This window comes from Arachis stenosperma, chromosome 6 (assembly GCF_014773155.1).
Source record: "Arachis stenosperma cultivar V10309 chromosome 6, arast.V10309.gnm1.PFL2, whole genome shotgun sequence".
In the NCBI taxonomy this organism is placed as follows: Eukaryota; Viridiplantae; Streptophyta; class Magnoliopsida; order Fabales; family Fabaceae; genus Arachis; species Arachis stenosperma.
The window spans coordinates 132,490,801-132,562,889 of record NC_080382.1 but is presented as its reverse complement, the minus strand read 5'-3'; the positions used below and the strand labels follow the sequence as shown (position 1 = coordinate 132,562,889).

Below are 72,089 nucleotides of genomic sequence, written 5' to 3'. Positions count from 1 at the left end.
GAGTCGATTCTAATCTAACTTCATCAATTTCGCTCTAATTTTTCTTGTGTTGGTGAGTCTTTTACTCTTTAAAAACTTGATGTTTTCTGTAAATAATTTTAAAATTTTTTAACTTGTTAAACTGCTTTAGATGACACAGACAAAATCCATCCTTAGTGACTTAAAGAAGTTGCTTTATAAATATTCTAGTAAATAAAATTAATAGAATATACTTTACTGTAAATATTAAAGTTGAATTTTTTGTAAATATGTTGAGTATATATTAAATATAATGTCTAAGCATAAGTTGTCTTCTAGTGTTATTGAGAATTCTATTTGTTTGTTTGCTATAAAATCGAATTCTTAGATTTGTTGAAAATTTTTTCTTAAGCACCAGTCATAACTAAATTAAATCATGACAAGGAACTACTATAATACTCAAAACTTTCAAAGACTATTATAATACAATTGAGATATAAAAGATCAAACTAGTAAAAGTCGTAATTTAAGAAACCATCGTGCACTTGTGACACTTAATAATAGACAAGGTCTTTTATTTTTTCTTAATAATACTCTTGTATAATATTCTTCGAAATATTTGTCCTTAGAATATATTTCTTAACTTTGAAAGAAACAGCCAAAGAATATATACAAAAAAATTTATAACATTGGTTTTTTTCACGGATCTAATTCTAGATTGAATAATCATTAAATGTTTTTTTTTATTTCAATATATATTTCTATGGTTGATTTTTTCAGCATGATTGTTTAGAAAAATTGTTATAATGGTTGAGGTGAGGAAATATGATCGGATATAGTCAACATTATAGCATTATGGTAAAATAGGTCGAATTCGTCGGACCGATCCACCAAATTCACTAAAAAAGATGGATCGGATTAATTAGGATTTAGAACGACCCGTCAAATAAAAAAAATTCATCAAACCCGCACCATTAAATTTGTTGGTTTTAGTGGGCGGGTCGGCCTGTCGGACTAAAGACTTTTATTTTTTTTATTAAATAAAAAAGTTATTACTGCTATAAAATTAATAATTATATAATTTTTAAATATTTTTTTATTTTTTGTTTTTATTCTTCTTTTAGTTATTAATTTTATTTATTTTATCTTATAATTTTGTATATATACTCAAATTATATAACTTATTTTTTAAAATAAAAATTATTCTATTAACAAATATTATTTTAAAAAATTTTATTGAAATTAAAAATTAAAAAAATATAATATAAACTTTTATTATTTTTTATTTATATTTAATTTTTAATTATTATTTTTTTATTAATTTTAATAAATTTTATTTTAAAAAATCAAATAAACTAGCCTACGAGAACATCAATCCATCATAAAATAAAACGGACTAATATTTTAAGTTCATTTTAATTCGCAGAGCGGGCCAGCTTTCCCATTTGTGGCACGAGCCTAAGCGAGACGGGCGGATAGGGACGAACCGGCCCACTTTGCCATCTATAAAAAATTGTTAATCGTACGAACATCCATATCTATAACAGAAAAATCAAGATGAAAAACTAGAAAATTGGATATTCATTAAAACAAGGAGAAGTGAACGTGAATAGAATGAAAAGAGAATCATCACCAGCATTTGCAAATTCAAAATCAGCGTTCTATCGTTCTGGTTCCTCCTTGTCATCGTCATGGATGCATGGCCAACAAGTTTCTGCCATTAATAACAACAACAATCCTTATTATTCTTTCATCGCTATGTGGAATCCATTGCGAATATGATAGGTCCCTCAAGGGTGACATCATACATCGCTTATGCAGCTACACCAACATGACAGACCAATATTTATTTTTGAAATATCAAGAGAATTACTGGAATATGGTGAATGAGATGAAAAATGAGATGCGTCGATCCAAGTTTTCGGTTAGGGAAGTTGGTGACCCACCATATCGCATATACGTGTTCTCACAATGTAGGTTTGATCTTTCTGCTTCTGAATGCGTGTACTGCTTCAAATCCCTTCAAAGCGTTTTTTCCAGTTGCATGCCTGCCAAGGGTGCCCGAACCTATTCAAGTGATGGGTGTTTTATGCGCTATGATAATTATAGTTTTTTTCAAGAGAGCGTTACCCCTTACTATTTGAGGGTACTTTCTTCCTCTTTCTTTACTTGCTTATCCTTTTTAATTAATTGTGTTTTTTTCTTGCTAATGATGATTATTTTCTCTAGCAATATGAAGATTTAGAAATATAAATACTCTTGAAATTTTAAGGGAGTTGTGATTTGACATTAAATTCAGGCTTAATGATGGGTTTGTTTAAGTAACAATGCATATGATGTTATAGTCATGTTAGGTGTATACTAAAAATTATTTTACCCGTATAAATACATATATTCATACATAAAAATTATTGTTTTTACACTAAAATTAGTCCTCGTATATTTGTGTATTAATATATGTGCAGTTTAACTTATTTATAATGTATTTTGTATTTCAATATGTATTCTACACTCGTGGTTTATGCTGGTATACACCTACCATAATTAATTCATACACAAATACACGTTGACTGATTTGGTAGTTGATTTTTGGTATACACCCAGCATTATTTGGATCCTAAGCTCATAAGAATTGCACCCAAAATGTTACTTGTGTTTATAAATTGTTTCGTATGACAAATAATGTTTTGTTTTTCGACTTTTGTTCTTTCATTGGATCCATGATAAACCTATTTAATTGATATAGATATTAATGTAAACTTTTGTTATTTGAAGTTTTTAACATCAATTGCATGAAACAATTTGTAGATTTGGTCTCTGATCCCTCAACTGAACATTGTCATAACTAGGTGATTATATAAGTAAGGACTATTGCAATGCTCAATTTCACCATAACATTGTCTAAATTTGTGATGAGTTCTGACTGGCTACTCTGATGTGCAATAACTTTTAGCTTGAAGTAATGTTGAAATGATTTTTCTTTCATTTAGAACACATTTAATTTGTCTTGGGGAATGAACGGAAACAGGGATGTAGTGATGCGAAAGCAAAAGATGAAAAAGGATTTGTTGGTTTGGCAGTAAATGTAATAAATAAAATGTCATTCGAGGCACCCAAAAAGGGAGGCTACACAGCTATAGAAGGACGACGTCATGGTTCCAATCTCGTCATCTATGGTGCGGCTACTTGTTGGAAAACATTGAGCCAGGATATGTGTTCTGCTTGCCTCTCAAATGCTGCTAGCACCGCCATATCATGTTTGCCATCAACGCAGGTCCATGCTATCAATACTGGATGCATTTTGCGTTATGCTGATTATGACTTCATTATTATTGACTTGAAAAACAAAGAAAGCGGTTAGTTACAAATATCTTTCAGTTGATGTTGTTCTCCTTATGATATGCATAATAATTTAGTTGCTTATTCACCTCCCTGCAGATATTTTGATGAAATGCACAGCAATTATTCTTGCTGCAATTGCTGTTTGTTCAGTGCTTATTATAGTTGCACACTATGGGACTAAAAATGTTGACAAACTGTGGGGTATTCCAATTTTACGAACAGGTAATCCTCAATAGTAAGAATAATTTTCCTTCATTTACCGGGCAAATTACACCAACCTCCTTGGTAATTTAGTTGAAGATTATTATTTTCTTATAACAACTCCCCCTCAATAAGTTGTTTTTTCTTTCTAACAGTTAATAATATGCTTCTAATAAAGCTTTTCCTGTGATTTCAATGTCACTTTAAGGACTAGAGATGACCCCAGGTAGAGTAAAATTAAGCTCATGGTTCATGCAGTTCGAGTACTCGACATTAGAGAGAGCAACCAATGTTTTCAATGAATTCCATAAACTTGGTGAAGGGGGATATGGTGAAGTTTACAAGGTGTGTGTGTGTATATATATTCCTCTACTTTTTCTACATGATGATTTGCGATGCGTTTTGATAGGGAACCTTACAAGACGGAAGAGAAATAGCGATAAAGCGTTTCTTTTTGAGTGGAAAGCATGGAAAACAAGAAGTTTACAATGAAATTGATGTATATGGCAAAGCTCAACACAAGAATCTAGTTCGTTTCCTTGGCTGCTGCTTCACCTCCACAGAAAGCTATCTGGTTTTTGAATTCCTTGCAAACAAAAGCCTTAACTGCATCTTGTTTGGTAAGTTAGCTATATATAGATTCCAAATATTGTAAGGTCAATTTGACCATCAAATGGATTTTTTTTACCTATATTCAATTTTGTCTTTTCTAAAGTTCTCCTCTTTACAAATTTAATTGTTCACAATTATAACAAATTGTGTCTTCAATATAACAATCATACTTATAGATAATGTCATCCTTTATTGTGTGACTGTTAACTAACTTTTTATTTTGTGTGTTCTATATGGTTATTAATTTCTTTATTACTCGTGGAAGGAAGACCCGGAGAAGAAGAAGCAGTTGGATTGGCCAAAGAGGCATGGTATAATCCTTGGCGTAGCTGATGGATTGGAACATCTGCATAACAATTCTGAAGGGCCAATAATTCATAGAGACATCAAAGCCGGAAATATTTTATTAGACTTGAAATATAGACCAAAGATCTCTGATTTTGGCTTAGCAAAGTTGAAGTCCTATGACTCTACATCTATTGTAGGCACATTGTGAGTACATCATGTCTTGCTACCTTTTCTTTTTTGGTTGCCCGTCCGGTATCCAGAGCTTCGCCCCGACTAATCCGGACCCGACTCGAGCCACACACTTGGCTGTGGTAGGTGAGTCTCCCAGCAGGTATAGCTGCATACACTAGGCCTTGAACTCGAGATCTGCTTAAGCGAATCCAAGCCGCTTACCATTGGGACCAACCTCGGTTGGTCATATCTTGCTACCTTTATTTTCTATTTTGAAGAATCGTTTTTATTTATTTATTTATTTTGCTTGATTGATCCCTTTTAAAAGGTATATATGATATAATTTTTATGTTTTAACTATATCTTTCGCCTGTCATAATAGGGGGTATATGGCACCAGAATACCTTGCTGGTTGTTCCATAACAGAAAAAGTAGACGTTTACAGCTTTGGAATATTAGTGCTTGAAATTATCAGTGGAGTGGAGAATGCAAAATTTGAGTCTACTGAAGAAACATTTGAAACTCTTGTTTCTCATGTAAATATTCTTACCAATTTTTATCAGAAATCATGGTGGTGCTTAGATGACAGGAAAATTTGGTCTCATTCTAACAAAACTTCTAATTACCTCATACTTAAGTTCCATTTCTTTTGTTTTTCCCCTAATATTTGTAGGCATGGAAGCATTTCAAATCAAACACCACGTCAAAAATTATTGATGAAAGCATGGAAAATCAAGACCTTGAAGAAATTGCTAGAGTTATCCATGTGGGACTTTTGTGCACACAAGAGTTGCCGTACCTGCGTCCCAGCATGACAGAGGTGGTAGCAATGCTTAGACAGAAGGATGTTGTAATGCCATTACCTTCCAAACCTCCATTCACTGTTGATTCTTTCGAATTTCCACAAGAAATAGAATCTAGTTGGGAATCAAAAGGTTTAGATAATTCAGAATTGACAGTGCCTTTAAATTTTGGAGAAAGAAGTGTGTAATAATTCTCAATTTTTAATTATCTTAGGCTTTCTCTATTTTGTTTGATTATTCTAACTCTAATACATATATAGTTGGACAGGAAGCTTTTATTTATTATTTTTTTTCTTTATAAGTTGAGGTTAAAGAATTGAACGAGCACATGACCAAATGACATTGAGCAAACATATAAGTGATACTGCTTAAAAATACCAACTAAAATATGAATTGATTATTAGTTTCAAATTCTTCTATATATGTTATGTCAATATACATTTTTGTATCCCTGAATAATTTTAGTGTAGTATTAACTCTATTACTCAAATCCTTATAACTTGGTATTTAGATTGGATTGGATTAATAGCTGCTACTATTTTGGTGCATAAATATCTTAGCTCTATCTAAATCTCAGGTTGATGAACTTCAGAAGAGCTTCACACCTCATAAGTCTTTACCTCAAACACATGCAAAGAGAATCACTTTAAGAAAGTTGTCCCTATAAAAAATTGAAAGTTGATAGTTTATAGTCATTAAATAATTTAATAAATTTAATTAAATTATTATTTTACGATTTTTAATTATATAAAGACAACTGTATTTAAACTTTTACCTAAAAAATTAATGAAAATTATAGTTGTCAATGAATGAAAAAATTTAAACAATTCAACTGTCCAAGTGGGAAATGGCTACGTCCCGGTTGTCAATGACTGCGGTGCACACATGACACATGGTTGGTTGTTTATCTAACTATCTTTTAAGGTCCCATCCAAAGTCCAGACAGTCGTACACGCGGAGTAAGCTTGGATATATATCATTGTCAACTTTGTCAAATTCAATTCGGTCCCACTTAGTTACATGGCGTGTTTCTCAAAACTTCTACCGGAACTACCAACAACTACAAGTTCTTATTTAGTTTAATTGAGAAGTGTTATTTGTTCAAGCAAATAATTTGTCTGGGGTTTGTTTTGGTAGAAAATGGAAATAATAATAAATTAATAATTACAAATGGTGTTCAATAGAGTATTTTAATTTTGATATGGAAGTAGGGATCGTGTATAACAGGTTTATGGGAATTCTGGACATCGAACTGTGGTGGTTGGTGAACTGAAATCGGACGAATCGAATTGTGGCACAGAAATTGGACGGTCCGATTTTAGTAATCGGACGGTAGAGTAATCAGTGGGTCTGATTTGCGCCTTGCTTCCACGTGGCAAGCATGCACCGTAGTCCCGCGTTGGCTCCGTTCTAAGAAAGCGAGTGTATTTTCCAGCTACTTTCCCTTTCACTTTCACTCTCATCTCTCTCTCTTTTTGTTCCCCAATCTCATCATCTCTTTCCCTCTCTATTCTCCAACCCCACTACCATTTTTAGACCACCGAAAACATAAAAAAATGGAAACAATGTCAAAACGAAAAAAGATCAAAGTTATAAATCAATTAGAGTTTCATATTGTTAATTATTTTGGGCATCCTAATTATGTAAGTTTATATTTTTTAATATTTTGATTTAGTAAATAAATAATAGCAGTGATAAAATTTTATTGTTTTTAATATCAATATATATTATTATAGCACTAAGTAGAGATTAATCATATATATATATATATATGATATGGTTACTGTTAGGTGTTAGACATAAAGATTGAAGTAGAGTTAATAAGTTAGTGTTTATCCTTTTAAAGCCTGTACGAATAGTTAATAATATATATATAATACTACACATTTAAGTCTTTTTATAAACTAAGTATAAGCAAGTTAAACAATAAGATTAGAATAATGCTAGTCATAATTGATTTTTGTTATCTTAGATTAATTTGGTTGGACTTATTTAACAAAAAAAATACTTGAATGTGTAGTATTATTTTATATAAAAAGAAAGATATTTCGATTGTATTGTTAAGAAAAAGATTATTCAATTTTTTAAAAATATAAAACCTAAATAATGAAATTCTAAATTATGTGTTATTATTTAAATTATTATTTTAATATTTTAATTTATAAATTAAATATTTTAAAGACTAATCATATTATATGTACATAGAAAATAACCACCTATATATATTAAAATAAAAAATACACATTAAAAATAAATTAAATAATATATATATTTATATACATATATAATAATTAATGAATATTTTGATAGTTAATTTTTATGTATATATAATATTTTTATTATAAAAATTATTATTATATTATATATATTTTGCTCCATTATCAAAATTTTCTGCAACCGTCTATTATTATTATTATTATTATTATTATTATTATTATTATTATTATTATCTGTGGAGAATTGTAATTAATTATTATTATTAATATTATTATTATTAATATTACTATTATTATTATCATTGTCGGTAGATAATGTTAATTATTATTATTATTATTATTATTATTATTATTATTATTATTATTATTATTATTTATAGTTATTAATAATTGAGTTTAACATGATTTGGTATAATTCAGACAAATAATTAGGCACATTTACATGTTTACAATGTATGTATGTTTGATAGGCAACTGTATGGAGCTAGTTAGTTATAATAATGGTCATGCAAGAAAAATTATATTATTGTTAAGATAGTTATGTTACACTAGTAGTTATAAAGGAAACGTGATTTTGTAGGGTTTATAGATGTTAATATGTGATCATTTGAAGTCGTCTAATCCGTACAATCAAATTGTTGAGGGTCACTTACGGAAGACGGATTTTTATTATGTTTTTTAAATTGGGGTCATCCAGTGTCAGTCAGTAATGATTAATGCTCTGATTAAGAGATGGCGGCCTGAGATTCACACATTTCACTTTCCGTTTGGTGAGTGTGCGGTGACGTTGGAGGATGTGACAAGGATTCTCGGTCTGCCGACAAATGATCTTCCGGTTAAAGGACCAACCATGAGTTGTTTTGAGGCGATGGAGGCCGAGTGCTTGCACCAGTTTGGAGTTACACCGAGGAAGGCAGACTGTAGAGGAAGCTTTATAAAGTTTATGTGGTTTAGGGGTTTGAAAGATTGCATAGTGTTGACTGATGATATTCATATTCAAATGTATGTAAAGTGTCACATAATGTTGTTGTTTGGGGCTATTTTGTTTGGAGATAAGTCGGGTGCAGCGGTGCACTGAAAATTTCTGTCTTTTCTCCGTAACTTCGCGGGGATCATACAGTTTAGTTGGGGTTCGGCATGCCTCGCACACCTGTATAGATCATTGTGTAAGGCAACTCGTGTCGACTGCAAGGAGATGGACGATCCTTTGACACTTTTGCTTACTTGGGCTAGGATCCGGCTACTATTTCTTGCGCCGATTCTCGGCAACCCCTGATTGTTTCCGATTGCAAACAGGTAAAATGAAAAGATGTATGAATTGACAGAAGCACTAGAAATTGCATTTTATTTTTGACAAAAATAAGTTAATTAAGAGATTGTCTTACGGCAGGTGGCGTAACTGGGATCGTGAAAACTATGCTTACTGGTATCATTCCCTTTCCCACTATAGGAGGTTGTTAGATGATATGCAAGAAAGACATGTATGTCATTAAAAATTAGTACATGCATTTGTTTTGTCAATGAATTTATAGTTGTGTAATCATCTGATAGTTTCGGTGTGTCCAGTTTGTTTTGCACGCTTATGGCATTGGACACATTGATCCAGACCTGATTTCCTTAGACATCCGTCATAATTCTGTTATTTGGAGTGCCACGGTGCCGCTTATATCGTTCGAATGCGTCGAGTGGCATGCAACCAATAGAATCAGGAGGCAATTTGGCTTGAGCCAGGGTGTCCCTAATCAGGAGCGGGATCTAGGTGCATCACACGGTGAAGTACTAACTAGGCCTAAGAATCAAGATTGGGCCGTTACGCACTCTTTGTGGGTGATGCAGTGGACCAATCGGTATAGTCACGTTCTAGTTGATGAAATGGGTCCTTCACATTATTCGTTGGACATTTACATACATTGGTATCGAGGAGCATTCGGTGCCCACTTACAATTGTCGGACCTTGTAGTATAGGAGGATCCAGAAGGTCCTCCAGTTCATAATCAAGAGAATCAACAGCAACAACCAGCGGCACCGGTACCGCCACATCCACCTTCACCTCCCCCGCCACCTCCACCGCCACTGCCACAATAGGATCTTGAGTATTTTGTACCATATGTTCCTCACACGCATCTCTCTGATTATTTGTCACCATCAGTTCCGGTACAGCAACAGTATTGGGGTGGTATGGTCACAAATGACATACCTGCATTCATATATTGCGAAAATTTCGGTGCATTCATCGCTTCCAAGTCCAACGACTGCATCAAAGAAGGCTCCTGAAACGGCACCAAGTTTGCTAGTGCATTAGCTACCTCCGCCACATCTACGTTCATGGTGCCATCAGCTCCATCTTCGTCTTCACTTAGACCAATGATCTCATAGTTACTTTCAAAATCCTCCTCACTGTCACTATCATAATCTTCCAATTCAATATTTCGGTCCGCTTGAGATTGCTCGAACTCAATATACAACTCGATGCACGATCTTCTGTGGCGATTCTCAATATATATTGAAAATATTTCCTGCATACTCGCTTCATCTGTCACGTATTTGGTCTGAAAATGAACGAACCTACCAAACACAGGTAAATGATACCTGTACAAAATATACGATATTCTTCTAGATCTTTCTGAATGTATCTTCTCACAAATCACACCTTTCAATTCATCCAATGACAACGTGAATAGAATAACAACATCTAATAGATTTTCACATACAAATTAAACTCCCTCATATGTTTGTAATAAAATCTGTCCATAACAATAAATTTTTAATACAACTCTATCATCCATACTATACTACTTTAAACACTCTCAGTCTCAATAAAATCTAATCTACAAAAATAAAGAAGGATGTGAGAAGAGAAAGAACATCACCTAAATGCAGAGACTCACGGACTGTAGAAGAAGAAATGGGGGTTCTGGGTACAATCTTGGTTTATGTACGCATGATTCACTAAATCGGACGGTCCGATCGGGTGCTCAACATTCACAATTTTCCACGACGCAGAAATCGCTGCCTCCGATTACATTGCATTCGATTTTATCCAGCAACAAATTGGTGGGTCTGATTAAGGTGCCACCGGATTAAAAAGTGTTTTTCAGCCACAAATCCCTGGGACCAATTTGTGTTCCATTGGATTCAAATAAATTCAGCCAGCAACAAATCGGTCCATCCGATTACATGCAATTCACACCCACCCACACACAAATCGGTGTCTCTTTCCCCAGCAATAAATCGGACGGTCCAATTTCATCCCCCACCAAACTCCAATGTTATGCCGTCACAGCCGTGTAAATCACCCAGAATCTCCATAACGCAGCGTTACTCACACTCAAAAATCATATCGAAAAAAAGAGCCGTGTTCAATAATGTGAATTTTTTTATTTAAATTAAATAAATATAAAATTACAGAAATACATAAAATAAACATATTTTGAATAGTAGTCAGATATCATTCTGTGACATCATAATAGCTAACATATTTTAAATGTACCCATGATACATGTTACGAGAAAAAATAGGTACTAAATACCTGAAATGCATTCAAACTTCAAACACTAATTAGAATCTCATTATTCGAGATATGCTCAAAAATATAAAATAGTTCACCGTAGTTAAAATATGGTCAGAGACATATAAGAAGTCACAGTAATTGAAATATGTATATTATAGTGTAGGTGTCTTTGCATCTTAGATTTTTAAAAAAATTTATAATTATACTCTCACAATTCACAATTCATTCATTTCTTTCTTCTCTTTTTATTTATCCTTCAATTTTATTCTCATGGAGAATAATCAATTTTTTATTGTAATTTATCCCAATAAAATAGTAAAAAACAATAATAAAAGAATAACTTTTTAGTCTAATTCAACTGTGAATCTGTGATATTGCACACTAATTGTGTTGGTACCCTACATGCACTAAAGAAGGTCATACTGAATAACATAGGGAATAGGTAGCAAGTAAGTTGGGCGGGTTGCATATAAGTTTTTGTACGCGCTTCTAAACAGTGAATTTTTCAACAAGTTATTCTGGATCATAGTTATCAGAACCAAACCGGTAATTGACCCGGTCATACGACGGGATCACTGGGTCACTGGTTCAACCGGTGAATCACTGATTTACCCAGTTGACCCAGTCATAATTAAATAAAAATATAAAATTATAAAAATAAAATTAAAATTAAAAGTTAAATGCATATTTTCAAAAATATATTAATAATAATTAAATATCAATTCTTAGATATAATTTATACTACAAAAAAATAATAAATTAGTCATTAATATAAAATATTTTTTAATTTAAATGAACAAAAAAAAAATAAAAGATAACACAATTAATACCAATATATCAATATATTTATATACTATGTGTTGTTATTTGTTTGGTATTCATGTGAATTCATACTTAAAATTATAAAAAAAATCATTCATGTTTTGTTATATATATATTGTTATATATTTTGCAAAGAAACACGTTTGGCATAGCTGAAGGAAAAGGGAATGCACTCACGTAGTTTTGTGTTCGAACTCCACATTAAACATTTTTGGGGCTAGCGGAGGGAGATCCTACGATGGTTCAGCGGCCTGCGGGTGCACCGTGGACCCGTAGCGAGTCTAGTGTGAACTGGCCGATTTTTAACGGGTTTGACCACCGTTGACCAGTTCGAATGCATGTCCGATCTAATTTATTAACTGAACCGGCCAGACTATCAGTTTATCGATTTTTTATCGAATCAATTGGTTCGGTCCGGTTCTGATAACTATGTTTAGGATTGAAGAGGATCAGCATGTGAGAGTAATGTTTGACATACATGCAAGGCTAATGCCACAACTTGTAATGGAGTGGTATGATGTGGTTTATAACGTAGTTGTTGGTGGTGGACCTGTGATGTGGTTCGTAATGATCCACTTCGCCCAGCCTCTTGATAGTGTCGAAAAAGACAACAGCGAAGACGATTCAGATTATGTTGCTGAGTCCAGGTCGTCGAACGAGACTTCTTCCTCTGATGAGTATGTGTTGGAGATTTTCATCGGTGGTGGTGTTCTATTTCTCCTGCTTCCCCCTTTATCCATTCCTCAATTGTCAGAAGTTTCAAGTTATTATCACACTTTGAAAATAAAATATTATATTTCATACAACATTAATATTCATTGCTAGTATTCACAATATTAAATAAAAAAACATGAAACATGATCTAAAAAATAAATCATTCATGTTACATTATTCTAATCTAACTAGTAATATTTTAGATAGCTTCAATCCAACGATAAATTTTAACAAAAAATTCTTATCTAACAAATATTTTATTTGAATAATATATTTATTTAATTTAACTAATATATTAATTTACGTTTAGCTATTATATTTATTGATAAACTTCAATTTTGTGGTTTATCTTGTGTTAAATTTAATAGATTTTATCAACTTTTTCTACATTTATTCAATGAAATAGTATGGTTTTATGAATCTCTCCTAATTTGTGCTTAAGAGTAAAAACATGCTTTTTAGGTCTTAAAATTGCTAAATTTATTTCACTTTAAGAGCGAAGTACCAACCCGTCTCCTGTCCGTTTCCAAGAATGACAACACGACCCCTCAAAATAAAATCGATCCACTTCGGTCCCTGTTCCCTGATTCGTCACACAATGCGGTCCTTGTGGGTATTTTTCCGTCAACTCTGAAAGGAAAATGCTGACGTGTCAGGTTCAGAAATGGACAGGGGTCTAATTGTCTCTAAATTTAAATTGGTTAGGGGTTTATTTGTTTTTATAATTTTTAAACAATATTTTTTTAGATTATTTTTTTATTTATTATATTAATATTCTTTTTTCAATAAATTATCAAATATATGGTATAATAAGTACAAACTAATTAATAAATTATTTAAATTTAAAAATATCATTTATTATGAAACTAAATAAATAATTCTCAAATATAATTTTTAAATACATAAATAATAAACATTAAAATTCAGTTAATACATTAATAATAATAACCCTATGATATACTATTAGTATTATGATCTAGATAATTTTTCACAATAAAGTGAAAACTAATGAACACATTACTTGATATATAGTAAATTTTTTTTTGAATAATAACAAATTTAATTTTTTATCTCTTTAAACTAAATTAATAATTCTATTTGATATCTTTGTACTAAAATACACTATGAGCAAGCTACTAATACTAAATAAAATAATTAAAGGTTGGAATTCCAACTTAATATTTCTGCATGCTTGGAATGGTTGTGTTTTCGGATAAGTCTACCACTTCATTGAACTCGAAGTTTCTGCCTCTGCTTTGCAATTTTCATCGGATTCCAACTTACAGTTGGGGGAAGCCAATCTAGCACACCTATACAGGTCGTTGTGTCATACATCACGAGACATCTGTAAAGAGATGGATGGGTCACTCATACTGCTTTTTGTTTGGGCGTGGGAGCGTATGCCGCTCCTGGCACCTTTTCCCCGCGATTAGCTCGATGATGTTGGTATTCCACTTGTGCGACAGTATTATTTTTTACTGTACTTATTGCTATTTTTATTATTGTTGTTGTTGTTGTTGTGGTTGTTGATGTTGCAATCATTCTATTTTTTTAGGTGGAGTCATTGGCGCCGACATACAAGATATATACGGAGACCTACTGCGCAATTTAGGCGAGGACTCGATGACATGGGAGTTGACGATGTAAGTTTTAACCATTAATGTCCAAAGTTTTTATTCAGAAGAATAATTTTCCTAATCGGCCTCTTGGTAACTAATGTACAATTTATATGGCGGCCGTATATGGGAGTAGGGGTTTCGGATAACCTCGTTGCCCATTTGTTTTTGTGCTCCACAAAGTCACCGCTAGTGTCATTCGAGTGTATAGAATGGCACCCAACAGATCGAGTTAGATGACAGTTCGGGATGCAACAGCTTCCACTAGGCCCTGCATTCGACCTTGGTCGTGATCATTGCAAGCGGTTGACAGGCGCACAGAACCATGACTGGAGAGAGATTTACAGTCAATGGGTTAACATGTGGAGCTCTGACCGCTATAACACATTGCAGTTAGGCGAGGAGATTGTTGACTTTCATCATCTTTCAGTGTACTACGTGTGGTATTGGTGCACGAAATTGTGATCAATACTTTTCTAAACATAAACAATCCCTAGTAATGGCTCCAAAGACTTGGTGCTCAATACCATGGCATAAACACAACTTCGCACAACTAACCAGCAAGTGCACTGGGTCGTCCAAGTAATAAACCTTACGCGAGTAAGGGTCGATCCCACGGAGATTGGTGGCATGAAGCAAGCTATGGTCATCTTGTAAATCTCAGTCAGGCAGACTCAAATGGATATGGTGATGAACGAAAATAACATAAAAGATAAAGATAGAGATACTTATGTATATCATTGGTGTAAGAGCTTCAGACAAGCGTATGAAGATGCCTTCCCTTCCGTCTCTCTGCTTTCCTACTGCCTTCATCCAATCCTTCTTACTCCTTTCCATGGCAAGCTCGTGTAGGGTTTCACTGTTGTCAGCAGCTACCTCCCATCCTCTCAGTGAAAATACGTCCCTGATGCTCTGTCACAGCATAGGCTAATCATCTGTCGGTTCTCGTTCAGGCCGGAATAGAATCCATTGATTCTTTTGCGTCTGTCACTAACGCCCTAGCCTGCTAGGAGTTTGAAGCACGTCACAGTCATTCAATCATTGAATCCTACTCAGAATACCACAGACAAGGTTAGACCTTCCGGATTCTCTTGAATGCCGCCATCAGTTCTTGCCTATACCACGAAGACTCTGATCTCACGGAATGGTTGGCTCGTTTGTCAGGCGAGCACTCGGTTGTCAGGCGATCAACCATGCATCGTGTATCAGTAATCCAAGAGATATTCACTAAGCCTCGCATGCTTGTAGAACAAGAATGGTTGTCAGTCACCTTGTTCATAGGTGAGAATGATGATGAGTGTCACGGATCATCACATTCATCAAGTTGAAGAACAAGTGATATCTTGGACAAAGAACAAGAGGAATTGAATGGAAGAACAATAGTAATTGCATTAATACTCGAGGTACAGCAGAGCTCCACACCTTAATCTATGGTGTGTAGAAACTCCACCGTTGAAAATACATAAGAACAAGGTCTAGGCATGGCCGAATGGCCAGCCTCCCAATGATCTAAGATAGCATAAAACGAAGATAGCTACCAAAGTCTCAGATACAATAGTAAAAGGTCCTACTTATAGATAACTAGTAGCCTAAGGTGTACAAAGATGAGTAAATGACATAAAAATCTACTTCCGGGCCCACTTGGTGTGTGCTTGGGCTGAGCAATGAAGCATTTTCGTGTAGAGACTCTCCTTGGAGTTAAACGCCAGCTTTTATGCCAGTTTGGGCGTTTAACTCCCATTTAGGTGCCAGTTCCGGCGTTTAACGCTGGAATTTCTTGAGGTGACTTTGAACGCCGGTTTGGGCCATCAAATCTTGGGCAAAGTATGGACTATCATATATTGCTGGAAAGCCCAGGATGTCTACTTTCCAACGCCGTTGAGAGCGCGCCAATTGGGCTTCTGTAGCTCCAGAAAATCCACTTCGAGTGCAGGGAGGTCAGAATCCAACAGCATCTGCAGTCCTTTTGAGTCTCTGGATCAGATTTTTGCTCAGATCCCTCAATTTCAGCCAGAAAATATCTGAAATCACAAAAAAACATACAAACTCATAGTAAAGTCCAGAAAAGTGAATTTTAATTAAAAACTAATAAAAATATACTAAAAACTAACTAAAAGATACTAAAAACATACTAAAAACAATGCCAAAAAGCGTACAAATTATCCGCTCATCACAACACCAAACTTAAATTGTTGCTTGTCCCCAAGCAACTGAAAATCAAATAAGATAAAAAGAAGAGAATATGCAATGAACTTCAAAAACATCTATGAAGATCAGTATTAATTAGATGAGCGGGGCTTTTAGCTTTTTGCCTCTGAATAGTTTTGGCATCTCACTCTATCCTTTGAAATTCAGAATGATTGGCTTCTTTAGGAACTTAGAATCCAGATAGTGTTATTGATTCTCCTAGTTAAGTATGATGATTCTTGAACACAGCTACTTTATGAGTCTTGGCCGTGGCCCAAAGCACTCTGTCTTCCAGTATTACCACCGGATACATACATGCCACAGACACATAATTGGGTGAACCTTTTCAGATTGTGACTCAGCTTTGCTAAAGTCCCCAATTAGAGGTGTCCAGGGTTCTTAAGCACACTCTTATTGCCTTGGATCACAACTTTATTCTCTCTCTTTTTTTTTCTATTTTTTTTTCGTTTTTCTCCTTCTCTTTTCCTCTTTTTTTTTTTTTGTATTCACTGCTTTTTCTTGCTTCAAGAATCATTTTTATGATTTTTCAGATCCTCAGTAACATGTCTCCTTTTTCATCATTCTTTCAAGAGCCAACAATTTTAACATTCATGAACCACAAATTCAAAAGACATATGCACTGTTTAAGCATACATTCAGAGAACAGGAGTGTTGCCACCACATCAAAATAATTAAACTATTATAAAATTCAGAATTCATGCAATTCTTTCCTTTTCAATTAAGCATGTTTTTATTCAAGAAAGGTGATGGATTCATAGGACATTCATAACTTTAAGGCATAGACACTAAGACACTAATGATCACAAGACACAAACATGGATAAACATAAGCATAAAATTCGAAAAACAGAAGAATAAAGAACAAGGAAATCAAAGAACGGGTCCACCTTAGTGATGGCGGCTCTTTCTTCCTCTTGAAGATCCTATGGAGTGCTTGAGCTCCTCAATATCTCTTCCTTGTCTTTGTTGCTCCTCCCTCATGATTCTTTGGTCTTCTCTAATTTCATGAAGGAGAATGGAGTGTTCTTGGTGCTCCACCCTTAGTTGTCCCATGTTGGAACTTAGTTCTCCTAGGGAGGTGTTTACTTGCTCCCAATAGTCTTGTGGAGGAAAGTGCATCCCTTGAGGCATCTCAGGGATCTCTTGATGAGAGGGGTCTCTTGTGTACTCCATCCTTGTCTTGGTGATGGGCTTGTCCTCATCAATGGGGGTATCTCCTTCTATGTCAACTCCAACTGAATAACAGAGGTGACAAATGAGATGAGGAAAGGCTAGCCTTGCCAAGGTGGAAGGCTTGTCCGCCACTTTATAGAGTTCTTGGGCTATAACCTCATGAACTTCCACTTCTTCTCCAATCATGATGCTATGAATCATGATGGCTCGGTCTAGAGTAACTTCGGACCGGTTGCTAGTGGGAATGATTGAGCGTTGAATGAACTCTAACCATCCTCTAGCCATGGGCTTGAGGTCATGCCTTCTCAATTGAACCGGCTTGCCTCTTGAATCTCTCTTCCATTGTGCGCCCTCTTCACATATAACTGTGAGGACTTGGTCCAACCTTTGATCAAAGTTGACCCTTCTTGTGTAAGGATGTTCATCTCCTTGCATCATAGGCAAGTTGAACGCCACCCTTACACTTTCCGGACTAAAATCCAAGTATTTCCCCCGAACCATAGTAAGATAATTCTTTGGATCCGGGTTCATACTTTGATCATGGTTCTTTGTGATCCATGCATTGGCATAGAACTCTTGAACCATCAAGATTCCGACTTGTTGAATGGGGTTGGTAAGTACTTCCCAACCTCTTCTTCGGATCTCATGGCGGATCTCTGGATATTCACCCTTTTTGAGTGAAAAGGGGACCTCGGGGATCACCTTCTTTAAGGCCACAACTTCATAGAAGTGGTTTTGATGCACCTTTGAGACGAATCTATCCATCTCCCATGACTTGGAGGTGGAAGCTTTTGCCTTCCCTTCCTCTTTCTAGAGGTTTCTCCGGCCTTGGATGCCATAAGTGGTTATGGAAAACGAAAAAGCAACGCTTTTACCACACCAAACTTAAAAGGTTTGCTCGTCCTCGAGCAAAAGAAGAAAGAAGAGAGTAGAAGAAGAAGAAATGAGGGAGAAGGGAATGGCTTAGTGTATTCGGCCAAAGAGGGGGAGAAGTGGTGTTTAGGTTGTGTGAAAATGAAGGAGTGAAGAAGGGTATTTATAGGAGAGAGGGGAGAGGAGGTTCGGCCATGTATGGGTGGGTTTGGGAGGGAAAGTGGTTTGAATTTGAAGGGTGAGGTTGGTGGGGTTTTATGAAGGATGGATGTGAGTGGTGAAGAGTTTTTGGGGAAGAGGTATTGAGGTGATTGGTGAATGGGGGAAGAAGAGAGAGGGTGGTGGTGGGGTAGGTGGGGGTCCTGTGGGGTCCACAGATCCTGTGGTGTCAAGGAAAAGTCATCCCTGCACCAAAAGTTGCTCAAAATCACGTTTTGAGCTATTTCTGGCGTTAAACGCCGGGCTGATGCCCATTCCTGGCGTTTAACGCCAGGTTCTTGCCCTTTTCTGGCGTTTAACGCCAGTCTGGTGCCCCTTTCTGGCGTTAAACGCCCAGAATGGTGCCAGACTGGGCGTTAAACGCCCAACTGCTAGGCTTACTGGCGTTTGAACGCCAGCAACATCTTCCTCCAGGGTGTGCTGTTTTTCTTCCTGTTTTTCATTCTGTTTTTGCTTTTTCAATTAATTTTGTGACTTCTCATGATCATCAACCTACAAAATAAAAAAAATAACAAAGGAAAATATATAAATTATAATCATTGGGTTGCCTCCCAACAAGCGCTTCTTTAATGTCAGTAGCTTGACAAATGGCTCTCATTGAGCCTTACAAATGATCAGAGCAATGTGGGAACCTCCCAACACCAAACTTAGAGTTTGAATGTGGGGGTTCAACACCAAACTTAGAGTTTGGTTGTGGCCTCCCAACACCAAACTTAGAGTTTGACTTTGGGGGCTCTATTTGTCTCTGATTTGAGGGAAGCTCTTCAAGCTTCATCTCCATGGTAACAGAGGGATATCCTTGAGCCTTAAACACAAAGGATTCTTCATTCACTTGAATGATTAGTTCACCTCTATCAACATCAATCACAGCCTTTGCTGTGGCTAGGAAGGGTCTGCCAAGGATGATGGATTCATCCATACACTTCCCAGTCTCTAGGACTATGAAATCAGTAGGGATGTAATGGTCTTCAACTTTTACCAAAACATTCTCTACAAGTCCATGAGCTTGTTTTCTTGAGTTGTCTGCCATCTCCAATGAGATTCTTGCAGCTTGTACCTCAAAGATCCCTAGCTTCTCCATTACAGAGAGAGGCATGAGGTTCACACTTGACCCTAAGTCACACAAGGCCTTCTTGAAGTTCATGGTGCCTATGGTACAAGGTATTGAAAACTTCCCAGGATCTTGTCTCTTTTGAGGTAATTTCTGCCTAGACAAGTCATCCAGTTCTTTGGTGAGCAAAGGAGGTTCATCTTCCCAAGTCTCATTTCCAAATAACTTGTCATTTAGCTTCATGATTGCTCCAAGGTATTTAGCAACTTGCTCTTCAGTGACATACTCATCCTCTTCAGAGGAAGAATACTCATCAGAGCTCATGAAAGGCAGAAGTAAGTCTAATGGAATCTCTATGGTCTCATTTTGAGCCTCAGATTCCCATGGTTCCTCATTGGGGAACTCAGTGGAGGTTAGTGTACGCCCATTGAGGTCTTCCTCAGTGGCGTCCACCTCCTCTCTTTCCTCTCCAAATTCGGCCATGTTTATGGCTTTGCACTCTCCTTTTGGATTTTCTTCTGTATTACTTGGGAGAGTGCTAGGAGGGAGTTCAGTAACTTTCTTGCTCAGCTGACCCACTTGTCCTTCCAAATTTCTGATGGAGGACCTTGTCTCATTCATGAAACTTTGAGTGGTTTTGATTAGATCAGAGACCATTGTTGCTAAGTCAGAGGTATTCTGCTTAGAACTCTCTGTCTGTTGCTGAGAAGATGATGGAAAAGGCTTGTTATTGCTAAACCTGTTTCTTCCACCATTATTATTATTGAAACCTTGTTGAGGTCTCTCTTGATTCTTCCATGAGAAATTTGGGTGATTTCTCCATGAAGAATTGTAGGTGTTTCCATAGGGTTCTCCTAGGTAATTCACCTCTTCCATTGAAGGGTTCTCAGGATCATAAGCTTCTTCCTCAAATGAAGCTTCCTTAGTACTGCCAGGTGCATTTTGCATTCCAGACAGACTCTGAGAAATCAAATTGACTTGTTGAGTCAATATCTTGTTCTGAGCTAGTATGGCATTCAGAGTGTCAATCTCAAGAACTCCTTTCTTCTGACTAGTCCCATTGTTCACAGGATTTCTTTCAGAAGTGTACATGAATTGGTTATTTGCAACCATTTCAATTAGCTCTTGAGCTTCTGTAGGCGTCTTCTTCAGATGAAGAGATCCTCCAGCAGAGCTATCCAAGGACATCTTGGATAGTTCAGAGAGACCATCATAGAAGATACCTATGATGCTCCATTCAGAAAGCATGTCTGAGGGACATCTTCTGATTAATTGTTTGTATCTTTCCCAAGCTTCATAGAGGGATTCTCCATCCTTCTGTCTGAAGGTTTGGACTTCCACTCTAAGCTTACTCCATTTTTGAGGTGGAAAGAACTTTGCCAAGAAGGCATTGACTAGCTTTTCCCAAGAGTCCAGGCTATCTTTAGGTTGTGAGTCCAACCATATTCTAGCTCTGTCTCTTACAGCAAAAGGGAATAGCATCAGTCTGTAGACCTCAGGGTCAACCCCATTAGTGTTGACTGTGTCACAGATTTGCAAGAACTCAGCTAAAAACTGATGAGGATCTTCCATTGGAAGTCCATGGAACTTGCAATTCTGTTGCATTAGAGAAACTAATTGAGGCTTAAGCTCAAAGTTGTTTGCTCCAATGGCAGGGATAGAGATGCTTCTCCCATAGAAGTTGGGAGTAGGTGCAGTAAAGTCACCCAGCACCTTCCTTGCATTGTTGGCATTGTTGTTGTTTTCGGCTGCCATGTGTTCTTCTTCTTTGAAGAATTCGGTCAGGTCCTCTAAAGAGAGTTGTGCTTTGGCTTCTCTTAGCTTTCGCTTCAAGGTTCTCTCAGGTTCAGGGTCAGCTTCAACAAGAATGCCTTTGTCTCTGCTCCTGCTCATATGAAAGAGAAGAGAAAAAGAAAATGTGGAATCCTCTATGTCACAGTATAGAGATTCCTTGAGGTGTCAGAGGAAAAGAAAAATAGAAGAAAAGAAGGTAGAAGAATTCGAACTTGATTAGATAGAGTTCGAATTGTGCATTAAGAAGGAGTAGTACTCCATAAATAGAAGGATGTGGGAGGAGAGGAATAAGATTTTCGAAAATTCAATTAAAAGGATTTTGAAAACATTTTGAAAAACATTTAATTGATTTTCGAAAATAAGAGTAAGAAAGAAATCAAGTGATTTTTGAAAAAGGAATTGAAATTAGAAGTCAAAAAGATTTGATTAAAAACTATTTTGAAAAAAATGAGGTTAAGAAGATATGATTAGTTTTAAAAAGATGTAATTGAGAAGATATGATTTGAAAACAATTTTAAAAGATATGTTTTGAAAACAATTTTAAAAGATTTGATTTTGAAAATTAGTGACTTGCCTAACAAGAAAAGATATGATTCAAACATTAAACCTTTCTCAACAGAAAAGGCAACAAATTTGAGATGTTCAATCAAATCATTAATTGTTAGTAAGTATCTTTGAAAAAGGAAAGAAATTGATTTTGAAAACATTTGATTGAAAAGATATGATTTGAAAAAGATTTGATTTTGAAAAACTTTGAAAACTTGAAAAAAAAATTGATTTGAAAACAAAATCTTCCCCCTAGCACCATCCTGGCGTTAAACGCCCAGAATGGTATACATTCTGGCGTTTAACGCCCAAAATGCACCCTTTTTGGGCGTTAAACGCCCAACCAGGTACCCTGGCTGGCGTTTAAACGCCAGTCTGTCTTCTTCACTGGGCATTTTTGAATGCTCAGCTTTTTCTGTATAATTCCTCTGCAGCATGTTCTGAATCTTCAATTCTTTGTATTATTGACTTGAAAAGACACAAATTAAAAATATTTTTGGATTTTTAATAATCAAAATGCAACAAGAATCAAATAACAATGCATGCAAGACACCAAACTTAGCAGTTTGTATACTACTGACACTATATGAGACACATAAACACTCAAGCCAATTGAATTCAAAGATTAGAACACAAAAATCATCAAGAATTACTTGAAGATCCTTAAGACACATGAATGAATGCATGCAATTGACACCAAACTTAAGATGAGACACTAGACTTAAGCAAGAAACATCAAATTTTTTTTTTTTGGTTTTTCTGATTTTGTAATTTTTTTGTGTTTTTCGAAAATTAAGTGGAAAAAGATATCAAAATTCTTAATGAGAATTCCAGGAATCAGTGCAATGCTAGTCTAAGACTCCGGTCCAGGAATTAGACATGGCTTCACAGCCAGCCAAGCTTTCAAAGAAAGCTTCGGTCCAAAACACTAGACATGGCCAAAGGCCAGCCAAGCCTTAGCAGATCACTGCTCCAAAAGCAAGATTGATGAAAATCAACAAGCTCTTGTGATGATAAGTTGAAACCTCGGTCCAATGAAATTAGACATGGCTTTTCAGCCAGCCAGATTTCAACAAATCATCATGAAACTCTAGGATTCACCTTCAAGAATTTCGAAAAAAAAAAGTACCTAATCTAAGCAACAAGATGAACCGTCAGTTGTCCATACACAAGAACAATCCCCGGCAACGGCGCCAAAAACTTGGTGCACGAAATTGTGATCAATACTTTTCTAAACATAAACAATCCCTAGTAATGGCTCCAAAGACTTGGTGCTCAATACCATGGCATAAACACAACTTCGCACAACTAACCAGCAAGTGCACTGGGTCGTCCAAGTAATAAACCTTACGCGAGTAAGGGTCGATCCCACGGAGATTGGTGGCATGAAGCAAGCTATGGTCATCTTGTAAATCTCAGTCAGGCAGACTCAAATGGATATGGTGATGAACGAAAATAACATAAAAGATAAAGATAGAGATACTTATGTATATCATTGGTGTAAGAGCTTCAGACAAGCGTATGAAGATGCCTTCCCTTCCGTCTCTCTGCTTTCCTACTGCCTTCATCCAATCCTTCTTACTCCTTTCCATGGCAAGCTCGTGTAGGGTTTCACTGTTGTCAGCAGCTACCTCCCATCCTCTCAGTGAAAATACGTCCCTGATGCTCTGTCACAGCATAGGCTAATCATCTGTCGGTTCTCATTCAGGCCGGAATAGAATCCATTGATTCTTTTGCGTCTGTCACTAACGCCCTAGCCTGCTAGGAGTTTGAAGCACGTCACAGTCATTCAATCATTGAATCCTACTCAGAATACCACAGACAAGGTTAGACCTTCCGGATTCTCTTGAATGCCGCCATCAGTTCTTGCCTATACCACGAAGACTCTGATCTCACGGAATGGTTGGCTCGTTTGTCAGGCGAGCACTCGGTTGTCAGGCGATCAACCATGCATCGTGTATCAGTAATCCAAGAGATATTCACTAAGCCTCGCATGCTTGTAGAACAAGAATGGTTGTCAGTCACCTTGTTCATAGGTGAGAATGATGATGAGTGTCACGGATCATCACATTCATCAAGTTGAAGAACAAGTGATATCTTGGACAAAGAACAAGAGGAATTGAATGGAAGAACAATAGTAATTGCATTAATACTCGAGGTACAGCAGAGCTCCACACCTTAATCTATGGTGTGTAGAAACTCCACCGTTGAAAATACATAAGAACAAGGTCTAGGCATGGCCGAATGGCCAGCCTCCCAATGATCTAAGATAGCATAAAACGAAGATAGCTACCAAAGTCTCAGATACAATAGTAAAAGGTCCTACTTATAGATAACTAGTAGCCTAAGGTGTACAAAGATGAGTAAATGACATAAAAATCTACTTCCGGGCCCACTTGGTGTGTGCTTGGGCTGAGCAATGAAGCATTTTCGTGTAGAGACTCTCCTTGGAGTTAAACGCCAGCTTTTATGCCAGTTTGGGCGTTTAACTCCCATTTAGGTGCCAGTTCCGGCGTTTAACGCTGGAATTTCTTGAGGTGACTTTGAACGCCGGTTTGGGCCATCAAATCTTGGGCAAAGTATGGACTATCATATATTGCTGGAAAGCCCAGGATGTCTACTTTCCAACGCCGTTGAGAGCGCGCCAATTGGGCTTCTGTAGCTCCAGAAAATCCACTTCGAGTGCAGGGAGGTCTGAATCCAACAGCATCTGCAGTCCTTTTGAGTCTCTGGATCAGATTTTTGCTCAGATCCCTCAATTTCAGCCAGAAAATATCTGAAATCACAGAAAAACACACAAACTCATAGTAAAGTCCAGAAAAGTGAATTTTAATTAAAAACTAATAAAAATATACTAAAAACTAACTAAAAGATACTAAAAATATACTAAAAACAATGCCAAAAAACGTACAAATTATCCGCTCATCAGGTATACACAGTAGTACGGGGTTCACCTACGACTGTCAGATAGAGTTGCTGGTGAAGAGGTTGGCGCAAAATAACCACAGGATCAATAGAAAGAACCAGCTAGACCTCAGCAGCAAGTCCCCCCTCATGAGCAACAGTTTCAGGTATTATTATTAATTATTATTATTTAAGTTTATCAATTATGATTAATTATTTTTAATTGTAGTAAATTATTAACTAGGTGCCGGCATATGAGCACCATTATCAGATGCCGGCATATGAGCAGCAATTTTAGGTGCCGACATATGCCTGGCAGTTTCAGGCACCGGATTACGGCCAACAGAAATAGTTTACAGTATATGAGCAGCAAGCACCATACATACCGGAACCACAACCACATCAGGCTGCTGAGCCCTTCATTCCACAGATGGTAATTCTAGCTGATTGTCTTTTAGTCCGTTGGGTGGATCTAACACCCTCAGCTTGTCTCAGGTTCTGAGAGATACAGCATATCTATTTCCGACGCCAGATCAGGAATAGCCTGCTCCTTCTCAGCAGTCTACTGGTCGTCGCGCCACATCAGGTCATGCTAGTGACTTCAACACGGACCTATCGCCGGGTCATGTAGATCATCCCGGTCCTTCCGCACCACCGCATACCCAGTTGTTTGATTTAAATGAACACCCACAGCAAGAAGAGGGAGGTTTGGGACAGATCTTCAGCACTGGTATGATCTTGGTAGAGCGAGTGCTCCGGAGACGAGCACTAGCGGAACGAGCATGTCAGATTTCGATGGTCCTAACGTTGGCGGTTGTTTGGATGCCGATGTGTGTTAGGGTCATCCGTATAACTTACGGACACAGACTGCCCCACCGGACAAAAACACCCAATCCTTGTATTCAAAGAAGGCGCGCGAGGAAGTAGTCTGTTGAGTTGATCTTGTTGTATTTAAGTTTAGCTTTGTTTTCAGTGTTGTATTCCGTATTCAGTGTTGTATTCAGTATTGTATATTTAGATGATTCTATTTAGTATTATTGTTATTGTATATTTAGCTTTGTTCTCGTATAACTCTGTTTGAAATTATCCGGTTGCACTTTTAATTTATATATTTATTTGCAATTCAGTGTTTACCTCATACATACATAAACTGCGCAATAACAAAAAAAAGTTACACAACGAGGTTAAAATATTTATTTATTAATAAGTGTTAACTAGTTTAAAATAGACAACTAGATTACATAAAAAGTTACATATAATCGTGAAGTATGTCATCACAAAGTTACACAAAAAAGCTTAACCACTAAGGACCTCCGGTGGAGCTTAGACCTGCGCGCTGAGGACATCGACTGCGGCTATGTCCCTCGCGTTCACATACAGTACACCGGCGGAGACCATGCATATCTCGCGAGTCAATCTCATTCAAGTAGCGGGTTAACTTCGGTCTTTCTTTTGTCGCGTGCCTCAATGTCTAGTTGGCTATCACCTTCGCTCCTTCATATCTATCCCACGTAGAGGGGTCACCCATCGGAACAAACTCGCCTCTGTATACCTTGCAAATTCCAGACATATTTTACACGTCATGCACATACACTTGCTAATCAAGACGCTGGTTAGCGCAACGTGCAAGAATGTGGCGACATGGGAGTCGCTCGACCTGGAAATAGCCACAGTCGCAGTGTCATTGTGCAAGGTTAACAGTGTACACGGAACCATCTTGCGTTTTGCGAACCTCAAACATCTCATTGCGCTTGTCGAATCGATTGACCACAATGTTTCATGCACGTCGAAAGCTTTCTTCAACTCTCTTCGTTGCAAATTCCGAATACATGCATCCGTTGTGGACACGCTCATGTGCCTCGGCACTCTTCCGAGTAAACAATTTGTTCAGCCGATAGAAAGTAGACCTAACAATGGCAGTCATAGGAAGGTTGCGTGCACCTTTCAGGACAGAATTTATGCACTCTACCAAGTTTGTCGTCATATGTCCCCAGCGATGACCCCTATCAAATGCCAACACCCATCTCTGAACACCGATGTCATCGCATCATTGAGTATATGCCTCACCCCGCTCTTTTAGCCTCTGTTAGTTTTGTTGTACTCCGGTTCCGTCCGAGAATAGCTTGTTGAACAATTCATTTTATCGTAAGCAAATACCACAAAATTACTATGAATAGGACTATAACAGTGAAATGAAATACCTGTGTTAACCACGAGTTTATGTAAATACGGAGCCTTGAACCTCCTTAAGAAGTTGGACCCGATGTGCCTGATGCAGTACATGCGCCACGCTCTTGGTGGTGACCATGCACCGTTACTACGAGCTACTACAGCGTCGATGGAGGTATGGCGGTCAGAAATAGTTCCCACGCCATCAATAGTGACAACATATCTCCACAAATTGGTTAGAAAAAACTCCCACGTGTCTGCCGTTTTACCCTCGACTATCGCAAATACAATGGGCACAATATTTTAGTTCCCATCTTGTGCAACCACAACCAGAAGTGCACCTTTATATTTTCCATACAGGTGTGTGCCATCAACCTGCACCAGTGGCTTGCAGTGTATGAATGCTACAATACACGGATACAATCTCCAAAAAATGCGGTGCAGTACTCTTACACCTTGAACCTCCTCACTCTCACGGTAAACGGTGAGAGTTTTAATTTGAACACGAGACCTTGGCATCTTCGCAGTCATTGCTTTCAACCATATTGGCAAAGTCTGGTAAGAAACTTTCCAATCACCAAAAACTTTTACGACAAATTTCTGCTTTGCCAACCAAGCCTTGCGGTAACTTACAATGTAGTTGAATCTGGATTGAACTTCTGCAATAATAGACTTCACCTTTATCGACAGGTCTGCTTCGACCAACGGCTTAATAGCCTCTGCAATTATATCTGAGTCCAACTTGGCATGATCTTGTGAAATCGTGTCGATGGTGCACGTGTGTTTTCCATTGTATCTTCTGATCTCCCAACAAGCTTTTTTTCGAATCAAGCTAGCTCGAATAAGCCAATCGCACCCTGCACCATAACCCTTGTATTTCGCATAGAATGTCTGCAACTCAAGCTCATACACAGTATAATCAACTCCTCTAGAGATAGTGTAGCTTTTGATTGCAGAAATCACCAACTCTCTCGAACCAAATTCCATTCTGACACTAAACTCACCATCTTCCGCCGTAGCATTGCCTTCACCTACGACATGCGCACCACCATCAGTCAGACAAGGCAAATAAAATAAACACTATAGGTAACTTGAATTAATAATCATAACATACCCATGTTCGCATATTCAGAAAATTTTGGGGCATGGCTTCGAGATCTAGAGTCCAGATAAAAGACAGAACACCAAACAGGTGATGGCTTACAATCGCATCCACTTCATTTTGCACCGCCATATTGCCTACCAAGTCTCCGTCATCATTTTTGTTATCGACATCAAAGTTGGCTTCGTACTCCTCTTCACTGTCATTATTATCTTCTTCCTAATCTATATCTCCGAGCTCATCAATATTGACCTCCTCGCCAACCTTGCCCAACTTCAACCGCTGTTCGAACTCAACGTACAACTCTATCATCGGCATGTGAAATCGAGTTTGTTGATAAATACATAACATCTGCTGCATACTGGCATCGTCAGTGATGGGCATTATTTGAAACTGTATCAGCCCACCAAATACTTGTACAAGATTCCTTTATAAAATATTGCTCACCCTTTACAAAGCCCATTTTGCAACTCAACAAAACTCATGGTATATGGAATAGCAAATGACAACGGACATTCACAAACAAAAGTCACTCTTTCATCTGTGTTTGGTATAACCTCACCGTTATAATACACTTGTAAATTTGTAATATTTTCCATAACTTCAACCTCACCTAATCCGACTTTTTTGACACACCTAACTGCCAAAAAAACTAAAAACTATGACATATGTGCAAGAAAGAAGAATAGGATGAGTAGAAGTGGAGTGAGGTAAGTTGAACGAGTCTTGCTTCTTATTTATAGGCAGGACTCCTGATTAAAATATTTTTTTAAAACAAAACGCAACCTTCGTATCTATGCATCTTCAAAAAAAAAAAAAGCTGAAACAAAAAGAAAAATGTAAGCTGCGTTTTGTTATTTTGTTGTTTCAAAAAAGAAAAAGTTGCCCATCACTAAACGCAGGTTGCGTTTGAGCTTAAACCGAAGTAAAAAAATTTGAAAACCTTAGAAAAAACAAAACACAGGCTGCGTTTGTTTTGTTTCCTGAACCAAAAAAAAAGAGTAAAACGTAGGTTACGTTTTGGGTTGACATCATATCAGTAAAAATTTTGTCCATATATTTATTTCATTGCACAACACCAACATTTTTTTCATAACAAAAAAAACCAGGCTTCAGATGCATGATGTATATTCATGTGAAGTTCATAAAATAAGAGAAATAATAGAAGGTTATTAGAATTTATTATTTTTTTGTCATTACTTAGTTAATAATTTAATTTTTTTAATCTAATTTTTTTAATATATCAATCTAATAATATCTTTTATCATATATTTATAAATGTTAATAACTAACTAATTATCAAAAATAATAAATGCTGATAATTTTCTAATATTTTTCGTAAACTAACATAAATTTAGAATGAGAGAAAAAAGTTAATAGTTAGCGAGTAGAATTATTATTTTTACAGTATTGTTTTTTTAATATATTATTATATTATTGCTGAAAAAAATATATTAAAATTAGGGTAAATGACTTGGTTAAACCAAGTGCATTTCAATATGTTTTGAATGTCCCAAATCGAAAATTGCAACGTCAAAGTTCCAATATTGATTTCTATATAAATCAAATTCACTCAATTCAATTTAGCCTAACACGTAGTAAATCGAATTTAAATGATTCGAATTAAGTGAAAAAATAATTTGAATGCAAATCGAGTCAAATCAATTCAAATTACGTTCGTAGTAAGAAAATGAATAAATCGAATTTAGTGAATTCGATTTCAGAAAACATGTAAATCGAATTAACACGATTCGATTTAGCCCACGGAATTCAAAACCAACATAAATGTAGTTTCGATTTGATGGTTTTGTAAATCAAACTTACTTGTTTCGATTTACATGCAATTGGAACGAGCATAGTTCAAATCAAATTGATTCGATTTCCTTGCTTCTTTGCTATATAAACAAATCAAAATCACTTGATTCGAACCCAGAAATCTCATACCCCACCCCTAACCCCACCACCCAGTTCCGGGATTCTCTGAAAGTAACCCAATTTGGACCGACTCTGCATGCATGGAGGACGACCCGAATCGTCTGTATCGACTTGATGGAGTCACGCATATTGCTGGAGCCATCCACCTCGAGGTTAGTATTTTTTAATATTTAATTTGTTTTTTAAATAAATTAGTAGTTAGTTAGAACTGTTAGTGTGGAATTTTTAAAATAAATCCAGAAACAGATATTTGAATTTAGTTCATGTCAGACTTAGTGAGTCATTAAGTATAGAATAGGGTTAGCTGTAGAGTAATGAAAAGGGTTAAGTTTTGGTTTTTATGTTTGTTAATAAAAAGAACATGTTTTTATCTCATGTTAGTAATTTTTTTTGTTAATACGAAGAATTGGATCGTGAGTAATGTAGTGGTTAGCGTTTTTATCTATAAAAGATTGGTAGGAATTCATTGTAAGAATGTTTGCAAAGTGATGGCATGCAATGTTGTGGTAACTAGAAATTTTGATGCATTGGGAGGTTTTTTTGTGACGAATGTGAGAACTGAGAAGTCATCTCAGCAGCATGAGACAGCAGCACGGTATGATGTTGGATGATAGGATCGTTCCTTACTTGTAAATGGCTGGTCTGTATCATCTTGCAAAATTGAACGAGAGTTGGTTTCAGTTGGACGAGCCATTGGTCAGCGCCTTCGTAGAGAGATGGCACCCGGTGACGCATACATTCCATATGCCGTTTGGGGAATGCACGATAACCCTACAGGATACAGCGTACCATCTTGGTCTCCCGATCGACGGTCAGTATGTTAGCGGATGCCTGACAGACTTTCCACGGTTTATAGAGGGTGGCCGACCACCATGGGTGTGGTTTGAGGAGCTGCTCGGGGTATTGCCTCCTACGAACTGCATCGACAAGTTCACAGTGAAGTGCACATGGTTTGAGGAGACGTTTAGTGAGCTTTCACAGGGGGCAGATGACGAGACGGTTAGGAGGTATGCCCGTGCATACATCATGATGCTCCTATCCACGCAGCTGTTTGGGGACAAGTCAGGTACCTGCCTCCAAATCCGATGGCTGCCGTATGTCGCCAGATTGGAGGACATGGGTCGGTACAGTTGGGATTTTGCTGCGTTGTCATGGCTATACAGGTGTATGTGCCGTGTGGCGAACAAAAATATCGTCAAGTTGGCTGGTCCACTACAACTGCTACAGTCGTGGATCTTTTGAAGGTTCCCTGGATTCTGGTCAGACGGATATGATGTTTTCCATTGGCCGTTGGTCTCTAGGTAGTCTCCATTTAGCCATGCGAACTATTTTCCATTTATTTAGCATACGCACCCACTCCCGAACTCCTTGCACTTGCCATAGTACTTGCGGTGATCCGACTCCAATACCTTGTACTTAACCATGCGGTGAATGCTATAGCTCTTCACGCTAAGAACGACTTCCTCTTTATCATGAAACTGCTGGCCGACCTGAAATTCAGCTACACCTCCTGTATTTTGCAAGTCTCTTGCCCCGAAGCCAACAGGTACAGAGGGATCTTCCTGAGGTGCCATGGCATCCAAGTCCAGAACAGAGAAGTGGGTTGGGGGGTATTGATTAGTACCTGAACTAGATGCTCCCCCACCCACAGGTGGAGTCGTCTATGGTGTCTCCTCCTCGCTATCATCCGCAGCAACCGTTGCAGGCTCCACATCATCATTATCATCATCATTCTGTAATGCATCCTCAACCCCTTTGGGTGCTCCAACCCCTCCAAATACCGAAACACACGGAGGAGAATTGGGCGCCGCGCAAGCACCGTCTCCCAACGGTCCAGCCTCGCCAACTAACGCATCACAACTTCGATTTGCAATCACCGGCACTACTGACAAGGATCCAACAAGCAATGCACTAGAGCTGGCTATATGTCCTATGGAGTGCATATTCCTGTTCGAGCCTCCAGAACTAAATGCCATATCCACAAGTTTTGCCAACAACTCCGGAGTCCTCACCTCAGGAAACTGACGGTGACAATGAAACAACACCTGCATATATCTTCGTCACTGCTAATAATAGATGAATCATACTTTACATAATCGCGTAATACGAGAATCGGAAATTGATAGAACAACTTCTCCACCCGTTTCACGCCATGCAGTCCTAGTCTCTGGAGTATAGTATTCTTAAACTCAGCGAAACTTGTCGAAAGTTTGAGAAAAACACTCAGCGGGTCCTTGTTAGTGAACTTAATTCCTGATTGTGTTTTCTTCTTAATAGACCCTCTATAATACACAAGAGCTACAAAACTCTCATCACTAGCCATTGTGAATCTCACTCTTCTACAAAATTTTATATAGCAGCTCGTTTTTATATACCTCCTTGCTTTGTAAATTGGAACATTTAAATTCAATTTACTCTAACGTTGGTTGCATGTGTAAATCGAATTTAGTTTATTTGATTTACGTTCATTCATAAATCGAATCTAAATCGAATTTATTCAATTCGATTTATATAGAAACGTGGTTTGAGACTTTAACGTTACAATTTTCGATTTGAGACAATGAGAACATATTAAAATGCACTTGGTTTAACCAAGTCATTTGCCCTTAAAATTATGTTATATTGTTATTAAAATATTTAATGGAAGATAAATATTATGGTGTCTATCACGTTATATTTAAATTATATAAATAAATAAATAAATAAGATTTAATAAATTTTAAATATTTTATTTTTTATTTTAAAAAATAAATTAAGTAATTTAGATATCATTAAAAACAAACATCATATGAACACTGAGACAAACTGACCAATTAATGATGGGACTTATATTTACAATTTCCATGTTTCACAAGTGGGTAGACTCTATAGTATAAAAATTAGCAGTGTTAGCAGTAGCACGCACTAAACACACACACACCGTCATATCCCCGTAGTCCACAAATATGGGAGAGGACACCCACAAAGCACCAACAAGAAAAAGAAATCTCGAACTTGCCTTCTGTCACTCACTTTGTTCCCCTTCTCTTCAACTGAGAAAAACGACACACAGGGTTCACCAAAATTATCATCTCAAAAATCTTGGCTGAAAAACATCAGTCAGATATAGCATAACAAGTCAGAAAAGAAATGACTCATAAGAAGAAGAAAATCTCATCTTCGTCACCATCATCATGCGTAATCTTCGCAATATTTTTTTTCAGCCTCTCATCTCGCTGCCATCTCACACTCTCCGATCCAAGAATCTCAGAAGCAGGACTCAGCTGCGGCACAACCAAGGCCCCACTCTACTCCAACTACATCCCAAGCTTCATCAAAGAAATGGAGTTCCTCTCTCAGCAAGTAACCGCTCATAACTGGGGTACACATTCCGTCGACGGCGGCGGTGGCACCGTCTACGGCCTCGCGCAGTGCTTCAACGACCTCTCCCACACAGACTGCCTCCTCTGCTACGCCGCAAGCCGGACCACCCTCCCCCGCTGCCTCCCCTCCCTCTCCGCCCGCATCTACCTCGACGGCTGCTTCCTCCGTTACGACCGTTACCGCTTCTACTCCGAGGAGACCGACCCCGTCAGGGACACCGTCAACTGCACCGGAGGGAATGTGGAGGGGGTGGCTCATCAGAGGAGTGTTGGGAGGGTAGTTGACAGTGTTGTTCTGAAGGCCGTCGCTAAAGGTGGCGGTTTTGCCGTGGGAGAGATTGATGGAGTTTACGCTTTGGCGCAGTGCTGGAAAACCGTCGGGAATGATGGTTGCAGAAACTGCTTGAGGAAAGCTGGGAAGCAAGTCAGAGGTTGCTTGCCTAAAAAAGAAGGGAGAGCCTTAAATGCTGGCTGTTATTTGAGGTATTCAACGGTGAAGTTCTACAATGAGCAGCGTGTAGTTGAAGCTGGAAGCAGTAAGCTACTTTTCTAAATTTTCATGATCATAATTGATATTAATTTGTTATGGATCTAAACTCTATTTAAAGGTTTGTGGTTGACCAACTTGGGTTGGCTAACAAAAATTGTGTTCTTATTGATGTGGGTTCTTTTTCAGGGCCTCTTAGGAGAGGAATAATAATAGCAGCAGTGTTAGCAGTAGCTGCAGTTATAATGCTTTCTATTTCAGCCTCTTATGCGGCCTTCACCAAATTCTCAAAGATTAAAAAAGGTGAACATACATTCTAACTATGAAATTAGATTTTGTCGTTGTAATTGTACACCAATGTTGTGTGTGTTAACTTTCCAATGACGTGTTTTCTTTTCTTCTGCATCGCGAAGAAAACAATAATCGTGGTCAGATTTGCTCTTCCATAAGGGAGTCTAGCTTGAATTACAAATATGAAACTCTTGAGAAAGCCACGGATTATTTCAACCCTTCAAGAAAAGTAGGCCAAGGCGGAGCTGGTTCGGTATTCAAAGGTGTTCTCCCAAATGGGAAAGTTGTTGCTGTTAAGAGGTTGGTCTTCAATAACAGGCAATGGGTGGATGAGTTCTTCAATGAAGTAAACTTAATTAGTGGAATTGAACATAAGAACCTTGTCAAACTATTGGGTTGTAGCATTGAAGGCCCTGAGAGCCTCCTTGTTTATGAGTTCCTTCCCAACAAGAGTTTAGATCAATTTATCTTTGGTAAGTCCTCTTTCTTAAATAAATATATATGCATGGAAATATTAATCTGTATCAAAAAGTGACAATGACAGGTAAAAGAAAAGAAAGTAATTCTTTAATTACAAAAACTCACGAAGCTATTATGTGCGCCTTGCAGAAAAGAACAAAACTCAGAACCTAAACTGGAAACAGAGGTTTAATATCATTCTTGGAACAGCAGAAGGGCTTGCATATCTTCATGGAGGCTCCAAAATAAGAATCATTCATCGAGACATCAAAAGCAGTAACATTCTTCTGGATGAGAATCTTACACCTAAGATTGCGGATTTTGGTCTTGCTCGCTGTTTTGGTGCTGATAAGACACATTTGAGCACTGGAATTGCTGGAACACTGTAAGTCCCCGGTTTATTCAGCATTTTTTATATTGTAGACCGTTGAGATGAAAAACATAGAATATATAGGACTCATAAAATCATTGTCTTTCTTTAGATTTTGAATCAAGGTGTGGCATCCAATCCACTATTGAAAAAACTGGAAATTAGCCTTGATTTAGAAGGAGCTCAACAAAATAGTGGAGCATTATGACAAACTAAGAAAATGAAATCAATGTCCACAAAAGAATTCAAAATCTGCACTCAATAAAAATTGTACTAAACTCCTGCCTTGCCATCTGCTAACACTAGGATCCGATCAACCCTCTGCTTAGATGCCCTTTTACTATTAACAATTTATTTTTCGGTTTTGGAACAGAGGTTACATGGCTCCTGAGTACCTAATTCGAGGACAACTTACCGATAAAGCCGATGTCTACAGTTTTGGAGTACTTGTTCTTGAGATTGTATGTGGCAGGAGGAATAATGTCTTCAGAGAGGACTCTGGTTCCCTTTTGCAGACAGTAAGACTTGAAACAAGCCTTGTTAATTTGTGTGCGTGCGCGCGTGCACGTGCGCTTGTGCTTTGAGCCTATGCATGCAATATATATGATGTTTGATTTACCAATGTGGAAAATTTCCTTTTTTGCAACAGGTTTGGAAACTGTACAGATCAAACACACTGGCTGAAGCTGTTGATTCTTCTTTGAGAATTAATGAGTATCCTTCAAATGAAGCTTTAAGAGTGCTTCACATTGGATTGCTATGCACACAAGCTTCTGCTTCCTTAAGGCCATCCATGACTCAAGTTGTGAACTTGTTAACTAATTCGAATTTGGATTTTCCTACACCAACTCAACCACCTTTTATGAACACGGGTGTGCCTGACTCAGATAGCTCCATTAGATCTTACAGCACAAATAGCTTTGTGTCAAATGCATTGAAGAAGATTGGAGTTTCCAACAGCTTCTCAGAGTCATCGAGTTCGCGCAGTTCGGATAGGCCATCATCAAGAATTGAAGAACCAATTGTCCAAGCTTGATTTCCCATATAATCCAATGTTTCGGGAGCTCGTTATAATTAGTTAGGAAGTAAATTATTTCTGAGAATCGTGACTAAAGTTGAAAAAGTAGTTCACTGATCACTAACCATAGAAATTTGAGTAATATAGCATATTTGAATTTTGTTTACAATATTGCCAGAATCTGAATGGACTATTGATTCTTCACTAGGAATTTTTAGTACCCAGAAAAGAAAGGACATATGACAAACGTGTAATTCTCATGGCACATAGCTCATACTTGTTGGATAGATCATAGAATAACAGATATTTTTACATTTTTAAAGTTTAATTTCGATGAACTTATAAGGTAAAACTTTTTATTTTCATCTAGATAACTTTTCAATTCATACATTTCAAAAATATTATTTTTGCTAATGTGATAATTAATAATTAAATATATGTATAAAATTATTATATTTTAAATGAGTTTAATTCTAATTAGGCGTTAAAAGATTTATTCAATCATCTAATCAAATTTATATATTTAGATAATTTTTTAAATAAAAAATTTAAAAATTAATTATTTTCGTTGATATAATAATATACTCTTAAATGATCGTATAAAATTCTTTTATACTATTAGTATATGTAAATTAAATTTATTTTAATTACCTTTACATAAAGTATAAACAAATTATTAGTTCATATTTTTTTTAGGTATCTCCACTAACAATTTATCACAAGTGTGATGTAACCTTCTCGAAAGCCACACCTCTGTCTTAATCTATGTTCACTTTTGGCATTGGATAACACAGTTGAGAACCATTAAATCATTAATATGCCTCTGTAGAGGATTAAAAGAACATTGATGTTGTAGGCCCCTGTTAGGAGAAATTCAAATTGATGTTGATGCTAACCAATTTTCATATTTAGAAAAATTTTGATGGCAGCTACAATGTGATGAAAATTTGTACATGATGCACTTGTCAACTGCACAAGCCAGTAATGTAGATTGGCACCGGTTTAGGCTTCGGTGGGCCCCAGCCATTACTTGGGGTGTCACGTGAGGTTCACGTGAATGAGCTTTTGTGGTCCTGCTCACATTATGACAAATCAACGCTTAGCTACTTGCTTCAACAACAATTTCCGTCAAATAAAATCTATTTATTTGGAAAATGATAGATTAATATTGTCTTAGTCTCCTAGTGATTCATTTTTTTCTTCTTTATATGTTGATTAAATTGTTGAGAGAGAAAGTGCAAACATCCTAATAGAAAAATAGAAATGTCATAAGCGTTAATTACATAAACATTATTTGTTTGGCTTGGGGATTGAATCTCTCCAATAAAAAAATAAGATGGTGTCAAGTATTTAATTTAATTATTTATTGTTTTTTTTATATTTATTTCTAGTTTTATTTATAAAATTAAAGGTAAATAATTATACTTTATTTTTTTAAATGTTAAAAAAAATTGAAAAAAATCCATTTTTATTTGGCTTGGACTCAGGCGTTAAGCTTTGGTGTCCTTGACAGGAGGAAATTCCTACAAGAAATTACAATATCAAATTAAAGAAGTACATAAACTATAGAAAGATTAAGTACTTATTTGAGGTGTCATTATTTTAATAAAAACGATTTTTTTAATAAAAAAAGATATATATATTTTTTTAATGTGGTTAACAAATTTTTAGTAGTAAAAATAAAAACATTAACAATATAAAAAAAAATCTTTTTTTAAAAAATTATAATTTACATTTTTTTTAAAAAAAATAATATTTTATAATTATTGATAGACAAAAATATTTTTACTAAAATTTTAAAAAGACATCTTTTATCTCTTTTCTTTCATTGATGAATGTACTACATTGATATTCAAATCATGCAATATTTTAAGATAAAATCTTTAATAATTTAATGTAAAATATAATCATATATAAAAATAAAAAATATACTAGTATCAACATATAAAAAAATAAACAAATTTAGAATGATTCACAAATAAAAATATAACATATTCATTTAGTTTTTGTAATATATAAATTGAAAGGATAATATTTTCTAGTATTATTCTTCTACACACTCAACAACAAGTCATCAGGTTCTTTTATTTTATTCTTTCTTCTTCATATTGTTATTATTATTTGCTTTCTTTTCATATTATTTTTATCTTTAATTTGTTTTTTTTTTATTTTTTTTACCCTTTTGTTATCCTTTTTTCATATTACTTTGATATTATTTTCGTCTTCATATTAGTTTTTTATTTTTTTGTTATCATTTCGTTATTATTAATTTGTTATAATTTATGTTATTATTATTTACTTTACGTTATTATTATTTGATTTTTTATCATAGTATTTTATTTTTATTTAGTGTGTTATTATATTTACTGTTATTATTTACATTATAATTTGTTTCATTAACGTTATATATTATAAAATTTGATATAATTTATAATTTATATAGTATGCCTCCAAAATTAAATGCAAAAAATTTTAGTCAAGTGAATATTAAAAACGAGGATGCAACAAATGATAGAGAAGTAAAATCTATAAAAACAAAATAGGATGATTAAAATATTGAAATATTTTTAATTATCTGTGTAGAAGAGATACGAGATGGTAATAGACCTAATAAATATTTTGGCAAAATTGGTTGAAAGAATTTTATAAAAAAATTGAGAGAGAGCAAGACTCCCATATGTGCATAGAGAACTAAGAAATAGATGAGATGTTCTTAAATCTTATTTTTTAACTATCTATTTCTTAGTTGTCTATACACATATGGGAGTCATATTTTCTCTCTAATTTTTTTTGTAGATTTTTTTAACCAATTTATTGAAATATTTATTAAGCCTATTACTATCTCGTATCTCTTCTACACATAGATAATTAAAAATATTTCAGTATTTTAATTATCCCATTTTATTTTTTTAGCTTCTACTTCTCTTTCATTTATTACATCCTTGTTTTTAATATTCACTTGATTAGAACTTCTTCTTGGATTTAGTTTTGGAAGCATACTATATAAATTATAAATAATATCAAATTTTATAATATATAACGTTAATGAAATAAATTATAATGTAAATAATAACAGAGAATATAATATCACACTAAATAAAAATAAAGTACTATGATAAAAAAAACAAATAATAATAATGTAAAGTAAATAATAATAACGTAAATGATAACAAATTAAAAAATAAAAAGCTAATATGAAGATGAAAACAATATGAAAAAATTATAACAAAAGGGTAAAAGAAATAAAAAATAAATAAATTGAAGACTAAAACAATATGAAAAAAAAAGCAAATAATAATAATAATATAAAAAAAAGGATAAAATAAAAGAATATGATAACTTGTTGTTGAGTGTGTAAAAAAATAATACAAAATATATATATATATATATATATATATATATATATATATGACAAAAATTAAATGAATATGTTATATTTTTATTTGTGCATATTCCAGTCCACGCGTTCGCGTCAGGCACGCGATCGCGTCATTGCGCTTTCCTCTATTCCGCGCGGTCGCGTGAGCCATGCGTCCACGTCGGTCTTCGCTGGTCATCTCTTTAGTTTCTTCTTTTTCTCTGCAGAAACTTCATCAAATCCCTCCGAATGCTACCTAAAATAAATAAAATTGCACAAAACTCAAAATAGCATCCATAGTGGCTAAAATATAATTAATTCTTAATTAAACTCAACAAATTAAGTGCAAATTCACTAGGAAAAGATAGATAAGATGCTCACGCATCACAACACCAAACTTAAACTGTTGCTTGTCCTCAAGCAACCAAAACTAATATAAGCTTAGGATGTGAATTTGCATGAGAATGAGAGTTCAATTAAGCTCATGTCTCTTTTTATAGTGGGGTTTATAACTGTAATCCTGAATAGTTTTTGGCATCTCACTCTCCTTTGAATCAGAAGGATGTCATTGTCATTCGGAATTAGAATCCGAATAATATTATGAATTCTCTGATTTTTATATTTCAGTTTAATCCTTGAACATAACAAAATTTAGTTTAATTTATTTTTTTCTTTGGTGCTTTGCACCTTGAGCCTAGCCGTGACTTTAAATGTTTTGTCTCAAGCTTTACTTGACATAGAAATACCACAAGCACTTAACTGGGGAACTCTCTTTGAGTTCTGATTTTTCTTTCAGTCACTCCCAGACAGTGGTGCTCAAAGCCTTTGGCATACTCTGTTAAATGCAATTGGTCTCGACCCTAAGTGTTCTGTCTCAAGGATTACTTGACACAATCACAACACAAACATGTGACTAGGGAAACAACTCTTTGAGCTTTTAATCCTATCTGACCTCCCTAGTCATTGATGCTCAGAGCCTTGGACCTTGCTTTTATTATTATTTATTATTATTTTTTTTCTTTTGCTGTTTCTTTTGCTTCAAGGATTAAATTTTTGTTTATTTCAGAGAAGTCATAATAATTCTCTAAATTCCTGTTCCTTATACATTAACATCCCTTGATTCAAATTCAAATATGCACTGTTCATATCATGCATTCAAAAATCACAGAAAATACCACCACATTTAAGTAAATAAGAATATTCTTAGAATTAACTCAATTTCTCATGCAATACATCACTTCTTTTTCTTTTCTTTTTGGATTCAAGTTCAGTGAGTGGTACATGAAACATCTTTTCAGCATTAAAGATATTAAAAAAAACTAGTTCTAGAATTCTAACTAATAAAAGATCATGCAACAAACAAAGTAAAATAGCAGAAAGTCAGAACATAACATAGAAAAAAAAAAGAGGGGAGGAATAAAAATGAAAGGAACTCAACCACCTTAGTTATCCTAGTAGTCGCTTTATTCTTCAGGTTGTGCTCCTTTGTGAGGATGATTTGCCTCCCTTTTGTGTTTTAGAAAACCCATAAGCGCAGCGTCAACACCAAACTTAAAGGTTTGCTTGTCCTCAAGCAAATAAGAACTGAAAATAGAAAGAGATAAATATGATGAAAAAAAAATAAAAGGATAAAAGGACAAGAGAGGATGAGGATTGGGAAAGAGAAAGAAAGAAAAACTGGGCGGCGAACTAGTGTGGCGCAAGCGACGCGAATGCGTGGAGCACGCGGTCACGTGGGTCGCGCATTCTTCTTAATGACGCGTTAGCATCAGGCACGCATTCGCGTGACTTGTATTTTGTGCAATTCGCGCGAAGCCAGTAGCGTGCCCGCGCGACTTTCTGTTCGCATGGCTTGGGATGCCTATTTTCATACGACGCGATCGCGTCGGTCACGCTAACGCGTGGATGACCATTTGTGCAATCGACGCAATCGCATTGGTCACGCGTCCGCGTGACCAATTCCGTGCGTTTAGCACGACTCTTGTCCCAAGCCAGCACAACTCTCTGCCCAAACACTCTTTTACATCGATTTCGCAGGTCACGCGTTCGCGTCAGTGACGCGGTCGCGTGGGTGGCGAAAAATCACAAGCAACGCGAACGCGTGAGGCACGCGATCGCATGAGCTTCTTTGTGCGAAAGGCTCCATTCTCGCGCCACTCCCGCACAACTCTCTGTCAAATTTATTTTTTTCACACACATCCATCTTACGCGACCGCGTCAGCGACGCTTTTGCGTCGTGTGTGCGTTTTTTTTATTTTTTAATTTTTTTTATAGACAGAGGTGTTCGGTTCCTGGGAGAACATAGCTGCATGATCAGAAAATTAGTAAGAACTCAATAAAAATAAAATAACTAAGAGAAATTACTACGAAAAATAGTGAAGGATACGAAATTATCGGGTTGCCTCCCGACAAGCGCTTCTTTAACGTCACTAGCTTGACGGTCAGTTCTGCTAGTTTAGCAGATGAGTGGACCTCTGGCGGTCAATCTCGCCTCCAAGATAGTGCTTCAACCTCTGGCCATTCACGGTAAATTTTCTGTCAGAATTTTCTTCCTGTATTTCCACATGACCATATGGTGAGGCTCTGGTAACCACAAACGGCCCTGACCACCGGGATTTCAGCTTCCCAGGAAAGAATTTGAGCCTTGAATTATATAGAAGCACTCTTTGTCCTGACTCAAAGACTCTGATGGCAATCTTTTTGTCATGCAGTAGCTTAGTTCTTTCCTTATAGAGCTTGGCATTCTCATAGGCTGAGTATCTAAATTCATCAAACTCATTCAGCTGAAGCATTCGCTTGATTCCTGTAGCTTCTGAATCAAGGTTCAGCTATCGGATTGCCCAGTAAGCTTTATGCTCCAGCTCAACTGGCAAGTGACAGGCTTTTCCATAAACCAAATGATAGGGGGACATGCCAATGGGAGTCTTGTATGCTGTCCGGTATGCCCAGAGAGCATCATCAAGCTTCCTAGACCAGTCCTTTCTTGAAACACTGACGGTCTTCTCTAGAATCCTTTTAAGTTCCCTGTTGAAAACTTCAACCTGTCCACTTGTCTGAGGGTGATAGGGGGTTGCCACTTTATGACGGACTCCATATCTCTGTAGAAGAGAGTCCAGCTGTCTGTTGCAGAAATGGCTTCCTCCATCACTAATGAGTGTCCTTGGGACACCAAACCGGCTAAAGATGTATTTCTGAAGAAAGCTCATTACCACTTTGGCATCATTAGTGGGTAAAGCTACAGCTTCCACCCACTTGGGCACATAGTCAACTGCCACTAGAATATAGTTGTTTGAATGTGAGGGTGGAAAAGGTCCCATAAAATCAATACCCCACACATCAAACAACTCAACCTCAAGAATCCCCTACTGTGGCATTTCATAGTTGGCAGGGAGATTCGTGGCTTTCTCACATCTGTCACAGTGCTTTACAAATGCTCTTGAGTCCCTGAAGAGAGTCGGCCAGTAAAACCCGCTCTGAAGGACTTTTGTAGCTGTCCTCTCACCACCAAAGTGGCCTCCATAATCAGACCCATGACAGTGCCAAAGAATCTGCTGCTTTTCCTCATCTGGGACACATCTCCGGATTATTCCATCTGAGCACCTTTTAAAAAGGTATGGTTCTTCCCAAATGTAGTACTTTGCATCAGTCAATAGCTTCTTCACTTGTTGCCTACTGTACTCCCTTGGGATAAAATTCATGGCTTTGTAATTTGCAATGTCTGCAAACCATGGTGCCTGCTGAATGAGGAACAATTGTTCATCCGGAAATGTCTCAGTCACAGCTGTGGGTGGTTGCTCTCCTGCTTCAGGCTCAATTCTGGAAAGATGGTCGGCTACTTGATTTTCTGACCCTTTCCTATCTTTTATCTCAATATCAAACTCTTGAAGGAGTAACACCCATCTGATTAATCTGGGTTTAGAATCCTGTTTGGTTAGAAGGTACTTCAACGCAGCATGGTCAGTATAAACAATAACCTTAGAACCAAGTAAATAGGACCTAAACTTATCAACAGCATACACAACAACTAATAATTCCTTTTTTGTAGTTGTGTAATTCTTTTGAGCATCATTTAACACACGACTGGCATAATAGATGACATGTACAAGCTTACCATGCCTATGTCCTAAAACGGCTCCTATAGCAAAATCACTAGCATCACACATTAATTCAAATGGTAAATCCCAGTCAGGGGGAGCTATAATGGGAGCAGAGGTAAGGTTTGCCTTCAAAGTTTCAAAAGCATGCTGACAGTCAGAATTAAAGACAAAAGGAACATCAACAACCAACAGGTTGCTCAATGGTTTAGCAATTTTAGAAAAATCCTTTATAAATCTTCTATAAAATCCTGCATGACCCAAGAAACTTCTAATTGCCTTAACATTAGTTGGTGGTGGTAATTTTTCAATTACCTCCACCTTTGCTCTATCAACCTCAATCCCCTTACTTGAAATCCAGTGTCCAAGAACAATGCCTTCTGTAACCATAAAATGACATTTTTTCCAATTTAAAACAAGGTTTGATTCTTGACACCATTTCAAGATAAGAGATAAATGTTTAAGGCAGGATTCAAAAGAATTACCAAAAACAGAAAAGTCATCCATAAATATCTCAATAAACTTTTCAACCATATCAGAAAAAATTGAAAGCATACACCTCTGAAAAGTTGCTGGAGCATTGCAAAGTCCAAATGACATTCTCCTGTAGGCAAATACTCCAAAGGGGCATGTGAATCTATCTTCTCTTGATCTTGAGGGTCCACTGCAATTTGATTATATCCAGAATATCCATCTAGAAAACAATAAAAAGCATGACCAGCTAACCTCTCAAGCATCTGATCAATGAAAGGGAGGGGGAAATGATCCTTCCTTGTAGCAGTGTTGAGCCTCCTGTAATTTATGCACATTCTCCATCCTGTGACTGTTCTTGTAGGAATAAGCTCATTCTTTTCATTCTTGATCACTGTCATCCCGCCTTTCTTGGGAACTACCTGTACAGGACTTACCCAAGGACTGTCAGAAATAGGGTAAATAATACCTGCTTCCCATAGTTTCATTACCTCTTTTTGGACCACCTCTTTCATAGTTGGATTGAGTCTCCTTTGTGGTTGCACAACTGGTTTGGCATCATCTTCAAGAAGAATCTTGTGCATACACTTAGTTGGACTAATCCCCTTCAAGTCACTAATGGTCTACCCAAGAGCTGTTTTATGACTCTTGAGCACTGAAACAAGCGCCTCTTCCTCTTCAGGTTTCAGAGAAGAACTAATAATCACTGGATATGAATCATTTCCACCCAAGAACACATATTTCAGGGAAGGAGGCAAGGGTTTGAGCTCAAGCTTGGGGGCTTCCTCCTCCTTGCTTGGCGTGTTCATCAGCTTCTTTTGGGGTGGTGAATCATCAACTTCAACTAATTCATACTCAGAAATAGGATCCAGAACAGCATCAAGTACCTCAGCTTCCAGTACTTCTTGAACAAGTGGTTCGATAACATCTATTTTCATGCACCCCTCAGAATCATTAGGGTGCTTGAGAGCTTCAAAAACATTTAGGACCACCTGTTCTTCATTGACCCTCAGGGTTAATTCACCCTTTTGCACATCAATCAGAGCTCTACCTGTAGCTAAAAAGGGTCTACCAAGTATAATAGAGGGTTTTACCTCCTCTTCCATGTCTAATATAACAAAGTCAACAGGGAAGATAAATGGTCCTACTTTAACAAGTAAATCTTCAACCACACCCACAGGTAATTTAATAGAAAGATCAGCAAGTTGAAGAGAAATACGAGTAGGTTTTACCTCCTCAATTTGAAGCTTTTTCATCACTGAAAGTGGCATGAGGTTGATGCTAGCTCCAAGATCACATAAAGCTCTCTGAATGCCGACTTCTCCAATGGTGCAGGGAATGACAAAGCTTCCTGGGTCTGGCATTTTCTCAGGAAGGGTGTGTTGAATAATTGCACTGCATTCCTTAGTTAATACCACTGTTTCTTGCTCCTTCCAATTCCTCTTGTGGGTCAACAATTCTTTCATAAATTTGGCGTAGAGAGGCATTTGCTCCAGAGCCTCTACAAAAGGGATGTTGATCTGCAGCTTCTTGAAGACATCTAAAAATTTAGAGAATTGCTTTTCCTTGGATGCCTTCTGAAGCCTCTGAGGATATGGCATTTTTGGCTTATATTCAGGAGCCTTTGGCAATGTAGGATACGTGTCTAGAGAGTCAGGGAACGGGTTGTCTGCACGCTTAGGAGGGGCGTGTTCTACCTCTTCCTTCTTCTCCTCTCGAGCTTCTCCTTCAACTGGATCTTCATTGACCTTGGTTTCAGAACCAGTTACCTTACCACTTCTCAATTGAATGGCCTTGCAATCTTCTCTTGGGTTCACCACTGTATCACCAGGGAATGTATTTGGAGACATTTCAGGTATTTGCTTGCTCATTTGACCCATTTGCACCTCCAAGTTTCTAATGGAGGCCCTGGTTTCTTGCATGAAACTCATCATCAATTCCCATTTAGAATCTTCTTGGGTTTTAGAATTTGCTTGCTGAGGTGGTTGTTGTTGCTGAGACTGAAATTGATGGTTATTATAGTTGTTCTGTTGAAAACTGCTCTGAGAATTATTGTTGAAGTTTTGAGGTCTCTGAGGTTGATCTCTCCACCCAAAATTTGGGTGATTCCTCCACCCTTGATTGTATGTCTTAGAATATGGATCATTGTTGGGATTTTTAGGACCACTCCCCATGTAATTCACCTGTTCAGAAGAAGGTTGAGCATAATCATAATTATCATTTTGCATAAAATTACCTGCCATGTCATAAGAGACTTCCTGTGTTGGATTTTGGGTGTTGATAGCTGAGACTTGCATGCCACCCATCTGTTGAGTAAGTAGATTTATTTGCTGAGACATCAGCTTGTTCTGAGCAAGAAGAGTATTAACAGCTTCTACTTCCAACACGTCTCTCTTCTGAGGGGTCTCAGAGTTCACAGGATTCCTGTTAGATGAGTATAAATATTGGTTGCTTGCAACCAATTCAATCAGCTCAATAGTCTCCTCTGGTGTCTTCTTCTTGTGCAATGAACCGCCTGCAGAAGTGTCTAGGCTCATCTTGGACATCTCACCCAAGCCTTCATAAAAGATATCCAGTTGGGTCCATTTGGAGAACATGTCTGGAGGGCATTGCCTAGTCAGTAACTTGTATCTCTCCCAAGCTTCATACAGAGTTTCACCATCCTTCTGTCTGAAGGTCTGAACCTCCAACCTAAGCTTAGTCAGCTTCTTAGGTGGGAAAAATTTTGTGAGAAACTCAGTAACAACCTTGTCCCAAGTATCCAAACTCTCCTTTGGTTGGGAATCTAGCCATAGCTTTGCTTTATCCCTCAGGGCAAACGGAAAAAGTATGAGTCTGTACACCTCTGGATTCACTCCATTTGTCTTCACAGTATCACATATCTGCAGAAAATCAGATATGAACTGATTTGGATCTTCATGAGGAAGTCCGTGATACTGGCAATTTTGTTGCACCAAGGTGATCAATTGTGGCTTCAACTCAAAGTTGTTTGCATTTATAGGAGGCACCACAATACTTTTTCCATAAAGATCCGTAGTAGGGGCAGAATAAGAGCTAAGCACTCTCCTCTGTTGATCATCCCCATTCGGATTTACTACATTGGCATTAGCATTATTATTTGCCATAGTGGATTCTGCAGCCTTGCAAAGTCTTGCTTGTTGTAAACGCCGCCTGAAAGTCCTTTCAAGTTCAGGATCAAAGCCTAAGAGATGTTCTTTGTCTCTGTTCCTGCGCATAAACAAACATAACACAAGAAAGAATGGAAATCTCTACGTCAGAGTGTAGAGAATTCCCAGTGAGGTAACCTGTGTAAAGAGATAAAAATATTGAATAAAATAAATAGAAGAATAATAAATAGGTAACACCAAACTTAATTTCAGAAATTAAGAGAAATATTAGTGCTAAATTTTTTTTTTTAAATTTAAATTTTTTTTTTCAAAAATCAAGTAATAAATTTTTTTTTTAAAAAATAAAATAAAAGAAGGAAACGAGAAAGAAAGAACAGGGGAGGGGGTAAACGAAAAGGAAAGGAAAAAGATTAACGTAGGGAGAAAAAAGAAAAATACGTTAAATTTTTTTTTTTCGAAAATTCAAAGAAATTTTTTTTTTTGAAAAAAATAATAAAACAATATTTAAATAAAAATTAAAATTAAAATGCCTAATCTAAGCAATCAAACAACTAATAGTTGTTAATCACAGTCAATCCCCGGCAACGGCGCCAAAAACTTGGTGTGGAATTTATAACCCACACTTGCTAACCGGCAAGTGCACCGGGTCGTACCAAGTAATACCTTACGTGAGTAAGGGTCGATCCTACGAGGATTGATGGATCAAGCAACAATAGCGTTTGATAGAATTAGTTAGGCAAGCAGAAAAGAATGTTGGAAGTTCAAAAGCATTAAACAGTAATGTTAGACTTTCAGAAAGCAAAAGCAGCAATGAGTTGGGAATAAAATATGTAGAAAATAGTTAAGGTTTCAGAGTTATCTATTTTTTTCGGATTAATTTTTATTACTAACTAATTTAATCATGCAAGATATAATTTCATGGCAAACTATATGTGACTAGGCCCTAATTCCTTAGACCTTTCTAGTCTCCTCTAAAATTCATTAACTGCCAATTCCTTGGTCAGTTAATTCCAATTAGAGGGTAAAAATCAATTTTCAGTTTATATGCCACAAAAATTCTAATTACCCAAAAAATAAGGGGATTATATGTCACGTATCCCATTAAATCCAAATAATTAAAATTTAGGATAATATGTTTCCAAGCTGTTGTTCAAGTACAGAGCTTTTCCAAGTTTTACAAGAACTCAATTAGAATATGGGTCATACTTCCGTTCCACCCATATTCATAAAATAAGAGCGAAAATAATTATTGAAATATAAATCAAAGCATGGAATAAATTAGAAAGATCAAACGAATTAATCCATTACAAATAGACAGAGCTCCTAACCTTAACAATGGAGGATTAGTTGCTCATGGTTCAGAGTAGAAAATAAGGATTGTCGTAAAAATTCTCTCTTTGTGTCTAAATGTACAGAGTTCCTATTTATAATTAATCCTAATAAATTTAAAATCTAATTCTCTAAAAATAAAAATAATATCTTTTCCTAAAAGATAAGATTTGAATTTAAATTTAAATTAATTAACAGATCTTCAGTTGATGGGTGGGGACCACTTGATTTGTCCATTCTGTAGCTTCTAATCTGTGTTTTCTGGGCTGGAACTGGGTCAAAACGTGGCCAAAAATTGCCCCCAGCGTTTTCTGTAATATTGCAGATCGCGCATGTGACGCGTCCGCGTCGTCCACGCGTTCGCGTCATTTGTGCATATTCCAGTCCACGCGTTCGCGTCAGGCACGCGATCGCGTCATTGCGCTTTCCTCAATTCCGCGCGGTCGTGAGCCATGCGTCCGCGTCGGTCTTCGCTGGTCATCTCTTTGGTTTCTTCTTTTTCTCTGCAGAAACTTCATCAAATCCCTCCGAATGCTACCTAAAATAAATAAAATTGCACAAAACTCAAAATAGCATCCATAGTGGCTAAAATATAATTAATTCTTAATTAAACTCAACAAATTAAGTGCAAATTCACTAGGAAAAGATAGATAAGATGCTCACGCATCATCTGCGTGTTTCGTATCGTGTCGTGTCCCGTGTCAGTGTCCGTGCATCATAATTTTCAATATTTTTTTTATACAACATCTTCTCTCACATGTCTTTTTTTTTAGTTCCATTTAAAACGTATGCTTCACAACATCAATTGAGAAAATAAAATTGAAAAAATCTATTTCTACTGAATTTTGGATTTGCCTAAGTATTTATGATACTACGAAACTAGGTTTTAGTAACCATGTAGTTTTGAGATGATACTAGCAGAAAGTAACAACTTGATTTTCGGTGACCCACGTTAACCTGGTTCTGATTATTATGATCCTCCAAAGTCGTATCTTGGTGTGGGCTATGTAAGAGGATTGGGACATTGTTGAGTCACTTCTTATTGGACCGTGTAACGACTAACGAGCAAACAATGCTTGTAGATGATGATGTGTTTAGGTGCTTGAGTGACACTTGTGTCTGTTCTCTTTTCATAGCCTACAGTAAAAATACGAAGTTTCAGTTTTTGTCTCTATAAATGTATGATTAATTTATACTGTTAAAAGCTTTAATGACATTTGAGTTTTTGTTTTATATTGGATCAAATAGAATGCATTCAGTTAGGCCTATAATAAACCTGTCCCTTCGTAGCTTTCTTAGGTTAGGATTAAGATTTATCTTCCACGTAATAATTAGGAATTTGACAAGCGAACAAAATAGTCTTCCATGATTTAAAAAAAAAAAATAAACAAAGATGCTACGAAAGGATAGGTTTATAGGTCCAACTGAATGCATTCTATTCGACCAATATAATACAAAAAACTCGGTGCCATTAAAACATAACAGTATCATTAATCCTAAATTAAAGAAAATAAAAAACTGAAATTTGCAATGTTTTTACTTTTTACTGTAAAATATGAAAGAAAACAGAAATAACAGACACAGGTGTCACTCATACACCTAAACCACATTGTTCTCTAAGTATGGATATTTTTCTTTTTTCATCCACACCATAGACATTCTCGTATATTTAAGCAAAATGTAAAAGTAAAGATATGATACTGAAGCCGAACGGGAACGTTTTGTATACGATTTCAAAATAAAGTGGTCGATATGACTTACTTCTGTGCCTCGGATAGTTTTCCTACATAAAACTAAAGGTTAAGAATGTGCAAGTAGGAAGGTCCCTGATATAGCAATCACTAGATGGTTAGTTCGACGAGTCGAAGTTCGTTACTGCGGTACTATCAGTAGTCATCATATCATAAAAATGAAAACACACTTTTGAACCCAAGATATGACTCTGCTTCCTTCATTTGGCATGCAGTTTCCAAAGTACAGGACTGTTTTGCTTCACTTAAACTAGACTTCACTTCCTTTGATTCTCCAGAAGAGCAGTGCTGCTTCTTGCCACCCTCTACAAAGTATGCGGAGTCCAGTAACCTTTTTTTCTTCAACATCAAAACATTATCAGTTAGTACAAAATTGAAAGGTCAAATGTAACTGGTGCCTGACACAGCAATTTATGACTCTATCTATGCCATAGAAACATTTGATTTGTCATGTTTACCTCAGTACCAACTTGAACACCGGATGCATATTTTTCTGCTTCAACACTTCCCATAAATGAATTGAGAATGCTATCAGTGACCATGTCTGATGGATTTCTCTCTGTTGCAATACCAAGAGCAGCGTTCAGATGATTCTTCGAGAATAATTCTGTTTTCCAGATTACTGACTCCAGGCAATCAGGCTTATTAATCTGTGGAAAATTGTTAGATTTTCTCATTATATGGTCAAATACTGTTTCTTCAGTTGGCATTGCATATGTTCTTGCTTCGGAATCAGGGAGGAAAACACCTACAGGAATAGAAAGGAAACAATGCTAACTCAACATAAGAAAAATACCGATTGTTAAATTGCATGCTAGTTAAGGTTTACCTGTTTCAACTATGTGGTTCATATCATTTGAGCTACCAGCTGAGTTTTGGTCATTTGAAGTGAGTTTAAGGTTGGCATCATTGCATTCTAACCTGCTGGGATCTGCAGGAAAATTAGTCTGATTTGTTTGAGGGACTTTTGCTGTGTCAGCATCATCCGGAACAAGTATGTCGTGACTGATGGCAGGTCTCTTCTCACGAGCATGATTTCTTGTAAGGACATCCAGTGGTGGACAGCGAATATTATCCAATGCAGCTAGGAGAGAAAAGTTTCTGGCCTTCTCGCGTATGTGGTCAAATACTGTTTTCTCAGTGATAATTTTGCAGTCATCATCTTCAACCTCAAGAGCATGCCCACCTTCAACACCGAACAAGTAAAGGGAAGAATGCTTTTGACAATCGTAAAAGAAAATAACATTGTCTCTTGAGTAATACCTTCCTCTATCTCTTCATCCAAGAGTTTGAAACTTGGACTGCAATAGGTAGTCATTTATACAAAAGCTATTAGGTCTTTCAACAAGGATACTAGAGATATGGATTTGAAGAAAAAAATATCTTATGTCAGACATTTCAAGGAAAGATGACCAACATGGAATTATCTTCCTCCTTATCCTTGTTCAGAGTGGATAGCTTCTTCATTGGTATATCAGCTATAGTGATGTTGTCGTCTTCTATGACGTAAACCTCCTCGGGTGGAGGAAGAAAACCCTGCTTCTTGTTTCTTTTTGAAGGAACAACTGAAATTCCCGCTTTCTCCATGTGAAGCTTTTCGTGAACATCAATGCCAACTGTATGTGGATATTAAAGTATCGAGTTATAAATTTCACAATTCAAATAAAATTATTGGAGAGAACTTACAATTCAAATAAAGCACATCTTACTATACTCCTCATATACAAAATCAGCCTTGATAGTCTGATTCCCTTGTGTGACAGGCACAAGAATTGTTGCACAGTACGGGCTTGAGCATGAAATAAGCAATAATCTTAGCTTAAAGTTTGTGTCGGGGACTCAGAACATATACGGTAGGTAGTAGAAAGCAGTTAACTATTGGTAGTTAGTTATATTGGAGTGTTTAACCATCTTTCTTGAGGTTGAAGATGATGAATGCAAAATCATCACCAACAAAACAAATAGTAGGCATCATCATCACCATATATGAGGTCAGTGAGTAGGATATGACACTGACACTGCTTTAAACCTGGATGTAAAAATGTTTCCAGGGTTTTCTATAAATAAAAATGAATGCTTATTATATAAGAATTCATTTCATAAGGGTAATCTTTTCAGTTTTACACTGAAAATCCTTCATATGTCTATGGGTGAGTGGGTGTTCTAGAACACTCCACACGTTGTTTGTTTTCTGTCCAGAATAACAGTCAAGGATTTAGTTTACGTACCTGGAAAATTGATCCACCCTGCAGCAGTAATTTTACGACCATTAAACTCTGATTAGATGAGGAACAAACTATTTGTACTCACAGGTTACCAAAACACATTGGAATCAAAAGCATCAATGACTCATTCATAGAATTTTCTTATGTGGTTCACACTGATAATCATGAAAAGTTAATTAGAATGGCACCATCACCTTATTTTTTCATGAAAAAGAATGGTGTTGCCCTCCTCCAAACCAACAATCTGTGAGAAAAAAGTTTCACATGCTTATTTTAATTATTAGATTCTAGAACTCCTTTGGGGGAATCATTCAATAAACACACCATATCAGCATAATGTCGTTTAACTGACTGGGTTGTCTGTGATATCCTAGTCAACGTTACTACTAGCTTGAACTTTCCTTGTCTATTGCTTTCAGTTTCTGCAAGCTTAATTTCAACTTTTGGAGGTAGTGACAGTAGAGAATCTTTAATATGATTTCCAAATGGGTACTTTCGACCAGTTACTATCTCTATTCTTCTTGGATCAGCTTCAGCAAGGGCCTCAAATGATTTAATTCCCATTGAATGTAGTGCCTGAAATGAACATCTCAACAAGCAAATCATGCACTAAAAGGAAAGTCCACAAGTACCAGACACTATTATATTAGTTAAGACAACACCAAAATAAAAATCTATACATATTACCTTTGCCGTAACCATCCCAATTCCAGGCAATTGTTTCAACAGGTAGGGACTGTCATCCCAAAGTTTCTGATCAAGTGATTTGGCTAGAAGAGCTGAATTCACAGCTCCTTTGTAATTATGTTTGAAAATAAAATATTCTTTCATGCATTTTGCAATTCTACATCCATTTGAGCATATAGAATTCATATCCTGTAGAATCAAATTTGCTTAATAACTGGGGTTTAACTTTTGTAGGTCTGTAGCACAACATGCCAGAATTAAAATCTCACACCTGAATTAGAGATAGATCATGAACTGAAGGATCACCAGTTAAGCAGTCATTTGCCAAAATAAATATCTTTTCTTCTCTTGTTTGAATGCGTTTTTTCTTTTTCCCTCTATCTCCGAGAATATGAAAGCGAAGCCGTCCATCTTTATCAGCATTGATCTCATTTAAGAGCTTCTTCTCATTGCGTCTTAGCTGTATCCCTTCATTTTACGGGTACAACACTATATCAATACTTAATGAAGAAACATATTTGCATTAGACACTAAAACAGTTAATGAGAATATCCGCACAAGCAATTTCTTCTGCAGAGCAAATAACATGAAGTGCATCTTCTAGACAGCAGTTTTCAGGTGTCCTCATTATCTGTTTCATAGTATCAAATCTCAAATAATACTTTGTCATTAGCCTCCCAGGATCTGCAGTAGAAAAGGAAATATCAGCAACCAATTTGGATTCTAATTTCTGTAAATATAGCATGATAATAAATTATACTTGAAGATAACATACCTAATGGGCTCAAGAGGAAACCATCTTCATCAATCTCTACCATTTGGTGCTGAGATAACTCGTTAACTTTCTTAACACAAATATCTAACATAACATAGCTTCAATAATTAATGAAGGGAAATAGGAGGAAAACAAAAACCTTGGAGAAAGAGAGGGATAAAAATAGAAAGCTATAAGCTCAACTGCAGGACAACAATTGCACCTTGAACATGCTTCACTAAACGATCACCAGAAATTCCTTTCTTAATTGAATAGTTCTCCGGGTTCTGCTTGCAGATAAAAATTTTCATCAGACCAAATTGGAGAAACTCTGATAAATCTGAAAGACATTCTTAATTACATACCTTTTTCATTCTAACATACAAGTATGAGCATTGCAACCACTCAATTGCTTTTGTAATATCAGTTACTGTCAGTTGAACTATTTCCGCAAGTAAATGTTCCGTCACACATGGAAGCAATCTATTTGAAGAAAATATCATAATGAGAAACCACCGTAAATGTAGCGTGTTTACATAACAGGATCAACATGGCCATCATATCCTTCTTCAACTTAGAAAGAGGCAGCCTTACTGTGATTCCACTACTTCACATCCATTTAAGAGATTCTCATACAAATGAACCTGAAATAAAGAGAGTAAATTGAATTTTGGGAGAGTAAAAGTGAAAAAAGCATTATATAGGACAATAACACATAGAAGTGATCACTCAAAGGATTAAGAGAAGGAGGACAGTAAAAAATGCATGCGAATGTAGCTCGGTTCACCGTTTCCCTCCTTGTCATGATTATAACCAAGCCTGTATCATCAAATGGTGGTCGCCCTGCCCTTCCACACATCTGTGCAATAAAATTTTACCCCAAATGTTATATTAGCAATCCAATAGTGGGACAACATAACACTAAAAAATCCTCAAGAATTGACTTCCCCCACCATTTCTGGTAGCCAGTGAGATTGCATAAATAGAAAAAGGTAAAGATATCTTCTGGCTGAGAAGTCTCTATTATAAATGACTTTCTGAAACCAAGCTACTAGTTGACATGTATAGATAGATATATATTATTCCCTTCATTATTTAAAATATGAAATTTATTGGTCGTTTTGACAGGATAAATTCACTAAAATCTTATGCACATCTTAACCTATCCCATATAGTTAGTAACTAAATAAAATCTTGAAAATCACAACAAATCCTGCATTTCAGGGAACAAATGACAAGTACTTACTTCTATGATGATGACGTGCATAAGTGGTTCAAATTAAGGAGAATCGATACTGCTGAAATTAATTTGTATGCTTTGCCATTTTTCAATATTATACACAGATAAGCCAAAATTATCAGAAATGTTAAGAAACAAACCTGCAATATTGTGGAGCGGTCATATTCCATATAGAGACCCTTTTCCTTGTTGCTGGACATAGTTAGATTTCATTAAATTGCTTGGGGAAAAAAATGCATCAATGAAGTGCATATTTCCATTTTTCAAAGAAAAACTGTAGTCATACAAGTGCTGTGTTGATTTAATAACAACTGTATGTGCTGGGAGGTTGATTCCATGGGCTAGTGTATTTGTGGTACAAAGTACTTGAATGTCACCCTTGAGAAAAAGGCCTTCCACAAGATTGCGATCTTTGTGGCAAAGCCCACCATTGTGATAACCAACTATATGTGAAGCAATTTCTAAATGTCAGACTTCTACTGTTAGTTTTCATGCATGGAACTGAATTGCTTTTCAGTATGATTGTTGTATCCAAAACAAGGTGCAGACTTCTGGCATACCCCCATAAAGAATATATGATTGCATTTGCTTGTCACTGCATGACAGAGAAGCCTCTCTCAGCCGATCTTGCTGCTCTCTGTTCCTAATAAATGGATTTGTCTGACCAAAAGTCATGACTATTTGAGAGAGTCGCTGAGCTGCTTCTTGTGCTCCTTTTCTCGTTGAACAAAATATAAGCGCAGATTTTCCTCTTGAGTATTGCATTAGAATATCTAAATGAGATTATAAAAAGAATGATAATTCTTTACCTTGTACAGAGATGTCAACAGCAGAAAACAAGTTACGAACTAAAACAAATTTGTTAAGCAGTAAGATGAAGTATGCATCCTTACCAAAAATATAGTTTTGAAGGCGCTGCATGGAAGTATAAACAATAAAACTTAGAAACAGTGATAAGTTTATTTGGTTCAACGATTTCTTTTAAAATAGCACAGCACAGAGCAAACATTGAAGATTGATGTCATCTGAATTGTGTCAACTGGAAACAAACCTTCTCAAATAGAAAGTCATTCTTGGCTGGGGCATAGCCTGCACAAATTTAATAGTACAACAAATTTGCACATGTCAAAATAATATCAATGATTATGAGCCAAGACAATAACCACTATACATCACTTTTCCTAAAGAAAAACATATCTAAGTATCCAACTTGACTGTATAGATATGATAATACGATACGATAAATACAGAACTGATAAAAAATAAATTTATAGATGGCTACATCCTTTTTATTTGCATACCAAATACTTTGGTTGTCAGCTTTACTGGCCTCATTTCTTCCCCAAATCTGTGATTATTCAAAAGAAAATAGTATTTTCTCTGGGTATTGGCTTTCAACATTATACAACACACTATCTTATGGATGTGATGGTAAAACCTACCTTTTAATCCCTTGCTCAGGAACCTTAATCCACTCAGCTGCAACAGTATGTATATTGTGTTAAAATTTTCCAACTTTTAGGTTTACATATTATATTCGTAACTCTTGTGATGAAATCAATTAAAACAAAAATTACCTAGATCCTCAATATTTGGAATTGTGGCTGACACAGCAACCAAGCGCACCTGAGCAAGAGGATTTAATTTCATTTTTGGATTGCAAGAAACGATCTTTATTCTACTAACAATCGCTTCCAATGCTGCTCCACGTGAATCATTCAACAGATGGACTTCATCAATAAGTAGAAGTGCGATGTCACTGAAAAAGCTTAAGCCACCACCTTCTATACCATAACGTGACACTGCATCAAATTTCTATTCATACGAAAGGAAGTCAACTTCACCACTTGATAGCTGATATCTAGTGAACTATAAATATTCAGTTACCCTACTGCTTGTGCGTGTGTGAATGTAACTCTGCAACGATCCCAACTAAAGTTAAACAATACCAGGGAAAAGACCATGAAATGACATTATTTTTGAAAAGCCAATGAGGGAATCCTACCTTATGACACAAGAGTTAACTTCTCCAGTTCAGTTTTTTATCTCGTTCTTTTGGTTGTGGGGACAATATTAAAATACTTAAATACAAGATAATATTGAGATCTATATCCATTTAATATTTTAAAGAAGAAAAGGCAAAGAAATCTAGAATGCGTGGTCTTGCACCTGGGTTTATATAACTTGCATTGACATACTGACCTCAGGAGTAGTCAGAATAATATCTGCCTCGTGAATGTTCCTTGAAGTGTAAGATTCACTATCTCCAGTCAGCTCCAGGCAATTTATTCCCCATGGACCAAACTTGCGATTCCACTCACGGAGCTTCTCTTGTACTAAAGCCTTAGATGGAGCAATATAGACCTTGAAACAAAATATGAAATCATTGTTGCAGTAATTAGTTGCGGAAACGACACTATCGAAATGTTTATTAAGTTGTAAACTTCATTATGATTCAACATGTGCGAAAGCTTGGCCCAGTGTTTATGTTACAGTACAACAGGTTTTTTTGTTGAAGAATTTGGAAAATGGTGCAAATATGATAGGAGTCTTCTCTTGCACAAATTAAATTACTCCTCACAAGGATTGCCATGATAAAGGTTTTCATTATTCACTGCTGATGCCCTTCAGGAAAGGAACTTACTGTTTTAAGGGACCCCTTTGAATGTATGAATCTTCCATCTGCAGAAATGAACCTGGAGAGAAGCCTCAAAACGCAAAGCTCAAATAGCACTGTTTTTCCACTCCCAGTTGGGGCCGAGATGACCATGTTTGCATCAGAATGGAAACAGATAGGAAAGCATTCACTCTGAAGTGAATTAAAATACCTGCACTCCATTTAAGATGAAAGCTCTTTATAGTAATCAAGAAAGCAATCCTTATGAGATCACTTCAGGTTCCTTATGTCCTAATCCTAGACAATCAGAGCTTTGAAAGTGTATGGGGAAATCACAAAATTTTATGTCATGTCAGAAATAAATGATGATCACATTTCTTTATCAAACCATGAATGATGGTCAAATGTGAAATACCACTGGCAATGATCAAATCAAGATGTAGGAGCTAAAGCTTCATAGTATATGAACTTATGTTCAACAACGTGTATCCTTCATATAGAAAAAAACACAATACCTGAAACTAAAACAAGAACGAAAAGGTGCTGGCAAATCGAACACCGACTTCAAAGAATATGTGTCCATGACAAAACGCTGAAGACAAACATAAGTTGAGGGAGGGGAAAAAAAGAGAGCATTAGTATAAAATATAGAGACATACATAATTAAAGTAACATAACAATTCCAATATTGTAATATTGGATTACATATCACCAATATTTATAACAGCTAATATTCAGCCAGTAGTGATATACAGTAAACATGCCAAAATTAGAGCAATATCGGGGGGAAAAAATAGCGAGCCAAAAGTCAACTCGAAAAACGTGAGAGAGAAAAATATCCAACCATTTCTGAGAAACCTAAAAATTTACATAAGATCCATTTTTAGAAATTATATTCAAATTGAATCCCATACTAAGTTACTAACGGATAACTAACGAGAAAATATTTAAAAAAAAAAAAAGTCAATCGTGAAACGTAAATGCATGCCAGCAGAAACCAAGGGAGAAGAGTAGATGACACGAGTCGAAGAATATGATGAATCCAATTCATAATCTGGAATTATTCACTGTTCTAGGATACAGAGTCCATCGTAATCGTAATTTGCCCAAAAAGAAAATGGAAGATCGTGGATTTTGAGATCATACAGCATTGAAGTAAACAGCGGAATGCAAACTATGACATGAAAGCAACAAAGGAAAGGAAAAATGAGGTGCACGAAAGCAAAATTAAACAAACAAAAAAAAAAAACAGGGCAAAGGAAAACGATACTAGTTTTGTTCCTCAAGTTGAGAGGCAATAGGTTGCTCAATTTCGCGTTCTTGTGTGCGTTTCCGAAGTGAGGAAGTGGAAGGAACGGAGGAAAATCAGAGAGGAAGAACCGAAGAAGATTGATTCAACGAGCAAAATGCAGAACTAAACGAAGTCGAAAAGAAGTGGTATTTACTATTTATACCTCTGGTGAAGTCCTCTTGGCGGGATCACAACGGAACTTGTTCTCCCTGGCTCCTGCTCTATTTTATTTTTCCTTTTCTTTTTTCTTCAAAAAAAAATATAACATTTAATTTTCACGCGGATAATCTAAAAGATTTTTAAAGACAATTAATTATGTTTTATTATCTAAATACATAATTTCAAAGTAGTGTTCAATTATTTGTCACAAAAAATTTCTTTTACTTAAAAAAAATTATACTTTTTGTCTTTTAATTAAGATTTTTAAAATTTATTCACTTATGCAGTTATGCTTATTCTCTAACTGTAGTTTTAAAATTAGGTCCGTTAAATATAACCGAACGACTTAAATCTTTCTAAATAAAAAATATTAGAGGATCGTCAAAAGTTATTATTTTTTATTACTAATTAATTATTAATATTTAAAAATTAAAAAATTTTAAGTGATCATTAAAATTTATTTTTTATTATTAATTAATCATTAATTTAATTTTTTAGTTTAATTAGTAATCTAATATTTTTATCTTATATTTTAAATATTGATAGTAAATTAATGACAAAAAAAATAAATTTTGATAGTTTTTTTATATTTTTTTTTAAAATATAGAATAAAATATATTATTAAATTATTAAACTAAAATAATTGAGTTAATAATTAAGTAATAACTGAAATAATAAATTTTGATGATTTCTTAATATTTTTAAATTAAAAATCGTTTAATAGAGTTCCTCTTATGACATATGGGGACTCAAGTATCATTGGAGTGAAAAGGGAAGGAGGACTCTTCACGTGGATTAAGGTTGAGAGTTCCTCTAAACAGGGACTTGCAACGACCAATAAAATCATGCCATGTGGTAAGTTAATAAAAAAAATAAAAAATATATTAAATATATATTGAATAATTAAATTATAATTAATTTATTAATAATTATAATAATTTATTATATTAAATATTTATATATCTATTTAATTAATTATTTATATTAATTATTTAATAATTAGTTATATTAAATTATAATTAATATAAATAATTATGTTAAATCAATATCAAATATTATTTATATTGTTATATTAAATTATAATTAATTAAATTTATTTTACATAAAAAATAAATTTAATTTTTACATATTATAAAATAATTTTTAGTTGGATTATTTATTTTTATTTATAAAATTTAAAATACTAACTAAATTTAAGTTATTTATTTTAATATTTTATAATATTAAATTATTTTAAATTTATAAATTTAAATAATATTATTATAAAAAATAATAATTATATTAATTTTAATTACTTTAATTAATTAATTATGTGGGACCACAATAAGAACTAAAGTTAGTTTCTTCTCATGGAGGAGAAAGAGATTTTTTGAGTTCTTATTTATTGGTAATGATGCAAAAGCTGACGTAGAGTTACTTTTTATGACAAGTGGGTCATAAATAGGGACTAGAATGAGTTCCCTACTGGAGATGGTCTTACAACCATAGCATACTACATGATCAACTATCCCTCTATCCATTCCACTGCACTATGAAACCACGTATTGGTGTAAAAACTTTTTAGTTATGTTGTCTTAAAAGAAATAAATTTGATTATTTTATTATGATAAATTTAATTATTTTATTATAAAAGATATGATTATTCCAATAATTAATTATTTTGTTAAAAACATATATAAATATATATTAATATATAATTATTAATTTAGTAGTTGTTCATAAAATATCTTTTAATAGGATAAATAGATTTTTAAAAATTTTGTAGTCAATTTATATATTTAAGGGAAAAAAAGTATAATTAAGTCCTTGAGAAATTTTTGCTAAAGATTTATAGGTTCTATAAGAAAAAAAATACAAAATAAGTTTTTAAAAAATTACATCACTAATCTTATAGGTTTCTAATGAAACAAGATATATAAGCGATTGACAAAAGATGCATTAGATTTATAAGTCTCGAATGAATTAGATATTGAGAAAATTTAGGATCAATACTTCTATTAAAATTTAGTTAATACTTAATTAATAAAAAATAAATAATTTTATATTATTAGATATAATTTTATATCATTAAAAATATTAATGATGATTAATTAATGATTACAAATTACAAAATTTATTGACTGGCTAACACTTTTCAATAAAAAAAACCAACAATTTAGTAACTTATAAATTTAATCATATTATCCATAATATATATATATATATATATATATATATATATATATATATATATATATATATAATAAATTAAACAATACATATATATAAAACTTATTTTCGGTGCCCTCAACATTTTTTAAGAATTTAAACTATTTTTTACTTCAGTTGAATTAGTTTTAGAAACTGATTAGTATTTTTATCTATAATAATATTACGAAAATATAAATCTTTTAAAATTATGTTAGCTTTGTCTTAACATTATAAATTATAATACAAAAAATTTATAGGATCAAACTACTTTTATAAAAAGGTCATAGAAGGTAAAAGTCTTCGTCAACTAAGAGAATCAAGATCTCTGTAGATAAAAAATTTAAATAATAAGATTTTTTAGTTATTATTTTCATGTGAAAGAATTTAATTTTTTACTAATAATTAATTTTAATATTCATGCATTATCTAAAACTTAAAAGAATTTAATTGTATACTTTTACATTTAATGAGATGTTAAGTATGTCACACAAATAAAAATAATTTATTTTCATGCTTGTCATTTAAAAAAATATTTTTTTTCTATAGATATAAAAATATAATTAAATATTAATATATATATATATATTGATAGTTATCAAATTAATTATTAACTCAAAATTAATTTTATTTAACCTTGATTCTAATTATTAATCACAACATTAGTATTCTCTCTAAATTATATGTAATAAATAAGTTTAATTACTCTGTTGGTTCCTATAGTTTTACGAAATTTTCAATTAGGTCCCTATACTTTTTTTTTCTTTTAATTGGGTCCCTGCACCAAATTTTTTTTTTAATTAGGTTTGTAACACCCTACCACATTAAGCTTTACGCTTAAGTCGTAAAACGAAGGTGGTGTGGTATTACGACCTCTAAAATAAAATGAATACATATAATAGTAGAAGAATTATAATATGCTAGGAGCTTTGAAGAATAGGGGAAATAAAAATCGCGAAATAAAAGCGCAACGTTCAAGGAACGAGTTAACTTGCGTGCTAAGAAAATCATAACTATTAAACATAAGATAACAAAATGAGAAATAGAGTGCCAAAGATACAAAATAACAAGTTCCTAACTCAGGCTGCGAAGTCAAGACTGGCCGGAGAATATTTACACATATATACATACATATCCAAAACCCAAAAGTACATATACACAATCCTGCCTCTCTATAAACCTCTAAGAGGATAAAAAAGAACAAGTTACGCGGAGAGAAAGCTAAGTACATATATATACATCACTGTACAATAAAACTGCCTAGTATACCCTCCGCTTTAAGAGTCCAGACACTTAATGAGATAGCTCCCAACCTACCTCTGAAAAACAACAACATAGTATGGAATGAGAACCGGAGGTTCTCAGTATGGTAAAGGTGCCACATACATAAGATATAAGGTCCTGGAAATGTCATAGGCAATCCTAGAACGCCAACACTCAGATTATAGAGCTTAAAGTACTAAATTGAAGCCATAAAGGTGGTTTTCTAAGAATATTTAAATCTAACTTAACTTAACCTTAAATCTAAGTCACATACTACCATTCCTCCATACCTCCAACTCCATCATGCATTTTCACAGATAAATAGATAGATAAAAGCAAGCACAAGGAGGTTACAATTGCTGCAGGTAACAAATACACATTTAACATGGCAAGTACATATAGGCACACCCAAATAAAGCACAAGCAAGTAGTTCAAATAATATGCATATGATGCATGCCTGTTCTATGGCTGATGAGGCTCATCTGCCAGTTATCCAGCCAACACGACAAGTCTGAATTGTACTTAGACTGTCCCTCGACGTGCATCCCCAAGAGTCTATGCGTAGCTTTATCTCAAATAATCAATATTGCTCAGTGGGGGTAACATTCCCGGGAATTTATATAGTGTCCGGTCACACTTACGTCGTAGGGTCAACAGAATATCGAGTTTTCAACTTGGTACACGTGGTGGCAAGCCACGGCACTTAATCCAAGGAACCTCATATCTCAGATCATTAAATCATTCAAGCCATATAAATAATTCAATTATAATTCATCAACATCCACATCATTCTCAATCGCATCTCATTCATCATCATACATCAATCATATTCAATCCTTATCCTTCAATATCACACCTCCCATTCCGTCCATCAATAGTTCTATTTCAAAACATAATTCATTCTTTTCTAAATGAATCAAACTTAAAACATACTCATTTTCTTAATAACTCAAAATCAAACCATATAACCTTTGAATCTAAATCTTTTTAAATAATCATATAAACAAAATTTCTAATTTTTTATAAAATTTCGACAGCATCTCCTCTAAAACTCGGACTTTGCCACCCTTTTCGGGTCCAAACCTTCATTCTTTTCAATTCAACATACCCTTCCTCATCATTATAACAATCACCACAATAAATCTACCTTAGATCAATAATTATACTCATACAATATTCAAATCCAACAACTAAAATTCAACTAAGAATCATGGTTCACAGATCCTAGGCTTTTAACACAAAATACCTCATTATCACAACATCCTCCACAATAGTTATACCTCAAATCAATAATTCACCAAATCTCCAGTTAATCAACAAGCACCAAACCAACCATGTTCATCAACAGGATACTAAGTATTAAATATACACATGCAATCCAACTTATCCTATGGTCATCTAGCCTAAGTTTTCACAGAACATTATATATTAAATGCAAGAAACATAAACCATACCTTAGCCGATTCCCAAGTATTATTCCAAGACAATTTTTCTAAAAGAACACAGCCCTCAAAACCTCAACTAATCCGCTTCCTCCAAGTTCCAATATTCTCAATTTCAAACTCCAATTATTTATTCACAATCTAAAACACATTCATAACACATATATATCCAATTTAATACTCAAAACTTAAATTCAATGAAATTAAAATAAAATGATCGTATCATCACCTTACCCAAGCTTCACATAAGCAAGAGTGAACGTTTTTCTCAAGCTAATTGGATCCTAAAACATCGGAAATCAAAGAAATTCAACCTTCCCATTAAAAATTTAAAAATTGGGGGAAAAGAGGGCTGAGAGTGATTAAATAATTTACCAGTGAAATTGTTCCAGTAGAAACGTAGAGCTTGACGCAGTGAACGCGTGGCCGCAAACGGTGCGGCGATTGGAGCTCGGACGGAGAAGTTACGAGAGTTGGAAATTTGTCGTAGGAGGTTCGGGAGTGTTTTCTTCTCCCTGGGGTTCTTCACGATGCAGCAGGTGAAATGAGGAAGAAAGGGGCTTTTGGGCTCATTTAAAGTGTTGGTCCGGTTGGACCGACAGCCCGGTTTGGGTCTGGTTCAACCGGTTCGCCCCCGTCCGGTCCAATTTTGGACCGTTTTCTTCGAAATTAGTATCAAAATTCTTGTTTCGATGAGCTCTATCCTAATTTGATATAATTTTCATATTTCTAATCCTCCTTATTAAAAACTAATTTACGGGCTAATTATCTACTAATTAATCGGGGTTTACATTCTACCCACCTAACAAAGAATTTTACCCTCAAAATTCAAATCTACTTACCTGAAAAAAGATGTGGATAGTCCTTTCGCATATTTGATTCGAGCTCCCAAGTGTGTTCCTCGATACCAGCTCGACTCCAAGCTACTTTTACCAATGATACTTTCTTTTTGCGTAATCATTTAATACTAGTATCATCAATTCTCACTAGAATTACTAGAAGTGTTAGATCTTCTCTTACTTGGATTGGTTCTGGTTCTAGAACATGACTTGCATCAGAAGTATACTTTCAAAGCTGTGACACATGAAACACATCGTGCAAATTCGAAAGATACGGCGGTAAGGCAATTCTATAAGCCACTGGCACAATTCTCTTCAGGATCTCAAACGGTCCAATATAACGGGAATTCAGTTTCTTAGTCTTAATAGCTCTTCCCACTCCAGTGGTTGGTGTAACTTTCAGAAAAACATGTTCTCCTTCTTCAAATTCCAAAGGCTTTCTCCTCTGATCATCATAGCTCTTTTAGCGGCTTTGGACTATAAGCATTCGGCTATGAATCTTCTTTATCTGTTCAATAGTTTCAGCTATCATCTCAGGCCCTAACAAACTTCTTTCTCCAGTTTCTTACCAACATAGTGGAGATTGACATTTTCTGCCATACAGAGCCTCATATGGAGCCATTCCAATGCTCGCATGATAGCTATTATTATAAGCAAACTCTATTAATGGCATATACCGATCCCAGCTCGTCGGCTGGTCCAATACACAAGCCCTTAGCATATCTTCCAAGGTCTGAATAGTTCTCTCTGATTGACCATCAATCTGAGGGTGATACGCAGTACTCAAGTTTAATTGAGTCCCAAATGCACGCTGAAAAGCTCCCCAGAACCTTGATGTAAAACGGAGATCTCTGTCAGATATAATGGTAGAAGGCACGCCATGTAACTTGACAATCTCTTTGATATACATTCGAGCCAATTCCTCCATTGTGCAACTTATTCAGATAGGAAGAAAGTGAGCTAATTTTGTCAGTCGATCCACAACCACCCAAATAGTGTCACAACCAGATCAGGTTCTAAGCAAACCTATCACAAAATCCATTGCGATACTCTTCCATTTCCATTGTGGAATCTCCAAAGGCTGAAGGGTCCCTGATGGTCTCTGATGCTCAATCTTAACCTTCTGACACGTTAAACATTTAAATACATGCAATGCCACATCATTCTTCATATCTGGCCACCAGAACATCGCTTTCAGATCCTGATACATTTTAGTGCTCCGTGGATGAATTGAAAATCTGCTTTTATGAGCTTCCTTCAAGATACTCTGTCGTAGGTATCCAATATCTGGCACAACAATCTAGTTCTTGAACCTCCACAAACCATCTTGTCCTTCTGACACTCTCCACTGTTTTTCCTGTTCAACTGCTGGTAATACCTTACATAACACTTTACTGTCTCGATGAGCCTTCAGAAGTTCTGATTTAAAATCACTTGAAATCTGCAACTGACTCAAACAAAAAATTTCAGAATCTTTTCTAATTCCCAAATTCAAACCTTGAAATGCCCTTAGTAACTCTTCTTCCCATAGCATCATCCAAGCTGCATATAAAGATTTCTGACTCAAAGCGTCCGCCACAACGTTCGCTTTTCCTGGATGATAATTCAATTCAAAATCATAATCTTTCAGAAGCTTCATCCACCTCCTCTGACGCATATTCAACTCTTTCTGCTCAAAAAGATATTTCAAACTCTTATGGTCTGAGAAAATATGAAACTTAATGCCATAAAGATAATGCCTCCAAATCTTTAAAGCAAACACAATAGCAGCAAGTTCCAAATCATGTGTCGGGTAGTTCATCTCATGCGGCCTTAACTGTCGTGAGGCGTATGCTACAACATTCTGGTGCTGCATTAGAACGCACCCCAAACCCTTCAGAGATGCATCACAATGCACTTCAAACGGCTCACTTGGTTCAGGTAATACCAACACGGGCGGCAGTAGTCAATCTATGCTTCAATTCTTGAAAGCTCACCTCACACTCCGGAGTCCAGATAAAAGGCATATCCTTCCTAGTCAATTTAGTTAAAGGTAAGGCGAGCTGTGAAAATCCCTTAATGAATCTGCTATAATACCCCGCCAAACCTAGGAAACTCCTGATTTCTGTCACTGAAGTTGGTCTCTCCCAATTCATCACTACTTCCACCTTAGCAGGATCCACAGCTATTTCCTGCTTACTCACCACATGTCCGAGAAACTTCACCTCATTCTTCCAGAACTCGTATTTAGATAACTTAGCATATAATTTCCTGTCTCTCAGAATTTACATTATAATTTGCAAATGATCAGCATGCTCCTCTTCAATCTTAGAGTAAACAAGAATATCATCAATGAAGACAATAACGAACTTGTCCAAATACGGTCGAAAAATCATGTTCATATAATCCATAAATACTGTAGGGGCATTAGTTAACCCGAAAGACATCACTGTATACTCATAATGGCCATAACAAGTTCTGAAAGCAGTTTTCGGAATATCCTTGTCTCTAACCTTTATCTGATGATACCCGAATTACAGATCAATCTTAGAAAACACACCGGCACGCTATAACTGATCCATTAGATCCTTAATTTCTAGGAAACGGATATTTATTCTTCACAGTAATCTTATTCAACTGCTGATAGTCAACACACAATCGCATACTCCCATCCTTCTTTTTTACCAGTAACACTGGCGCTCCCCACGGAGAAATACTTGGTCGGATAAAATGCTTACCCAACAGATCTTCCAGCTGAGCTTTCAGTTCAGCCATTTCTAAAGGTGACATCCTGTAAGGAGTAATCGAAATCGGACCGGCCCCAGGCACCAACTCAATTGCAAATTCAACTTCCCAGTTAGGTGGAAATTCATTAATATCATCCGAAAACACATCTGGAAATTCACATACAACTGGAATCTGCTCTAAACTCTGATCATCACCTGATACTCCCGCAGTTAATAACATAATACCCTGACATTCAGTTCCAGAATAGTTTACTATCATAGAATTCAAATAATAACTATTTACCACAACCCGTGCTTCTGACCCTTCCGGCATAAACTGTACTGATTTCTCAGAACAATCAAGCAAAACATGATTCTTGGATAACCAATCCAATCTCAATATGAGATCAAGACCAGTCATAGGCAAACAAATCAAATCATGCACAAATTCACGATGTTGCACTCGAAAGGGAACTTGTGGACACCCTATCCTAGTTACCATAGTTTCATGAGTAGCATTATATACTTTCAAATCATAACCTAAAACCACCATTCTCAATCCTAACTCATTGGCCTTTTCAAATGCAATAAATGAATAAGACGCTCTAGAATCAAATAAAGCATTTAAGATTTTACCAGCCATTTCACAATTATCTCTAATCAGTGTCTCAGATCCCTCAGCACCTATAGTAGAAGTGGTGTATACTCTCTCCAGCTGCTGCACCCTACCAGTCTCATACTTCTTCTTCTCTGGGAAATTAGTGGCTATATGCTCGGACTGTCCACATGAATATCACACTCCAAGTCCTAATCTACACGGAACTCCAAGATGATACTTTTCGCACTTCTGACAATTCAGATCCTGCTGTGGCTGCTTCCCAAATCTTTTTCCTTGACTAGCATTAGTATTCGGCCTTCTGTAACCACCCTGGCCCTGAGTCTACTGCAGAACAAAGCCTCTACGCTTGAAATTCCTTCCTCTCGGAGCAAAGTTCCTCCCTGAAGACCTCTGAAAAGGCACCCTCAAACTTTCTTTCTCTGCTGCCGCCTTCCTCACATAATCCTCAGCTACCCTACTCTTATTCACCAATTCAGAAAATACCCTGATCTCCATTGGGGCAACAAAGCTCAGAATATCACTCCAAAGACCTCCCTCGTATTTAATACACTTCCATTCAGCAAAATCTTCTGCTGCACCTTGACAGATACGAGAAAAACGACATAACTCCTCAAACCTGCTAGTATACTCAGCAACAGTCATTTGTCTCTGCTTTAACTGCATTAATTCAAGTTCCTTGGCATTTCTAGTTAAATTAGAAAAATATTTCTTATAGAATTCTGTCCGAAAAACTTCCCAAGGAATCGCAACACCATCAGGCTGCAGGATACGTCGTGTTTCCTGCCACCAATACTGAGCTTCACCTTGCAACTGATAAGTTCCAGATTCAACCCATTGCTCTTCAAGAACATGTTGTGCATGTAACGCCTTTTCCATAGCCTGAATCCAATTATCTACATCAGTGGGATTTGAGGTTTCCCTGAAGGTCGGAGGGCAAACTTTCAGAAATGTAGCAAGTGTCATAGGACCATCCTCATCATTATTGTTCCCATGATTAGCCTGATTTATCTTATTACCCAGTGCCTCAGTTGTTGCCTGCATAGCTGCAGCCATATTTTCCAGGGCAGCCATAAAGTCTACTGGATCAGTCCCTGTGGGGGCAGGAGTAACAGTGCCTATCCTACCTCTACCTCGCCCGCGACCGTGTTCGCGAGTCGACATCTAGTCCCTATACACACCAAACAAGTGATATTAAATTGATCAGTCTCAATATCGTAGGTCTAATGCTTTAAGTTCCAAATGCATGCTCACAAATGTTTATGCCATATATATAGTCAGATATCCTAATAGCACATAAACACATATACAGAGAATGCACAGAAGTACAATCAGTCTGTCTTTTAGGCTCTATAGGAACGAACTGCTCTGATACCATAATGTAACACCCTACCACACTAACCTTTATGCTTAAGTCGTAAAACAAAGGTGGTGTGGTATTACGACCTCTAAAATAAAATGAGTACATATAATAGCAGAAGAATTATAATATGCTAGGAGCCTTGAAGAATAGGGGAAATAAAAATTGCGAAATAAGAGCGCAACGCTCAAGGAACGAGTTAACTTGCGTGCTAAGAAAATCATAACTATTAAACATAAGATAACAAAAGGAAGAATAGAGTGCCAAAGATACAAAATAATAAGCTCCTAACTCAGCATGCAAAGTCAAGACTGGTCGAAGAATATTTATACATATATACATACATATCCAAAACCTAAAAGTACATATACACAATCCTGCCTCTCCATAAACCTCTAAGAGAATCAAAAAGAACAAGTTATGCGGAGAGAAAGCTAAGTACATATATACATCACTGTACCATAAAACTGCCCAGTAACCCCTCCGCTTTAAGAGTCCAGACACCTAACGATATGGCTTATGACCTACCTCTGAAAAACAACAACATAGTATGGAATGAGAACCGGAGGTTCTCAGTATGGTAAAGGTGCCACACACATAAGATATAAGGTCCTGGAAATGTCATAGGCAATCCTAGAACGCCAACACTCAGATTATAGAGCTTAAAGTACTAAATAGAAGCCATAAAGGTGGTTTTCTAAGAATATTTAAACCTAACTTAACTTAACCTTAAATCTAAGTCCCACACTGCCATTCCTCCATACCTCCAACTCCATCATGCATTTTCACAGACAAATAGACAGATAAAAGCAAGCATAAGGAGGTTACAATTAATGCAGGTAACAAATACACATTTAACATGACAAGTACATATAGGCACACCCAATTAAAGCACAAGCAAGTAGTTCAAATAATATGCATATGATGCCTGTCCTATGGTTGATGAGGCTCATCTGTCGGTTATCCAGTCAATCTGACAAGTCTGAATTGTACTTAGACTGTCCCCCGACGTGCATCTCCAAGAGTCTATGCATAACTTTATCTCAAATAATCAATATTGCTCAGTGGAGGTAACATTCCCGGGAATTTATATAGTGCCCGGTCACACTTACATCGTAGGGTCAACAGAATATCGAATTTTTAACCTGGTACATGTGGTGGCAAATCACGGCACTTAATCTAGAGAACCTCGTATCTCAGATCATTAAATCATTCAAGCCATATAAATAATTCAATTATAATTCATCAACATCCACATCATTCTCAATCGCATCTCATTCTTCATCATATATCAATCATATTCAATCCTTATCCTTCATTATCACACCTCCCATTCCGTCCATCAATAGTTCTATTTCAAAACATAATTCATTCTTTTCTAAATGAATCAAACTTAAAATATACTCATTTTCTTAATAACTAAAAATCAAACCATATGACCTTTGAATCTAAATATTTTTAAATAATCATATAAACAAAATTTCTAATTTTTTATAAAATTTTGACAGCATCTCCTCTAAAACTCAGACTTTGCCACCCTTTTCGGGTCCAAACCTGCATTCTTTTCAATTCAACATACCCTTCCTCATCATCATAACAATCACCACAATAAATCAACCTCAGATCAACAATTATACTCATACAATATTCAAATCCAACAACCAAAATTCAACTAAGAATCATGGTTCACAGATCCTAGGCTTTTAACACAAAATACCTCATTATCACAACAACTTCCACAATAGTTATACCTCAAATCAATAATTCACCAAATCACCAATTAATCAACAAGCACCAAACCAACCATGTTCATCAACAGGATATTAAGTATTAAATATACACATACAATCCAACTTATCCTATGGTCATCTAGCCTAAGTTTTCACAGAACATTATATATTAAATGCAAGTAACCTAAACCATACCTTAGCTGATTCCCAAGTATTATTCCAAGACAGTTTCCTAATAGGACACAACTCTCAAAACCTCAACTAATCTGCTTCCTCCAAGTTCCAGTATTCACAATTTCAAGCTCCAATTATTTATTCACAACCTAATACACATTCATAACACATATATATCCAATTTAATACTCAAAGCTCAAATTCAATGAAATTAAAATAAAATGATCATATTCTCACCTTACCCAAACTTCACATAAGCAAGAGTGAACATTTTCCTCAAGCTAATTGGATCCTAAAACATTAGAAATCAAAGAAATTCAACCTTCCCATTAAAAATTCAAAAATTGGGAGAAAAGAGGGATGTGAGTGATTAAACAAGTTACCAGTAAAATTGTTCTGGTAAAAACGTAAAGCTCGACGCGGTGAACGCGTGGCCGCAAACGGTGCGGCGATT

The 72,089-nt window shown here is 35.9% G+C and overlaps 4 protein-coding genes and 1 non-coding gene across 5 annotated transcripts; 3 read left to right on the top strand and 2 right to left on the bottom strand.

The window, feature by feature from the left end:
- The first annotated feature begins 1,657 nt into the window (after nucleotides 1-1,657).
- LOC130934662 (cysteine-rich receptor-like protein kinase 46) lies at nucleotides 1,658-5,573 on the top strand. The gene is made up of 8 exons (XM_057864210.1): nucleotides 1,658-2,104; nucleotides 2,987-3,314; nucleotides 3,397-3,522; nucleotides 3,710-3,846; nucleotides 3,911-4,121; nucleotides 4,383-4,605; nucleotides 4,955-5,108; nucleotides 5,246-5,573. Exons 1-8 carry the CDS (start codon nucleotides 1,658-1,660, stop codon nucleotides 5,561-5,563), a joined length of 1,944 nt encoding a protein of 647 aa, XP_057720193.1. The 3' UTR covers nucleotides 5,564-5,573.
- Nucleotides 5,574-21,019: 15,446 nt separating this feature from the next.
- On the top strand, nucleotides 21,020-21,127 carry LOC130938436 (small nucleolar RNA R71). Its single transcript, XR_009069602.1, has one exon. It is a non-coding gene; the product is annotated as a small nucleolar RNA R71 (small nucleolar RNA).
- A 6,366-nt stretch (nucleotides 21,128-27,493) lies between these two features.
- On the bottom strand, nucleotides 27,494-28,308 carry LOC130934661 (uncharacterized). The gene is made up of 2 exons (XM_057864208.1): nucleotides 28,305-28,308; nucleotides 27,494-28,221 (listed from the first exon to the last, which is right to left on the bottom strand). The coding sequence occupies exons 1-2, from the start codon at nucleotides 28,306-28,308 to the stop codon at nucleotides 27,494-27,496; spliced, it is 732 nt and encodes a 243-aa protein (XP_057720191.1).
- Nucleotides 28,309-33,120: 4,812 nt separating this feature from the next.
- Nucleotides 33,121-36,511, top strand: LOC130935848 (cysteine-rich receptor-like protein kinase 42). The gene is made up of 6 exons (XM_057865753.1): nucleotides 33,121-34,125; nucleotides 34,266-34,379; nucleotides 34,490-34,840; nucleotides 34,977-35,211; nucleotides 35,570-35,714; nucleotides 35,846-36,511. Exons 1-6 carry the CDS (start codon nucleotides 33,357-33,359, stop codon nucleotides 36,230-36,232), a joined length of 2,001 nt encoding a protein of 666 aa, XP_057721736.1. The 5' UTR covers nucleotides 33,121-33,356; the 3' UTR covers nucleotides 36,233-36,511.
- Nucleotides 36,512-48,666: 12,155 nt separating this feature from the next.
- LOC130933063 (DExH-box ATP-dependent RNA helicase DExH17) lies at nucleotides 48,667-59,363 on the bottom strand. The gene is made up of 30 exons (XM_057862563.1): nucleotides 59,323-59,363; nucleotides 58,384-58,460; nucleotides 57,896-58,079; nucleotides 57,454-57,615; nucleotides 56,829-57,066; nucleotides 56,694-56,730; nucleotides 56,553-56,599; nucleotides 56,303-56,340; nucleotides 56,145-56,166; nucleotides 55,812-56,024; nucleotides 55,538-55,694; nucleotides 55,392-55,443; nucleotides 54,799-54,870; nucleotides 54,606-54,655; nucleotides 54,377-54,494; nucleotides 54,235-54,298; nucleotides 54,033-54,116; nucleotides 53,816-53,941; nucleotides 53,529-53,725; nucleotides 53,258-53,446; nucleotides 52,895-53,146; nucleotides 52,765-52,814; nucleotides 52,574-52,591; nucleotides 52,055-52,134; nucleotides 51,763-51,961; nucleotides 51,609-51,646; nucleotides 51,175-51,531; nucleotides 50,804-51,093; nucleotides 50,516-50,684; nucleotides 48,667-49,132 (listed from the first exon to the last, which is right to left on the bottom strand). Exons 2-30 carry the CDS (start codon nucleotides 58,449-58,451, stop codon nucleotides 48,993-48,995), a joined length of 3,711 nt encoding a protein of 1,236 aa, XP_057718546.1. The 5' UTR covers nucleotides 58,452-58,460; nucleotides 59,323-59,363; the 3' UTR covers nucleotides 48,667-48,992.
- Nucleotides 59,364-72,089: the final 12,726 nt, after the last annotated feature.

Coding starts and splice junctions, on each gene's coding strand:
- LOC130934662 (XM_057864210.1), top strand. CDS start 1,658: ATGGCCAACAAGTTTCTGCCATTAATAACAACAACAATCCTTATTATT. Junction 3,315..3,396: donor CTTGAAAAACAAAGAAAGCG/GTTAGTTACAAA, acceptor ACCTCCCTGCAG/ATATTTTGATGAAATGCACA. Junction 3,523..3,709: donor TATTCCAATTTTACGAACAG/GTAATCCTCAAT, acceptor TGTCACTTTAAG/GACTAGAGATGACCCCAGGT.
- LOC130935848 (XM_057865753.1), top strand. CDS start 33,357: ATGACTCATAAGAAGAAGAAAATCTCATCTTCGTCACCATCATCATGC. Junction 34,380..34,489: donor ATTCTCAAAGATTAAAAAAG/GTGAACATACAT, acceptor TGCATCGCGAAG/AAAACAATAATCGTGGTCAG. Junction 34,841..34,976: donor TTTAGATCAATTTATCTTTG/GTAAGTCCTCTT, acceptor TGCGCCTTGCAG/AAAAGAACAAAACTCAGAAC.
- LOC130933063 (XM_057862563.1), bottom strand. CDS start 58,451: ATGGACACATATTCTTTGAAGTCGGTGTTCGATTTGCCAGCACCTTTT. Junction 56,341..56,552: donor GCTGACAACCAAAGTATTTG/GTATGCAAATAA, acceptor AAATTTGTGCAG/GCTATGCCCCAGCCAAGAAT. Junction 51,647..51,762: donor AAGGAGGAAGATAATTCCAT/GTTGGTCATCTT, acceptor TACCTATTGCAG/TCCAAGTTTCAAACTCTTGG.